This window comes from Henckelia pumila, chromosome 2 (assembly GCF_033568475.1).
Source record: "Henckelia pumila isolate YLH828 chromosome 2, ASM3356847v2, whole genome shotgun sequence".
Taxonomy (NCBI): domain Eukaryota; kingdom Viridiplantae; phylum Streptophyta; class Magnoliopsida; order Lamiales; family Gesneriaceae; genus Henckelia; species Henckelia pumila.
This window is the reverse complement of record NC_133121.1, coordinates 182,112,400-182,184,488: the sequence shown is the minus strand read 5'-3', so window position 1 is coordinate 182,184,488 and position 72,089 is coordinate 182,112,400. Positions and strand designations below refer to the sequence as shown.

Below are 72,089 nucleotides of genomic sequence, written 5' to 3'. Positions count from 1 at the left end.
CAAAGCAATCTTTGAATTCTGTCAACAGATTCTTTAGCTTAAATTTGAATTCATTATCTAGCAAGGAACTGATATACACAGGATTTGGATTATCCAAATCTCCCAAGTTCACTTCCTCTAGGGGATCCTGAAATTGATGTTGGTGATCCTCCATTTGTGATGTTGCCAACGCAAGATCCACTAGTTGCAATTATTTAGAAGGATCAGGTTCATCCTCGTAAAATTTCCGAACCATTTACTTCCCACAATAGTTTTTCTTGTAACAAGTTCACTATTTGTTGCACATGTGCTCTCTTAATGGAGGCTGAAGCTGCCTTCTAATTCCACCTGGTGGAATTCGATCATCAACACCTTCGATTAGTGGTTGGATCATCGGCCTTGGATGCGCGATGACGGTAGTTTTTAGGATTCTGCCAAACATTTCACTGGCTCCCAATGTATCCAAATATACAGACTTGTTTTGTCCACCTTTTTTCTGTCCATGAAATTTAATCGGACCAAAATCACCATTGTAATATCTGGATTCCACCACTCTTGAATTGGCTTGGAATGGTTGAGAATCCTTCTGCACAATTTCCACATCATCACCAATACAAACATCAGGAACTGGTGCATTGAAGATGGTATGCAATGATTTGCATGTATCCAATCCCGTCCTAACAAAGCCTGGAAATTTTCAGAAGAGTTCACCACAAAAAATTCCAAAATGGAGGACTTGCTCCCTACCAAAACTTCCGCATGGAACACTCCAATAGTCTTCGTAGCCTCCCCTGTGAATGCTGTTACAGATACCTCGGTTGGAATAAGATATGTCTCTTCTTTCCCCAGGTTCTTGAATACTCTCAATGGCAAAATGTTCAATGCAGATCCATTGTCAATTAATACCCTTGAAATTTGCTGGTCATTCACATGTGCTTTGATGTATAATGGTCTAATATGCTTGGTCATTTCAATAGCAGGCTTTTCTATCACCACTCTCTCTGGTTTATAGGGCTTCACTCGTTGTATACTCACACCAATACATGATTCCTCTGGAACATCTTTCTTATCATCTTCCTGCATTGGTTCCACTGTACTAGCAGGTTCCTCTTTTGACTTAAAAATATCAGGTAAGATGAATAATCCAGTGGCACAATCCACCGATATAATGAATCTCCTACTTTGAAACTAACTTGTTTCTTGGTATTTGGTTCTTCTTCAGATAGCAAGTCATCATCATCAAATTAACTCTTTATCCTCTGTGGACTTTCTGCCAAATTTGGTTTTACTTGGCACTGAAGTTTCCCTATTAATTCTTCGTGTCATTGCTTTTTCTCTCAAGAATCTCCTCTTTTGAGTTTGCATGAGTGACAGGGGGAATTTTTTGTGACGAACTAAATGTCATTGTCCATAAGGTTTCACATTGGGAAGAACTACAAATCTGGGCTTATCTCCTTGCGGTTTGAATTTTTTGGCCATGGTTCATCTGTCTGGAATATGACGCATGCACTGGAGGTATCATCCTCTTTTCTTGAGGCACTTTATGATTTCCCCCTGAGTATTTATTCCATGGACCCTTGGAAGGTTTTCTTGGCCCATAGGCCATGGTTCTTTCTGCATATGTATGGGTTCTCCCTATATTTCTCCAATCCCACTGAGCAACGTGGTCAGTGCCTTTTTTCTCTTTAATTTCGAATATCTTGTTCGGGAACCCAACATATTTTTATCACCCTTTTAAGGCCCATTTTTCTGTCTCATCGAAGTTCCTCCTCTGGTTAATGAGACTCATCAAGTCTGGAGTACTAACATTCACTTGCGCAACAGGAGGAAATGTATCTTCATCAACCAACATGGTTTTTTTTTCTCAGGGAATTTGAGTACTCCCTTGGTAATTCTATCTTGCATGATATTCGTGAAAGTCCAACAAGAATTAGTAGTATGATTGAAATAATTATGATACTTACAATATTCTTTCCTTTCCAATTATTATTTCTTCGTTATTTGATTATCCCCGAGAAATGTGATGAACTTCTCCTTAAAAAGGAAATCAAATATCTCCTCTGCCTTTGACACATCAAATGTGTATTGAATGGTGCTCTGACCTTGCATTACTGATGAACTTAATTTCATGGGTTCACCAGTTTTACGTTTCAACGATTGACATACAAAAGAACCAGATTTGTCAACTTCCGCCAATGTTACATCCTCAATATCTTGATAATAGGAATCGATGATAGTTTTCTTTCTGCGTGATTCATCCTGTAAGAGTTCCTCATAGTCGGCCACTTTCACGACCATTTCATAGAAATCACGGAATTCAGTTCCCTGGAATTTCTTCCTTAATTCAAAGTCCAAACCTATTTGGGCCAACTTAACAAATTCGGGTTCTGGAAGGAACACCTTACAGTGGCCTTTTAATTTCTTGAAACGTTTGATGAACAACCATGTTGTCTCTTCTTATTTCTGAGTTAACCTGGACAAATCAGCAACACTATTCTCTGGTGCAGTTCGATAAAACTGAGTGTGGAACAACTTCTCCAGTTCCTACCAAGTAAAAATAGAGTTCCTTTGCAATTGAGTATACCATGTGAATGATGTACCAGTAAGTGTGTTTGGGAACAAACTCATTTTAAAGAATGAGAAATTCTCATAGTTAGCCAACGTGCCACATCTAATGGTGAACCTTGATACATGCTCTGTAAATGACTGACCATCATCCCTTGAAAATAGTGTAAAGTCAGGTACCTTGAAGCCCTTAGGATAAGGGTTATTGATGTTGATGATCTCCATATAAGGCTTGTGGAACTCAGGCCTTGTCATTGGCCTAATCCCTGGTCCATATAGATCCTATACCATTTCCCGAATTACTTCCTAGTCCACTGCTGAAGGTGCATTCAATGGGTGATGATAAGTATTTGTCCCCCGAGTGTTCAACATAGGATATGGACGGGTATGTGTTCATCATAAAAACTAGGCTGTGCTCTAGGGTTAGTAACTGTAAAACTCTGGATCATAGGTGCCTTACCACCGCCTTTATGGTTAGGTGAAATTCTTACCCTAGGTTCCTTATCTCTTCTGTGCAAGGGAGTGTACCTGTCATTTTGGAGACCATACCCAGAGTTTCCAGGGCGGCAAGGATCACCAGCCGGGGTGTAGTGACCCAACCCGGATTCACTACTAATCAGATATTTAAGTTAAGTTAAGCATGCAATTAACACTAATAAAAAATAAGCTGCAAAAAGCTTAAATAAATACTGGCCGGCAGAATACAACCGTCTAATAAAATAATTCGATACACAACTCAATCGAATAAATCTTAATAACAATAATTCCTAGCTAAGTCCTGTTGTCTCCTCCTATTCGCCGACTACTCCGAGTCTCTGGGCGCACTACCTGCTCCTGCAACTGTCCCGTCGAATGGGGTGTCCAGACAACAACAAAACACTGGACGTGAGCTCTAAGCTCAATACGCTAGTACGGGTAACATACAAACATAATGCATGCATATGTATATCTGGGTGTCATACTGGGAATAATATCATGCTCAGTCTAGGTGTCATGATATGTATCACGCTGGGCCGTCACATCAGGAGGTGGCTCTCATACCGTATAACCTGTGGACATATCCGGAACCAAAACCATGGTATCCATCCACACATGCAATGGGGCTGAGCAACCCCTATACTGGGTAAGCCAAAGATAGCAGCTAATCAAGATGTATGCACATATAGCATAACATACACATGCAATCATGACACATAAATGCAACTTATAAGCATGCGTACTCGCTGACAATCTCAGTCAGTACTTACATATCTTAATAAGGTAGTTATAGGAGTCCCACTCTAGGTTCCACGTCTATCATCAACTCTACAATGCAAATACTTCATTATTTAAGCTCTAAAAGCATTAACTAAGCTATTGCATACTCCTAAATATTTTTAGGAAGCAAAAGCTATACCTGCGTCCGTCGTCAGCCCGCTGATGGCGACTATCCCGTAGCTAGGGCACACTCTTGCTGCCACTCCACAGCTTTGAGCACAGCTCCACTACTTGAGCACTGCTCCGCTACTATGTCAGACACTATTTGACTATACTAAAATATATATTCTACTCCAACTCTAAAATAAGAGTACCCAACAAGCCCTAAACTAGGGTCATACGGGCAAAGGAGAGAATTCGATGCGCTTGACAAATGAGCTCCTCGGCTTCTTTTATAGACAAGGGTTCGGACCGTCCGAACCCTCCTTCGGATTGTCCGAACTCTGCATGCTTGACAAGTGTTACTGCCAACACTTCAGACCGTCCGATCGGGTACTTCGGATCGTCCTATCTCGAGTATTTCGTTACTCATGACGTCACCTACTTGGACACCTGGCTGGACTACTGTTCGGACCGTCCGATCCTAGACTTCGGATCGTCTGAACTCTACTCTCAGCCAATCAAATTATTTCTCTTATCTTATCTTAACCGATGGAAATCGGACCGTCCGATCCTAGTTTGGAGCGTCCGAACTCTGTCCATCCGAACTGGTTCAGGTCCTCCAAACTCACACACTTCGGACCATCCGATCCTGAAGTTCGGAGCCTCCGATCCTGCCAAAGACTTGAAACTTTTTCGGCTATTTCCGAGTGTTCTGGATCGATTTTTGAACTCCTTAGACCCTTTTGGAAATCCCTTAATCATGTTTTACTTAATCTAAGCATGATCACTTAATTATTTATCCATTAATAAATAATTTTCGATACGGGTTACTACACGGGGAACCTCCACTAGATCCTCCACTTTAGTTAGGCTTGTTGCTTTCTTCAATAGTTTTCCTCGGGTTGATTTTCTGCTCCTATGATATTTCAGTGATCTTCGGTCCAGATCCTCCACCGGTTTTGAGTTTACTCATCTCACCTTGCATAAAGCTCATAGCCGAGATCATCATGTGCTTCCTCCATGCGATCTATGATATCAGCAACCATCAAATCCATGTCTTCAAATTTTTTCGAGACCATGGAGTCAAGGTGGTCGGAAAGAACCACTAGCATTTCTGGAATTCCTCCTAATCCTCCATCAACGGTTTGTGGATGTTTCCCAACATTTTCCACCTCAGTTTGAACAACAATTTCAGCATCATCGACATGCAAAACAGATTCTCCTGTAAGACCCTCCTACGACGACTTGTCGTCGCCTTTGTCTTGATCTCTTTGGTTCCTCGGCGGCATAGTGTCCCACCGAATGTGCCAAAATTATGTTTGCACACAAAAATGACTCGAGTGGGTTGATTGTGGGCGTGTCAGGCACAAATGTGCCGATATGAAATAAAAATAAAAATCTAACTTCTAAAAACCAAGCGAATGTGAGTCCCAATTTCTTTGTCGGTTTCAACTCCACCGGTTATATGCCAAATAACACTAAAAATATTAGAGAAAAAATCCTAATAACAATCGACAATCGAGCGTTGCTACTACAAACTTGAGAATGACACATGTTGGCCATCAAAAACAAATGAGAACACTACTGGATAGTTCGAGGAACCAACAAAAAATGCTACAAACGTGTACTGGAAAATATCGGAAAAATATAAAGATGAATGTACGAAAAATTGCAGAAAATATGTTGAAGAATTTCAGAGTTTTTGGAGCTTGAATTGTGTTGATTGATTGTCTAGCCGGCTCGAATGTTTTATCCATGGCCTTTTTGTTCCCGATTGGTTTTGATAACTTCCTAATCTTTTTACTCGTTATTGGGACACGTTTCTCCTCCCATTTCTCCACTTGTTTTGACCTAGTCTTGGAATTTTGAAATCAACTCCAATTTTTTATTTTGCCGCCATATTTTTTTGCTGGAATTGGACTCTCTTTCTTTGATGGGCCGATGGCATTATTTTAAGTACCAGGCTACTACAATTTTCCTTATTTTGGGCTTAATAAAATAATTTTATTTTATAGGTTAACAAAACTCAATCTGGATATGTCGTATATCACTTTTTTGTCTCTACAAAGAAGTCCTAGAATCACTGGTCTAAGGTCCAAACCTATAGATCAAATGAACACAATATTACTATTAGTAATCTAAAATTCTAAACTAATTCAATAACTACTATTAATATCTAATAGAGATCATACTCTAAATATTTTCCCGTCAATAGCCCTTTGGCGTCGAAAGCCCACGACTTGATAATAGCTCCGCTACAGCTCTAGTTGCACCTCGCTAAAGCTCGTCCCTCGATAATATGGCTACAAACTCAAAATATAGATTTGACAAGAAAAAAAACAAAACAGATACTATATAAGGAATCTCGAGTTCCACTTATAGGCGACAAATGGAAGATCAGTTCGCCAGTTTGGATCGTCCAAATTGCACATGCATGGACGTTTCAACAGCATCTTGATACTTCGGTGGGAACCTACATTTGGAAGGTCTGATCTTTGGTTCGGATCGTCCGAACTGCTACGTGTCAGTGCCATTTTGAAACCTAATTGATCTAAATATCCATGCAATCAACGGAAGTTCCAATCTTTGTTCGGATCATCCGCTTTAGTTTAGTGCTACGAACTTAACTTGGGTGGATCCGAACACTTCGGATGGTTTAGACTATCATCCCCAGTTTCGAATTGTTTACTAATTGGATGTGCTTAATTTATGATCTTGTAATCATGTTTTATCCTTTAATGCATGAAATGGAAAATGAAGTGACCACAATTGGAACCTATATTTCCCAACAATCTCACTCTATATGACTATATATATTATCTTCAAAATTTGTTACTTGGACATTTTTCTTCAACTTTGTTCAATTTTGAGTATGTAATATCTCGGGGTGGAAAAAAATATCAAATTTTTGGTTTAATGAGGTCACCGTAACAAAAAGATATCGATTTTTCGATATATATCGATATACCGAAATTTTATAAAAATTCAAAATATATAATTATTTTTAAAGAATAAATTTATTACTTTTAAAAATTTTAAGGTTTTTGTCGTTATAATGCAAAATTTCGGTATAATCAGTATGCTAGTTATATGTTTCGAAAATTTTCTGTATTTTAGGTACGACCGATATATAATTTTGTTATACTATAATTTTTGATATAATATACGATATACGTTTTTTTAGTACGGTACGTTATGATATGTCAACCCTAATAATATATTCCACTTTGTGCTTAATTGTTAGTATTTATTTTTTATCGCATGTCCCAAAAATGATGTTCGTTGAGCGTTGGAGCACCGACATGTAAAATAACTAATATATTTTATATGAAACTCCGATTTTCACTTGCCTTCGTAATGTTCACTTGTACAAATTATTATCTATTTTACTGTATTATAAAGTGGGAGGTTCTTACTTGTTAGAGTAATTGTTTGGTAAATTGCATTTATCACTCTTATTTTTAGTTAATTATAATTTATTATAAAAAAATTTAATTTCCCACAGAAGTTCCATTTAAATCTTCTATATCTTTTATAGTTAAATATTTTAAAAAATAATTGTATTTAAGTATAGTGAATATTTATATACCGTGTTACATAATAAAAACGTATGTGAAAACATTAGTAATTATATCATATATAATTAACAAGTCATTAACAAGAACGAACCTGGTAAGTTGTTCGAAACATGGTGGATCTAATCTTCATTATTATTTTTTTTTTTGCGTAGGAACTCGCAGCCGCTCTATTTTTCGGATCGAACTAACGCAAAAACCTGCAAACTACGCTAGTCAGATAAACCACATTGGATAAGTCATGTACGACAGGCTAGTCCAAGTCATTAATGATAAACTAGATTGATAATTGACACCCAGATGTCCTCAGCTAGAATGAAGTTCGAATTTGAAATGCATCTCCAAATATTAAGAAAATAGGGTGAGAACTGAAGAAACCATTTTGATAATCTCACCAGAATCCGGAAGCACCCACAGTCTACTATATTTTGGATTTATCACTTGTTCTTTGATATTATCAACTTCTTGAATGGTTTGTGTGTGTGTGTGTGTGTGTGTCTCAGTGCATATATTCGTGAATTTGGTTGGGAAGATTGCATACTAATTCTCTACACATTAGGCGTGGGGCGGGAACTGTGCAACTTCTCTACTTGTCTTCCTTGGACAGAGTCGAAAGCCCTGATACCTGGGTTGAGAAAAATGTTAGAGACACCGTTTACTGCACCCAAGGTGTTCGAAAGATTGCTTAGAATAAATTTCTCTAGTTTCTGGCTTTCTGCTTTCTAGTACTTGCTCAACGTTAAAATATTTACATTTTTCTGAATTATATTTACTATTTCGATTTTTTTTAAATCAAAATATTTTCTAAAACAAAAACAAAAACAAAAACAAAAACAAAAAACAAGGGGGGAGAACGCTGATAATGAAAAACGCGACTTCTAGGTAAAATTTTTATCTTCCTAGTTTTGGAGCGATTTTAATTTAAGAAAGAAACACTACCCATAGCAATGGCTGCATCTCCGCCATAAATCGATGAATCTCCTCAAACTCAACCTGCACCTCCGTCATCATGGCCATTTTCATTCTTTCCACCGCCGCCACCCACTCGTTGAACTCGACCCAAATGCACACCACCTCTTTTTCCCCACCCGTGAACCAAAATTGAAACACTTGGCATCCTTCGGGGCACCCGATGACTCTTCCTCCAGAAGCACCAGGTATGCGAGTCTTCATCATGTAAATCCTTTTTCGATTGATAAGAACGGAGAAGAAGAGGAAGAGTTTGAAGAATACTTGGCGGAAGATGGGGAGGTTTACCAGAAGACTCTTAGATTGGTGGAGTGTGCCATGTTCGCTGCTGTTTCTGGGCTGGCCTTTCTTTTGAGCAACTCTCTTGCTATTGAGGTACAGCACACTTTATGTTTCGTTAGTTTTACTGTTTATTTTTGGAATTCCTGGTTGGCTTTCACGCATGGGCTTGTGTGTGATGTGGGCTATGTAAAAGATTGAATCTTTTTTGCTTGTTCTGAGATCTCTTGTTTGAATTGAAAATAATCTTTTTAGCTTGTTCTGAGATCTCTTGTTTGAATAGAAAATATTCAAATTCTGAATAACCCAATTATGGAATTAACTCATTAAGATGTATGTGGGTTGAAATAAAAAGAGGTTATTTCTTTCTGTCCCATGGAATTTCTTTTGCTTGTAGTATTCAGTTGGATTTTCACTTATTTGTATTATACTGCTTCTCTTTAAGTGGTTGTTTGCTTCACTATGAGGCAAATTTGCAGAATTGATGTGGAGTAACAAAGTATGTAAGAGGGGACATAAGTTTTTAATATTTCAAGAATCTCTATGTTGATCCCTTTTCATTGTTATATTTCATTTGCCAAACAAAGCTGATTAAGATAGAATCTACACTTTAATTTGTGAAAGAATTGTATAGGTATCAGGTTTTGTTTGTTTAGTGCTTTATTATTAGAGGTGAACTTAATTTAGTAGACACAATTCGTTGAGTTTGCTGCAATGTTGTCAGATTTCTGTGTCATATTGTCTACCAACTCGGAGATTAAGTGGTGGTTGGCGTTATATTAATATGTTAATGGTAAGGTTAGTGATCCTGTGAAAAACACTGAAGGACATCACGTGAAGATTTAAAGTCACAAACGCAACTCTAAATATACATCTCAAGTGCATTTGGCGTCCAAATGAAATTTGGAAATCCACGGAACCCGCTTCCCTAATCATATATATATATTTTTTGATAAGATATCTTAATCATCTTTTAATAGCAGTCATGAGTGGAAGTCTAAGGTCGTGTGTTTTTCAAATTTTTCTTTGTATGCTGGAGCTATTGAAAAGCTTTAGTAGACAAATTGGTAAGAAGAGGCGACGAGATAATCATGTTGCTTCATAGGTCTCTATGCAAGTAGTAGCTTCGTAGTTTGATGCATTCTAAATCACTGTAAACTGATCAAACCATCCTCATTTTCTTTATTGGGTCTCTATTGGTTAAATCTGTATCCTGCATATTGTTCAACGATCTTTTATTAAGTGCCATATTTTAGTTCACATACGTGTCTGAAATTTGGTTTTCTACAGAGATACTTTGCCTGTTTCTTTGCTTTGCCAATTGTATTATCCACTATGAGATGGGGTGTTGCTGCTGGCAGGAAAACTATGGTATGCCACCAATCTGGTATTGATGTTATATTATAATAATTGTGTCGATCTTTAAGTTAATAACATAATTCTCATATTGCATTTCGATCTTTTCAGGTGGCAACTGTTGTATTATTGTTTGTATTATCTGGTCCTGTGAAAGCTATTACCTATTTGGTGAGTCCTTTTGCTTCATTAGAAACAAGATTTCTTTTTTCTACCATGTTCTCATCCCATCTGATCGTGCCTTTGTCTTATTTCAAGGTTTAAAATTCTTGTCGTCGATATATTTTCGTATCATTTGATTATCTCTGATTTCAAGTTGTGTTCTTGGCTAGTTATTGCATGGCTTGCTTGGTTTCACGATGGGCACTATTTGGAGGTACTTTCAGTACAATATATTTTGTAACACATGCATTTCGACTCCTAATGCTGTATTCATCATCCCAAAAAATTTCGACTATGCCCTTCACTTTTTTTATGACAGCACGTTTTTGTATAATCCTTGCAGGTTGAAGGCCAGTTGGGGTACCTCGGTGGTCTTGTGCTCGATGGTATCATTCCTCCAAGAAATCCTTTTCTTACCCCAGAATCTGTTTATATCCATTTGTTAATGGGAAACCTACAAGTAACTTCGCTATGCAGGTTCGAGCTGTGGGAGCTGTAGTTAATGTTTTAATTGCCTCATATTTAATCGGAGAAAACATACTGGCACTGGTAATTCATTGGGATGCTTTCTTGGTACTACTTTTACTTCATAAAAATATTCAAAGGCCGAACTTCTGAACTTAAAAGGCGTTCTCTTTGCTTGTAGATCACCATAAACGTCCATGCCCTTTTCACATACATTCTGTCTTCCATGGGCATTATTTCAGTCCCATCAATGAATTTGATTTATTTCATATTCGGGGTCCTGGTACGATTAATTTATGGCTTCCTTTTCTTCTGTGTACGCTCTTGTGTATATATTAGACTCTGATTCTTGTATGAAAGACTGATGCCCTTTTATCATCTTACCTGCACTTGTTCTTTGTTTCTTGACAGCTTCTGCTCAATTGTGCATCCTTTGTGTTTTTGCTGCACCTTTTGTATGCTGTTTTTTTTACGAGACTCGGGATGAAGACATCGCTCAGATTACCGAAATGGCTGGAGGCGGCAATCTAAGATAATCTTGAATTTAACCCATACACAGCTATAGATGCATTTAATTAACTTTTAAATGCAGTTTGCACACTCAGGTCGGTTGAAAGCAGAAGCAACATTGTGATTTTGATTCATCTTACTGTAGATTGAATATGTATCTATTGCATTATAAGGTCAGCATTGATGTATGAATAATGAATAACTCTCCATTTGGATTGGCACTTTGTTGCAATCTAAATTTTAAATATAATCGAGAAAAGAGACTTTTTCTCTACCATTGAGTAAAGGTGGCTGAGTTTATATTCCTGAAAGTAAGAGTATTCATCAGTCGGGTTTGTCTTATACAAATTTTTTCAATTTCCGAAATATATAATTCGATATTCGATTCATTTTACTTTGGCTTTTTTTTTTTTAATAAAACGGTTTGGTTATTTCGCCATGGATAATTATTTAAATTAATTAAAGTATATTATAAATTATAGTATATTATCTGTTTGCTTTTTTTTTTTTTTAAACCTTTTCATATAAAGTTTAATTCAATAACAAATGACAATAAACTAAAAATAAATAAAAATTGCACTGAACTAACTATAAGGATTATAAAATGTATAATCTAAATAACATTATGAATTTCTACTTTTTTTGGTGAGTTTGCTTTTGACATGTATCATTCCAAAGGAATCATATAAAACTGGGGGTTTTAACATTTGTATCCAATTTTTTTAATATTTGGTTTTCGGTTTCATTCGGTTTCCAGTTTTTTCAGTTTGAATGGACAGTTTTTTCAATTTGAATCAAAGTTGAACACCAATGCTTTTTTGTCGAGAGCAATAAAATACTTAAATTATAATATTACTATCGGTTATAATTTTTTTATCAACGTTCTACAGTTGGCTTTCGAGATATTACATGTTCGTCTTCTATAATAATGTGTCATAATCAATAATATGAATCTAACTTCTCTATATTATTAGATACCGTTTGGTATCATGGATGTGATGTACGATAAATGAATAAAAACATGATAAGATGTGGATAAACAAGACATAGATATGAATAATATGTTGTTTTGTATGTTTTTTATTTTGTAGAATTATTATGTTTATTCTTTTAATTACCATTGTCAATTTCACATAATTTCACTTATATGACACTTATTCTCCACTAATACCATGGGTTAAGAGGTATTTGTCATCAAACTTACATCTAATGTTATACCGGGCCATGAGATATCATTGGGTTAATAAAAAAAATGAGAGAAACATGAGATGAGTAAATATTTGTGTCTCATCCCACTTTCATCTCATGTACCAAATGGTATCTTAAGCTTCGTTTGGTTTATTATTAATCAATGTATAGTTTATCTTATTTAATCCTACGTTCTTCTCGTCATATTATTTATCCTTCTATTAATTATTTATTTTACATCAATCAAATCATTAATTATTTATCTTACATCAATCAAATCATGAATTTAAATTACTATATTACCCCTTTATAAATAATATTATTCATATTTTATTTATTATTAAAAGGGTAAAATGGTAATTTTATATTTTTATATAAAATTCAACACATCAAATCAAATAAACTATAATCTATCAATCAAATCAATTACTATATTTAGTATCATTTCTTATTTATTTTTTATTACATTACTTATCTATATATTATTTATCCTATCATTCAAACAAAACTGAGCCTAAGAGTGATCAAATTGTAAAGTTCGAAATATAGTTTAATTTGAGTCGCTCTCTTACGTCTGTTTTAACTTTAGATAATGTATTCCGCAAGAAAATATTAAATCAATGTTAAGAATTCGGTTTCTATATATGATTTTGAGTTGGTACTGGAAGGGCTTATAATATGAGTGATGAGTCCTCTTGATTTATATGATCTGGGGACTGGTATTATGTTAGGAAGGTAATCGAATATTATGTTCGTGTTACTTTTTATTTGGCAATAATAAATGTAGTTCGTCAATTTGGAATCTTGAATTGAATGTGTTTTGTAGTATTATATAATAATAATAATAATAATAATAATAATAATAATAATAATAATAATAATAATAGTAGTAGTAGTAGTAGGTCTGCAGACTCTGCACAGAGACGATCTCACGAATTTATATTCGTGAAACGATAGATTCGGTCAAAATATACAACAAAAGTAACACGTTTAACATAAAAATAATAATTTATTCACAGGTCGGGTCGATTTTTGTTCGAGATCCGTATCATAGAATTGATTCGTCGTACGGTGTCACATGAGTTTTTGTGTGATAATAATTATAATTATTTAAAACATAATTTCAAGTTGAGTATCTCCAAATCCAAACATAACATTACCTAGTCCCAGTTAAAAAATATATATATGTTTGTACTCACTGATCAACAAAAAATGTTTTTACATACACTCCTTAAGCCACATGTTTTTCTTCGGATGAAAGTAGATACAAAATATTAAAAATATGGTACTAATATATGATATTTGAGTACTAAATATTTTAGATCTGATACTAATATATGATTTTTGTGTACCCAAAAATGTGTTAGAAGTGTTGATATTACTAAAATTGTTCATCTTTTATATTCAAAATCTTATTTTTTGTACTAAATCTAAACAAGTTATCTAGTACTCAATATGAAACATCCTAGACTTATAAATTTCAAAAAAATGCGGAAAATTTAAATTTTTTTTTTCTTTTAATTTTAAAATAAACACTAAATAAAATATTCATATATATATAAATATACATATATGCCCATACATATATGTACAATCATAAAAGAGATTTAAAATTTAATAAATAATTATGCAACATAAAAATAACTACTAAAACGTCTGAATCATGCAATACTTAAAATAATTCAAAACAAATTAATCAACAGTGCATGCACTAAAAAGTTGCGTGAAAATAATACTTAAATCTCAACACTGGAATAAAATCTTCAAATAAAATAGTGTTTAAAATATTCATGCATAGAACACTAGCACGATGCAGACTACGGTCACGGGGCCACTGCAGCTCCACTCATACGTCCTCACCACCGGTAGGGGTAACCTGCTCTTCTACGTACTCACCTGCACCATATCAGTGTAGTGAGCCTAGAGGCCCAACATGCATACTAACATACATAATATCATACATACTTGAGTTGTTGAGCACTTATTTTCTTAACATCGAATGGTCTTATCCGTAAGTGTGACTCATACTTATAGTGCGACTGATCAGTCTAAGAAACCATCGTACGAGGCTGGTGGAGAACCACCCATACATAAATGGCAGAAACTGCCCATACATAAATGGTCACACTACTTCAATTTTCACCTAAAATATTTTATTTGCTCAACCATAGAACTTCAATCATAGCATAAAAATTGATTTCATGAATGCATGTACTTTAAATAAATTGTGTGTGTCCTTCATTTATATTTAATTTATTTTTTAATATCATATAAATATTCAAATAACTTTTCATGCATAAAATAATTAAATATAAACTCAGGACACATGAAATTTCTCATGGTTTGATTCAACTGCTGGCCCTAGACATACAAGCCCATTAACTTAAGACTTGGCTCATTAGTGTACTTAAGCCCATTAACAACTTTTCTAGGCCCAATAAATCAACCAAAGCCCATTAAGACTAACTTAGGCCCAATAACACTGTTCCTGTCCCAATAGGCCCAAAAGCCCAAAGACTGGCCCAATAACTTTCATGGGCCCTAAAGCCCATAAAAATTATTGGACTCACTTAAATAAATTAATTAAGCCCAAATAATTTAATCTTAGCCCAAAATAATTAAATGGAGCCCAAATAAATTTTGAGATTTAATTAGGCCCATTAAACACTTAATTAAACTTAAAACTTAAAAATAAAAAAATACCCGAGCCCGACTAACTTGACCCGGACCCGGACCAACTAACATAACCCATGACTTACTGCCCCGACCCGGATCCACAGACCCGACCCGGATCCACTCTCCAAAACCCCAAATCCGTAGCCCCCATTTTCTGCTCTCGGCTGTGCGAGCAGCGGTAAATAACACCAGCGGCCGCCATGCTCCGGCCACCCAATGGTCGGCTCACCCCCACCTACCTCTATCCCTCTTCAAGACGTTTCCAACCATGTAAGAACCAGCCCAAACCATCAAGTATAGAGGGAGAACGAAGCTCTGCAAAACAGCCTACCCGCAGCTCGCGCGCAGACAGGAGCAGCTGTGGCGTTTTGCTTCGTTCTCGAGATTCCGACCACCTAAAATCGTGAAACCACTTGCAAAACTTAGCCAACATCTAGTAGGTTCCAACCCAACAAACCTCACCCAAAATAGTGGCCTGAGGAAGGAGATCAAAGACTTCTTCCTCAGAACCCTAAACCTGCGCGACAGGAGCATCAGAAGTGAAGAACTTCATTTCCTGCCTATCTTAGCCTCAAACCCCGACTTGAATCGACCCTAGGGACCCTGATACATGTCTCCAACCAAGGAGCAGCAGCCATGATCAATCCATGCATGAAAAACGTGAGTATGCAAACCAAAACAATGCAAGAACAAGATGCAACATCCAAAACCGAAACTTTCTGGAAAAATCTTGGAAAAGTCTGATGTATACACGATGCACACATGCATATACTGATATGGAGAAGAAAAGAGAAGGAAAATCATGCCTTTCACCGTAGACGAAGAGAAAAACCGAAAGCGAGACGATTTCGGGACGACGGGGCGATGACGAGGAACTTTGGACCTTCAAGACCGAGGCTATGGAGTTTTCTTGGGGATGACTGGCCGAAGAAGATGAATATTGAATGGGGTTGGCGGCTGAGCTTAGGGAAATCGTGGGTTTGGGTAGCTTAGGGTTAGTCTAGGTTTTTAGTTTAATTAAAATAGGTTTTAGAATAATTAAAAGATTTAAATACTCTAAATAAAAGTTAAAAAAATCTAATAACTTAAATTAAAACATAAAATCTCGAAATTACAAATTAAGGGAATTTTAAAAATAATTAAAAGTCATTAAAATGGCTAAATTTGGATAAAAATGGACTCCTAAAATTATATAAAATTAAATATTAAAAATTTTAAGGAAATAAATCTCAAAATAATATTTTTGGGCTCAAATAAGACTCATAAAATAATTTGGATAGAAAGTTGTCATCTCGTCCGTCCACGGTCCCGTCTACGCGATCAAATAATTAAAATGCCATAAATCATAAAAATCACTAATTATGGGTTAAGTGCTTGAAAATAAATTAAATCATGCACAAATAATTCACATAATTATTTAACCCATAAATCACAAATTTAAATTATTTAAATATCCTAATTATGCATGCGGATTTACGTATTTAAAATACCGGGTGTTACACAATATCATATATAATATCATATTTTCAATGTGTCGTACCGACTTTCAACCGTGAAAAGACACGTAGACCCAAGAAGTGCAGAAATATTTTTTTATGAGTAATACTCGTGTGAGATGGTCTCATTCGTGAGACGAGTCAATCTTACCCATATTTATAATAATAAGTAATATTTTTGACATAAAATATAATATTTTTTAATGGATAACACATATAAGAGATCCGTCTAAAAAAATAACACTTGAGACCACCGTCTCATATGAGTTTTTGTTTTTTTTTATATCAGAGAGTGTGAACACATTATTTTTGACAGATATTGAAAGAAAATTTGAATTTAATTTTGAGCATTTACAGAAAATTTATCATCTTAAGAGGGTGATTGACTAAGCTTATTAAAAATGGGTAATGCTACATGTACACGGAGTTTTACACGTTGAGTTACACATTACACTTAAAATCACATGATTATCACTGCACTTCATTTGGAAAAAAAATCTTTCAAAAATGCATATAGGATAATCATGTAATTTCAAGTGAAATATGTAATTCAACGTATAATCCTCCGTGTACATATAGCATTACCCATTAAAAATACCTTTTAATTAAGCTGGTTTAGGAGTTTATAAGTGTTTGAATAAACTTATTTAAACGAATTAAAAATGTTGATGTGTTTGACATTATAAGATCTTTTTATTTTAAAAATTACCAAAAAGTATATAATACTATGAATTTTATTTAAAAATAGTTTTAAAATTTTATAATAAGTATTAAACCTATATTACAAAAAAATAAAAACATTTCATATTTTAATTTTTAAAAAATGATATTCTTTGGAAATTTCATTTTGAAAAAATATTTAATATTTTATAAGTGGAGGACATGACGAAGATTTGTGAAAATATAGAAGACTATTTTAGAGAAATAAAATTTTAAAATAAGATTTTTTTAAAAAAAACTAGAGTCACCCCAACTTTTTAAAAAAACAGCTTATAAGTTGTCTAACAACTTATTTTGACCGCTTATAAGCTGTTTGATCAAATTATTTTCTAACATAATGAAGGAGCTTATCAGCTCAGTCAAACACCCTTTAAGTTGGTGAGTAAATTTTGATTTTTTTAAACAAAATTTGTTTTATATTAAAAAACCCTAGTTCAAGTTGGTTCGATCTTGACACAGGAACGGACCCAAAAATTATGTTAAGGGGGCGCAATTAAGGACATAACTATGTGTTGTTTCTCTCGGGTGGTCGCTTGGGTGACCTAATTTTTTTTTTATTTTTTATACATTAAATTTAGTCCACTTTGTCAATATCCTGTGAATAATTTTAAAAAATAAAAAGATAAAAGCTCAACATATAAAAAAAAATAGAGAGCTTAAAAAATTTTAGTTTGGATAAAAATAAAAATCTGACTCTGTTATTGGATAAAATTCATAAAACAATCATGAATGTGCATTTTATACCAACTAAAAGACGATCAAAAAAATTAAAACATTATCATCAATTAATAATAATTTATTATACAATTATTTGATGAATTATTAAACCTATTTTTTTCAGAATATAATACATCAATATTACTTAAAATTGACATGTATCATATTTTATTTTATTTAAAAATAATACAAGTATATACTAATATTTTTTATAAAAATTTGTGGGAGGCCTATGCCCCTCCTGACCCTACCATGGGTCCGCCTCTGTCTTTAGTTACTGTTGACACATTATTTTTTATTCCGTGAATTTCTTCGAAACTTCTTAGTTCTTATAGCTGTCAAAGAGCATCTTTCAGTACATAAATGATAAATCACACTACCGACAAAATTCACTCTTTTAAATGGTAATATAAGTAGGGGTGGGATATCGAGTTAAAATATCGACTTTTCGGTATATCGTAACGAATTTTTTTTAAAATATAGACATTTTTTTGTTATATTGATTTTTTTTTTGGTATCTATATGGTACCAATATAGATTTTTTTCATACCAACATTTCAGAATTTCGATATCGGTATCGACATGAATTTTTTTCATGCTAATATTTTGTATATGGTATACCGAAAATCCACCACCTAAATATAAGCATAGAAGGGCTACTCATGTTTCCAAAACTACTTTATAATATTTATTACTAGTGTTTGGTCTTAAATTTAATATTTTGGTATAGATATTGTGTTAGACGGTCTCATGAAAATCTTGTCCATATTTACAATAAAAGTAATAATTATGACAGAAAAAATATTATTTTAACATGAATGACCAATTAGAAAACTCAGGTCATACAAAATCTCATAGGAATTTTTGTGTCAGATGGTTATTAATATAATATACAAACAAAATGGTTGGTGAAATAAATATAAAAATTTAATTTTTTTGTTCCTAAAAAATTATTACAAATGAAGTGTTGAAATCTTATAATTAACTGATTATTGGTTGGACCAATGAACGTGGACAATTTTTGGGGAATCGGAGAATCTTTAGGACCTTTCTTAGTAATGATGACTCATATAGAAGAACAAATGCAGCCCACAATATTTTCAGTGTTCCCCACCAAGAGTTGAGCATCTTATCTTCATGCCTAATTTTCAAATTATTGGTGAATATTAATATATTATACTAAGCCAAATCATCTTTTTGTTTCGAATGAAATCCTTATAATTATTTAATCCAGGAGTGGATGATGTCGCGTATCCGAATCACACATTGGATGCATTCCGCACCATTATCAATTAAAATAAGGATAGATTTCATGTGAGACGGATACATGGATTTATATTCGTTAGACGGATCAACCATGTACAGATTTGAAGTGAAAATTAATATTTTCAATTAAAAATTAATATCTTCTCATGGATTGAATGGTAGGAGATTCATATAGTCTTGTAAAGGGTATAATTTATTTACGAGGACTGAATTTGTATATGTTTGTATTTTTGTGATAATCTATGTTATCAAAATTGGATTTAGCCTTCAATTTTTATTATTGGTTTAATAATTTTTTTGGTGAGTGTGCCATTAAAAATTATACAAGAACAACATTATTTTTTTTCCTAAAATAATTATATCTAAAAATAATCGAGTCATGAATCGGAAATCAGGGATTTTAAAACATATGGTTTTAAATTCAATGGCTGAAATGCGCTGTAAAAGTATGTGGTTGATTTGAATTTCGAGCATACTTTTGTTTGGAGGTGAGAGTCCAATCCCACTCTCATGCTTTGTTGCTTTAATTTTATTAATTATTAGCAGCTAGGCGTTTACCAAAGCTCTCACCGTTGTCGCTTATGAGTCATAATTTGAAATTATTATGTTATAATTTGTATTTCAGATTCGTGGATTATTTACTCTTTAGCCCTCGAATATTTAAAAAATATATCGCAGTGAATCTTCAGAGCAAGGTCTCTTATATAATTTATTTGGGTTTGAATTGCAGTTTTGTAATGTTAAGAGTAATTATCATGGTTAATAAAAAAGTAATTATCATGGAGTTATATTATTTTCAAGGAAAAACTGTAATTTTGGTCATGTATGTTTGTCACTTTGCGATTTCGGTCCTCTATATTTACATATTTCAGTTGTAATCCTGCATGTTTTGATTTTTGGCAATTTGAGTTTTTTTTTTGAAAATGCTTACATGACACTGTACACGTCAGCTCCTCATCAACACTGCATCGGTGTCACATCAACGCTACATCAGAAAAAAGAATAAAATTGTCAAAAAATAAATATAGCAAACTAAAACTGAAATCTGAAAATATAGATGATCAAAATCGCAAAATAACAGGCATACCAAACCAAAAAAACAAATTTCCCAATTTCCAATTTTAAATATTCAAACCCCTCACGAAGTTTTTGCCGTCCCAAATTGGTGGATGCATGCTCTTTGGTTGGCATGGATTTTCCCAACTTGTTTTTACAAAATACCTAATATATCTTCCCGTGATTATTAGAGGTGTCAAAACGGGTCAGCGGGACGGACCGACCCATAACCCGTCGTAACCCACCATTAGGCGGGGCGAGCCAACCCAGCGGGCCTACGTGTAATTTGGCGGGATTTGACGGACCAACCCGCAACCCACCACAACCCACCATTAGGCGAGGCAGGGCGGGCTGACCCAATTTTTGGCAGGTTGAGAAATCGTTAACCCAACCCACCTATTTTGTATGGTGGAACGGACCTAGCCCATTTTGACACCTCTAGTGACTATGATTATATATAGACATATGTATATATAAATAATAGTTCATTTGGAAATCTAAAAAACTTAAGAATCGAATATCACTTTCTAAAAAATAAAATTCAAAATGAAGTCAAATTAAAATGAAGTAAGAGTTCTTGAAAAGGAGAAAAAAGAAGTAAAAGTAACAATTCGTTGACGTGTTATATTTTAAATAATTGTTATTAAAAATATATATTTAATATGCGTATATCATAATCATAATCACAATCATAAAAAACCTTACGCATTCAATGTGTTTTTTCACGTGTAATGAGTTCATATATCTATCGCATGGAAAAAAAACTAAAAAGTTTAGTTGTGCACACGCCGAGTAGTTGAATTAACAGTAATTTACATATTATGATTACTACATAGTCAAAAGAATAAAAAACTAACCAATTTTTTTATGTTAGGCAGTCTTGCATGTCAATTTGTGAGACGTATATCATCTATTTGAATTGATTCATAAAAAAATATAATTTTTATGTCAAAACATTATTTTTTCATTGCAAATATGAAGCGTATATATCATAGATATAAATATTTGAGAATATGTCACATGAAGCATACTCACCAATCAGTACTTTGAGTAACAACTAATAGGTTGATTATTGATCACTTACGGAATCTGGCGCTAACATCAACAATTTTTTTTTTGTTAAAAAAAAAAGGAGATGACGGCCAACTTGTTTTTTTTAAAAAAAAATTTTTCAAAAAAAAGATAATGTCCTCTTTTGTATAATATATACAGATTTTTTTTATATATAATAATATATATATCTTTTATTTTGAGTATCGACACCCAACAATTCTATTTCTATAATGGACACACGATTCGATTTATATATTGTTTAAAATTCTGTAACCTGTCGCTTTTATTTATAATAAAATTATTAATTATTTAGATTCAAAAAAAATTTATTAATTATTTAATGATGTGATTGTGAAATAATTTGTCTAAATTTTGATCTTGTCCAATGTGTGGGTAGGTGGGAAATGAACAGTTCCGAATAATGGTGTTTAACATTAAATATATACTAGTTACGGAGAACACGCGTTGCGTGTATAATATAATACATGATATTAAAATTTTGTATTCCAAAAATATATGTGCGTGAGGAGTTAGATTTTCAATTGAAGAAAAAATGAGAAAAACTACTGTGAAAATTTAGTTCCAATCAAGGGGTAAAATTGAAAAAAAAATTTGGTGTCCTCACACCATACCAAAAACAGTTTTTATAAGAGTTTCAAGTATTATAATATATTATAGATATATTATATATATTTTGAAAACAACATTAAATATATATTTTAAAAAATATAGAGTAATTAAAAAAAAACACTATAGAGTAGTTTGTTATAATTAATTAGATTTTGAAATCGGATATCTTATTTAAGATTTAAGATCTTGGTGTCAAATTATTTCTAAAAAAAAAAGATCTTGGTGTCAAATGGCATCGATTCATCTCAATTTTATTCATATTTAACTACAAAAAATATTATTTCTGTATTATCCTAATTTACAATCAAATTACTCTAAATCTAAGAAATTATTGTAATATATATATATATTTAAAAATAACCAAAACTATCTTGCTTAAGAGCCAGTTTGGAAACATAAACTGTAACTTAAAAAAAACGCTTAAATAATTTAAGCCTTTAAAAGTATTTTTATTTTTTTTGAAAAAAAAGAAGCGATTTTAAAGTTTGTATAAATGTTAAAAAAATGCTTTTATTTAAAATTTTAAATATAGTTACAAGCAAAAGCCCAAAAAGCTAGAAAAATTCCAGCTTTTAGAAAAATACTTTTAGTGCTTTTTTAAAATGGTTTTTGTAACATACACAATAAATTTTGAGAAGATTGTTTTTGTTTTTTTTTCTTCCAAAAGTGCTTTTATGTTCTTAAATTCTCCAACCAAATAGGTTGTAAATAATCATTTTAATAGTTTTAAAAATATAGAAATTATTCCCGAATCTTCTAATGTTGATATAATCTCCAGATTTTCAACATAAAAAATCACTTTATAGCAAACAATATTACAGTCCAAATTACTAATTAGGATGATATCAGATGTACATAAATTTTTAAAGCATAAAAAATTCAACACAAAAATTTTCAATTATAATCTCACGATAAGTTGGATATATAATAAAAAAAATATCACGATATAATCGATCACAATATCGAATGTATTTTAATATATTATAATACTAATCAATACAAGCGCAATATATGCGCAAAAAATTTGAATAAAAAAAGTATGCATAATTAAATTATCAATATTTTATTTATTAGATTAGATAGATTAGATTACGAAAAGGTTTTCTTGATTTTAGAATAATAAATAAAAAAACACCCCGTGAAATTCACGCGAATATTCGCAGGGCAAGGCTGTAATATCAAAGCAAATAAATGGCAAATACATATCCTTTCTCCTATAAATATCCCCGCATCTCTGATTGCGTAGAAAGAAAGGAAGAGATAGAAACACAAAAAACAAAAAGAGGAAATCGATTACAACTTTCTCTAGGGTTTTCATTGTTTTCTCCGCCCCCGCCCGCCGGTAAACAATTTCTTCTTTCCGTGAGTTATTTTTCTTTAATAATTATCGAATGATTATATAGTCTTACGGAATCGTTTTCAGAAGAGATTTCTCATTCCCTTTTTATTGTTTGTTTTGTTCGCGCAGGAATATCTATTTGAGGCTGATTGGATTTCTTTTTGTTGAGAGTTGATACAACGAAATCATAATTTTGATGTAAGTATGAATTTCTATTTGTTTTGGTTTTGCCTATTTGGTTTTGATTTTGGGATTTTGTTATTTTTTTAATAGATACATGAATATGCGTGTTTTTGTAATTTGCATGTGAAAAGTATGTTAATCAAATATTTTTGTTGGTTATTTTCTTGTAGATTTAATTGTGAAAGTATATGAATTTATGTTTGTCTGTTGATTTTGTTTATTGTGGCGAAATTATAGAACATCTAGATTTTCAGATCTGGAAAATTTTTATTTTTATTTGAATTTTTTATTTTTTGATTTATGTTGTATCTGATCTGGAATCTACAAATGTTTATAACCTCTGGACCTGTGGAAAGACCGATAAAAGAAGTTTATTAGATCGCCGTGAACTTTTTGATGATTTGCAGCCATTTTCAATCTTATATGAGTTTATTAGTTTCGACAGGCTGTTTTATTGGTGAATCTATTGCCACAGACTTGTTTCTTTAATTGTGTAAATTTCCCCCATATTCTTACACGTGGTACATTTACCCTTCATGTTTTATGGATTACTTCATTAATTTTCGATGATCAGAATCCAATTTGCTCGATCTTTGAAATATTAGTTTGGAAACATGTGTGTGTGCCATGGTATCCATTGGTTATAACATTTTTAAGGTTCTGAACTTTTGTGTGTTAGTCATTTTGTGCTCTTTTCTACGATTATTAATACATTCTACGATAAGTTTTGTCTCACAACTTTTTCTTGGCTATGCAGTATAGAGTTGATGATCTAATGGAAACTAAAGGTGGGAAGAAAAAGTCCAGTAGTAGTAAATCCTTATTTTACGAAGCTCCCCTCGGATACAGAATTGAAGACGTTCGACCAAACGGAGGCATCAAGAAGTTCAGATCTGCTGCGTACTCCAACGTGAGTTCCTTGATTTTAAAGAAGCATGATTTTTATGACATGGCTCTATTATATGCTACATACTAACTTCAAATTCGTTTCTTCCAATTGCAGTGCGCGCGCAAGCCATCCTGATATTCCTTAACTAGTTCCCTCCTCACGTCATTGACGTGGTCAAAATAAACTATTTAGTGATTTAGTTTTCTATTTCTGCTCCTGCACTCCTTTTCTTCGCATATTGACTACCTTCTTCTCTGCACATCCGGGTTGTAAGAAATTCTTGTTTATTCAAATGGCTTTGCCTGTCTCTGCAATTGGTTTTGAAGGCTTTGAAAAGAGGCTTGAAATCTCCTTTTTCGAGCCTAGCATCTTTGTTGATCCTGAAGGGAAGGGTCTTCGTTCTCTTGTCAAACCACAGTTGGATGAGATTTTGGGACCTGCTGAATGCACCATAGTTGCTTCTCTGTTGAATGACCATGTTGACTCATATGTTCTCTCTGAGTCTAGCCTCTTTGTGTACCCTTACAAAATCATCATAAAAACCTGTGGGACGACAAAATTGCTTCTATCGATCCCTCCCATTCTGAAGTTGGCCAAGTCCCTCTCTCTTGCAGTTAAAACTGTTAGATATACCCGTGGAAGCTTCATTTTCCCTGGTGCTCAGTCATACCCTCATCGCAACTTTTCTGAAGAAGTTGCTGTCTTAGATGGTTTTTTTGGGAGTCTTGGTTCTGGGAGGGGCAAAGCTTATGTTATGGGCGGTTCAGACAAACGACAGAAATGGCATGTTTATTCTGCGTGTGCAACTTCTGCTGAGTATTTCAACCCTGTGTACACTCTGGAGATGTGCATGACCGGCTTGGACAGGGAGAAGGCATCTGTTTTCTACAAGAAAGAATCTAGCTCCGCAACTCTGATGACCCACGAGTCTGGCATAAGAAACATTCTCCCTGAATCTGATATATGTGACTTTGAGTTTGAGCCATGTGGTTATTCCATGAACTCCATTGAAGGATCTGCACTCTCTACTATCCATGTTACCCCAGAAGACGGGTTTAGCTATGCTAGCTTTGAAGCAGCTGGATATGATTTGAAGGCTGTGAATCTTGGCCCGCTGATTGGGAGGGTTTTGGCTTGTTTCCGGCCCAGGGAGTTTTCAATATCTTTGCATGCTGATGTTGGTTCTAAGCCAATGCCTCAAGCTTTCGTGCTTGATCTGAAAGGTTACTTGCTCAACGAGAAAAGCCAAGAAAATTTAGGAGCGGCAGGATCAATAATCTACCAGAAGTTTGTGAAGACTGTATCTTGCTCTTCTCCTAGATCGATTCTGAAATGCTTTGGAGAAGAGGATGGCGATGAAGAAGAAAAGGAGTAGCTTTTACTTTTTTATTTAACCTTGTTCAATAAAATTATGGGTTTTTGCCCATAATAAGTAGTCTTTCCAATTTGTGTGTGCTGTTACTATTGATCGACATTCGCGACTTTTTCTTCTATGTATGCAATAATGTTTGGATCGATATTCTCTGCTATGTGTGTTTATGTTTATGTTTTTATGCTCAAATTTTGGACATTTGGATTTTGCATGTTTCGTTTATGCGACTTTTTCTTCTATGTATGCAATAATGTTTGGATTGATATCCTCTGGGATGTGTGTTTATGTTTTTATGCTCAAATTTTGGACGTTTGGATTTTGCATGTTTCGTTTATGCTAACATGGACTCTCACAACATATAACTATCTGTGGTTACTATCTATGGTTATAAAATTTGTTTGTTCAGATCTGTTAAACACAAGAAAAGAAATTATTGTACGCAAAGTACACACGGGAATGAAATTACATGATGGTGGTGATGTCGTGATGATGTGGAGGATGATGATGATGAGGAGGCTGAAGAGGACGATAACGTTGACGACGACGGTGATTTGGAAGACGACGATGAGAAGGGTGATGATGGTAGTGGTGGTTGAGGTGTCGGTGATGATGCATTGACACCACCACCATAATCATGCTCATCTTCCTCATCCTCGTCGTCGTTATCCTCATCATCATCGTGGTCATCCTCCTCGTCATCATCTTCATCACCGTCATCTTCCTCGTTGCGGTCATTGTCTTCCCCGCACGACCACCGTCTTCGTCGTCATCATCCATCCGTTGTGTGACATTTTATTGATTTGGTTACATTGAGTACTCCGTAAGTATTCCATCTCTCTCCTCTCAATTTCTCCTCACATTTTCCTTAACCACTTATAATTGTCCGACTAATCGTCAATTCTCCGACTCTCAGAAACTAATCGTCTTTTGCTGCTCTTGGTTTCTCTGTTCTCTACGAGATCTTTGCCTCTATAGAGTACGCCATTGCAAAAGGTAAGTATTTAAATTTCTATATAACTTATATTAGTTCTAATATTTTTTACTTAGATTTCAACTTAATAGTCACTACTTTAACTAATCACTAACTTCATAATAATTTCTAAAAAAATCACTTTTAAATCAGTGAAAACTCTCTAAAACACTCTATTAATATAAAGCCTAGAAAATTTATTAGGCAATAGGGTAGTGGCCTGGTCCCAATCCATTTGGGCCGGGCAGGGCCGGACCCAATAAAAATTTGACTGGCTTGGAGTGGGCAAGAGGAAATCGAGATAAAAGAAGGGATAAACAATCACAAAATACTAATGTTTGGCTTCTGGCCTTGTAAAAATAAATTTTGGTCTTAGTGTAATAAATAACAATTTTAATTATTTTTTCCCTCTGAGGCGACATCGCCGATATGAAATTTAAAACTTATAGTTTAATACTGAAAATTGATGATATGAGATCGAATATTATTATGGGGTTAATTGCATTAATTTTCCCTGTGAAATGTTTAAAAATCATAAAACTTCATAAGAAATATTAATAGGCTAATGCATCCCTCAGTTTTTTAAAATGTAGCACATTTCACCCCTATGTTATACAAACTCGGGCACATTTATACCCTCTCATAGGGTTTTTATGCTAATTTTTTTTAAAACATAGGGCTTAACATGCTATTAATTTTACATAGATGTTTTATGCCTTTTAGACTTTTCACAGGGGATGTGGATGCAATTAGCCCGCTTCACATCTGACAAAAATGTTGTACTAAGATGACTTTTGAAAGGATAATTATTTCTTAATATCTTTCCATGTTTTGAAAGATTGTATTAATGTGTTTTGCCTTTCTAGGATTGATAGTTAATATTGTGTTTCTTATCTATATGGTTGATATATTTTAAACTAGGAATAGTTTTTTATTTGAATTGAGATAATATAATATTCCTAGATTTAAAATATGGTTTCTTGGACTTGAAATTTAGATCTTTTTAAATATATTATTGGTTGAGATATTTTAAATAGGAATTGTTTTATATTGGATTTTAGAATGATATATTCCTATATTTTAAAGAGCTTAAATATTTCTATATTTACTTGATTATTTTGTAGGAGATATTACGCACTTATCATAATATATCTCTATCTCCTAACTTATCTTTGTTTCCTTATCATTGCAGATTCAAGTTTGAATTAAGAAAACAAGATCAAGAGTCTTTTTGGAGATAAGGATTGTTCACGCTTAAATAGAAGAAGAGCGTAGAGATTCAGACGGCTTGGTGAGAAACGATAGAGAGCGCAGAAAAGAGAGATCAAGCCATAGATGAGAATTTGAGCGTACAAAATAAAAGACACGACCAAGTGAGATTTTCTAGAGAGCTTCTGAGCGTATATCACGAGAATTCAGAATACATATTTGAAGCTCGTTTCTACAACCATTGGTCGTGGTCTACTTGATTGCCGTTGAAGATTTGAGAGCTTTGAAGATTCAAGAGTGTTGCTCTCGTGTGTTCGGCATCAAGGATTCATCTCCGTGTTTCTGTTTATTTATTCTATTTCATATAGAATTTTAGGAGATGCTTTTATTTGTTTATTTTCTCACTCGTTTTTGAGAAAATTGAGTTTTGAAATAATTAACTAGTTTTAGGGTTTTGTAAACTCTTTGATTATTTTTCTAGTGAAAGTTTTGCCCTGAGGCGCTGCAAGAGTATTTTATACTCTTGCTTAAAAATTTGAGTCTGATTTGTTTGGTTGCTTATCTATTTTATTCATGCTTTCAAAAATTATGATGCATGTTAATCAAGGTGTTATTGAAGATGTTGTCAACACCTTGTGACAACATTTGAATCTGTTTGTATGTGCAACTTTTTATTACTTTAGTAATTGTGCATATTTATTCTTGAGTATTTTTATTGTTGGTTTGCTGTTACTATTCACGTTTTAATATTTCCGCTGCATGTTGTGTAGGATGTTGTCAACACCTAGTGACAACATCTGATTCTGATAATTTTTATGAACCATGATATCCCTTACAAGTGGTATCAGAGCCTACTCTTGATACACTAAGAGCTGATTCTGGATTATTTTTTCAGGAATATTATGGATTCAACAACAGCAAACTCATTCTTCAAACCTCAAGAAGTATTTGAATCGGATTTGGGAGATGAATCATTGTCACTCATCACAAAGAAGTTTGGTGATTATCTTAAGAAGATGAGGGAGACAAAGAAGACCGATCAGAAACTCAAAGCTCCACCTTTTCTAGCTACTAACAAAACTCTGAAAATAGGCGGGCCTGATCAATCATCAAGGAAGTTTCCTGATCCTCAAAAGCCTCTACTTATGCTGGAAGGAAATAAAAAGCCTACTGCAAAGAAGATTGACATGGTGCAATGTCATGAATGTCAAGGCTATGGTCATTTTGCCAATGAATGGGCAAACAGGCTTCGTAAAGGGATGATCACATCTTTGAGTGGTGAATATTCTGAAGAAGGTAAAGAACAGAATGAACAAGAAATTCACACATCCCTAACAGCGTTGATAGAAAGCAAGAAGAAATTTCAAGTCAATCCTTTAGGTGTTGCCGCAGGTGTTGCCACACCTGGCCGCAACATCTCCCAAAGGTCAGTATGTTTAAATTCTTTTACTACTGATAATGTGTGTAATACTGATGCAGGTGATGAGACAATGTCTATAGAAGAAGCTCGGATGATGTTTGAAGAGCTACATGCTGACTGGATTGAAAGGAATAAAACGAATGCTATTCTTTCAAAGGAAAATATTGACTTGAAGGCTGTTTTGTCAAGACTTGAAGTTATGCTGAGTAAGAAGGATCTGGAATTGAGTCAGGTTAAGGATGAACTCATGAAAGCTAAGACTACACTGGCTAAATTCAACTCAAGCACAATCAAGCTTGATTCTTTGCTCATGATGGGAAGAGATGGTAAGGCTGGACTAGGTTTTGAGAACAGTAAATTTGAGGTTGGTGAATGTTCAAAAGCTCATGTGTTTGTCAAAAAAAATAGTTGTCCAGGAAGCTTAACAGAAAAGGTCACAACAACCGATCCTCCAAAACCAAATCCACAACCTACTGTTCCTATAAAGTCTGGGAGAAAGCGTAAGTTTGTATGTCATTACTGTCATAGACCTGGTCATATCAAACCATACTGTTTTAAGCTGCAGGAAGATTATTGGCAGAGGTCTGGATCGAAGGTGTTGCCTAAGGTGTTGCCAACACCTTTCCACAACATCTCCAAAAACAGATCTACTGTAAGACAGGTTTGGGTACCAAAAGCTGATATTCACTGCTACATGATTTATACTGCTTTAAGAAATAATGTTTCAGATGCTTGGTACTTTGATAGTGGAAGTTCACGTCATATGACAGGTTCTAAGAAGTTTCTCACAGATTATGTTGAACAGAAGAGTGAGAAAGTGACGTATGGAGAAGCAATAGGGAAATATTGTAGGAAAAGGCACACTGGATGTTGCTGGTTTGCCTAAGCTTCGCAACGTGCTTCATGTTGAAGGATTAACTTCAAATTTAATAAGCATTAGTCAGCTTTGTGATGAAAACTTGCATGTGCAATTTGATAAGAAATTATGCAAAGTTTTTGATAGCTCTAACATGTGTTTGATGACAGGTATGAGGTCGTTTGATAATTTCTATCAACTTGGAGAGGAGATGACATGTAGAAATTCAAAGGTAGATGAATTTAACCTATGACATCAAAAGTTGGGTCATGCAAACTTCAAGACTTTGAAGAATTTAAGTAAGTTTGATGCTGCTAGAGGTATGAATAATTTAAAATCTGGAATTTCATTTGTTTGTGAGGCATGTCAAAAAGAAGCATACCAGGGTGTTGCACCAGATGTTGCCAACATCTTAGATAACACTCTGTCTTCAGCTGTACATATGGACTCGTTGGGTCCAATGGATGTGGAAAGCTGTAGAGGTAAGAAATATTCTGTTGTTTGTGTAGATGAATTTTCACTACATACTTGGGTAAGTTTTTTTTAGAGAAAGATCATATACATTTGATGTTTTTAAGAATTTGCTCACTAGGATTGTGAATCTTCACAACTTGAAGGTGACCAGAATTCTCACTGATTATGGTAAGGAGTTCTAAACTTTTTTTTGAGAATTTATGTGGTAATAAAGGTATTTATCATGAATTTTCTGCTCTCAAAACCCCACAACAGAATGAATTTGTTGAAAAGAAGAATATAACTTTGCAAGAGATGGCTAGAGTGATGTTAAGTTCTGAAAATATCTCAAAACATTTTTGGGCAGAAGCCTTAATCACAACACGTCACATTTCAAATAGAGTATATTTGAGGAATGGTTCTACTATGACTTCTTATGAAACTCTCATGGGAAAGAGGCCGAACCTTAAGTACTTTCATGTTTTTGGCTGTGTATGTTACGTTTTGAATGATATTAATCATTTTGCAAAGTTTGATGATTAAAGTGACAAGTGTTTGTTCTTAGGTTATTCTTCGGATATTCAAGATTACATGATGTTTAACTTAAGAACTCGAACAATTTTTAAGTCTATCAATGTTGTTTTTGATGACTTTGCAGATCTGAAGAAGAAAACTGTCGAAGATGAAGTTTATGATCAGTTTGAAAATTTTGAAAATTTAGATGTTGTCCAAGGTGTTACAACATCTGTGACAAAACCTCCTACAGAATCTCCAGAAACAAATATTTGAACAATCCACTGCTGAGAATGAGGATGAAGACAGTGAAGTCAATGGAGATGTGCATGGAGATATGCAAACCCGAAGGAAAGAAAATGTGGATTATCGAAAGATGTCTGGACTAATTTGCATGAGCTCCACGTTTTCACAGGTAAGATTTTCATGCTTTGTGTCAAACAGTGAACCAAAAAGGTTGGGACTGTATGGATTGTAGCAAGCACCACGTGCATGGTATGGAAGATTAACCAAATACTTGCTCAATCTTGGATTCAAAAAGGTGAGATTGATAAGACATTGTTTGTGCAAAAGTCTCAAGGTAATATTCTTATTTGCCAAGTTTATATGGATGACATAATCTTTTGTGCTTCTTGTGAAAAACTTGTTGATGAATTTGTGAAGTGCATGTCGTCTACTTTTGAGATGAATATGGTTGGTGAATTGAATTATTTCTTGGGGTTGCAAGTGAAACAAATGCATGGTGGAATTTTTGTGTGTCAAATACAGTATGCTAGAAATATTGTGAAAAAGTATTTGAATGAAAATTGTAAACTCATGCGTACACCGATGAGGTCAAGTGAAAAATTGTTGAGGGAAGATGTTGCCGAAGGTGTTGACAACACCTTCTACAGAAGCATAATTGGAAGTATCTTGTTTTTTTTGTGCTACTGCGCTAGATATCATGCTTAGGTGAATGTGTACTGTGATAATTCAAGCGTTATTGATATATGCAAAAATCCAGTACAACACTCTCGAACCAAACACATAGACATTTGACATCACTTCATTAGAGATTTGGTCGAGAAAGGCATGATCTGTATTGAGTTTATTAGAACGGATAACCAATTAGCTGATATTTTCACCAAAGCATTGGATTTCGAGAGATTTTTCAGTCTAAGGAAGTCTCTCAGTTTGTGTGCATTATAGACAGAATTGAGATGTTGTCTGGAGTGTTGCCAACACCCTGCGACAACACCTTTTCATGAATGTGCATCTTTAGGATCATTAGGCATGTTGCATTCATGCATACACTCTGTTTTGTGAAGTGTTTGATACTTTGTAATCATTAACCAGTTTTCACTCAAGATTCTTTGCAAATTATTTTACAGTTTAATGAGATTTAATTGAAGAAGAGTTGTAAGGCCCGAAAATATTAAATTATTAATTATGGGATTTGATAATTTAATTCCATATTATGGGCTAATATCGATTTAAGAAGTGAAAGAAATTATAGATTTAATTTTCGAGCCGAAAATATTTAATTTGGAATTTTCTGGATTTTGAGAATTAAATTTCGAGAATTCTTAAATTAAAAGAATAAATATTCGATTTGAATATTTATGGAATTTGAGATTAAATTCCATATTTCGGGAATTAAAGAAGATTAATTTTGAAGATACAACCCGATCAGGGACTGATTTGAGAATATCGAAGATTCGAGGACTAAAGAGCAATAGGCCGGGATTATTGATTTAATCTGAATTTATTTAATTTTAATCCGAGTATATTTAATTTGGGAATATTTTGAGTTTCGATTTAAATTCTAATATTCTTAAATTATTTTGGATTGAAATTGAATTAAAAAGAAGGTCGAGGACTGAATTGCAATTAATGAAGACTTGAGAGGCTAAATTGCAATTTATGCAATACATATCTGATTCTTAAATCATATTGTCAGTAATGAAACGTGGAGATGGCATATGTATTCAGAATATTGAACAGAGGAAGCCGAACCCTTCTCTTTGCTTTTCATTTCCGATTTTCAAAACGCCGTAACTTTTGATCCGCTCGTCCGATTTTGATTCCGAAAAGTGTTCTGGAATCCTTGCAACGAGGCCTTCGATTTGATGTAAGTATTTAATCATCTCGGCATGTTCTGAAGAACGAAATTTGGTAGAGATCAGTACTTTGGTATATGATCATGTTCTTGACGTGTTGTATCGTTTATTTTCGAAACCGGATTGAATATGGATTAAGGAATGAACTTGTCATGATTTCCAGCATGTATATAAAGAGTTATAGCAGCTGATTGTGTTTAATATGCTGGTGTATGAGGTTATAGTGATGATATATCACACGTTTATGAAATTAAAGAAGTTAACGTCGAATTCGATATTTCGTCGGTTACCGATATTTAATCGCTATGCCGTCGATTGATGTTTTGAAGCCGTTTTGATAGCCAATGACTAAGATAAGACCTTCTTTGAAATGTTATCGATGATATAGCATTTTTATTTCTCAGTTTCAGATGAGTTTCGAAGGCTAACGACTCACGACTCCGAGTTGTATCGAAGAAGAAGATGTTGAGATTTGAAGCATTCAAAACAGAAGAAATACGAAGGTATAATGACGACATCACGAGTCAGGGACTTTGAAACTCAAGAATGACTATTCTTGAGTTATCCCGCCAAAATCACATACGTATTTATTGTTTTGATTTGATTGTGGTGTTGTCGATCCATCTCAGGTAGTGGATCTTTAAATTTGAGTCGATATGATTATGGTACGAGACTATATTGAATTGATTCTATGCCAAGGTTGCGGTTAACCTTATTTTCTAGCCCAGAATGGCTACGTTAGATGAATATTCATGTCAAGATCGGATACGAATCTTGATGGCAATGAAGTTGAATGAATCAATTCTCGATCGATCGAAAGAAGCGTTATTTACTCTATTTGTTGAGTCGAGTTAAATAGAGTCGATATGATTTATTTAACGCTTTTGATATGTTGCTTATACTGAGATGATTTCTCACCGGAGTTTATCCGGCTGTTGCTTTGTTTTGTCTGTGTGCATTGCAACAGATGGGGCAGGAGCTAGTCTGAGAGGACGTTGATAGCTCGGGAGCAAGATTTAGCAAGTGTGGACTCGGGTTTTAAGTTGAAAAACTTGACATGAAACTTATGTTTTAGAAGCTCACTTTTGAGACTTGGTGTAGCTTGTAGTTTCATGCCTTTTGAGCTATTTATTTGATGTAATAAATGCATGATTTGATGTTAGGAACTTGATATACGAATGTATGCATGTTCTTAGATTTTATAACATGTTTTAGACTTGAATTTGATAGCTTGGAATGGATTGAAGGGATCAAATTTGCTGATAAAGAAACAGAGCAGATTTTCTACCCAGGATTCGCCCGGGCGGCAGAAAACTACAGCCCGGGCGCACCCCGGGGCTTAGCCTACTGTTTTGGAAAAAAACAGGGGCGCCCGGGCGGCTGTTTTTAACCGCACAGGCGCACCCCCTTTTGAAAAAAAAAAAATTTGTTTGATCCTTATTCTTTCCTTATTAGATTAATGATGCTTATTCATTAATTTTCCCTTAAGATTTGAGATTAGCAACCCGAGGCCCCACAAGATTTCTGACTAAATCACGAAGTAGTGGAGGGATGTTCGTGTATTCCATGATCCCGTCCCAAGTGAAAAGTGATTTCGCAAATTCAGAAACTCAAAATAACAAAATGGTTAAATAAGATCATCTCAATCATCAAATTTGATTGAAAATCAGAAGCAAATGGAAAAAGCTACCTAAAGGGGTCCGTTGAAGATCGTTCCTTTAGTGTGCAGGCTACCACTTTTGTAATAATGAATTTAATGGCTATCTGGAAATAAAATTTTTTGAGAATCCTGAAGTGTTGCTGGAAGATGTTGCCAACATCGTGGACAACACCTCACTTGTCAACATATTATTTTGCATGTGATTGCATTTTATTGCATTGTTACACTCTCTTTTAGACATAATTAAGATATGCATATTTATTTTATGGTGAATATATATTGCTGAGAAGTTTGAAGTTCGAAATAAGCAAAATTTAGTGATTTGCCCAATCCACTAATATTTCGAATTGTTTTGTGATTGAAAGTGTTTTTAGTGAAGTTTATTTCAATGTGGAGTTTCTTTATGGAAATTTTGTGAAAATCATTTGGCTTGATTTATTGCCTTAATTTGGAAATTTGTGGCCATAATGATTTTAAAATCCATTTTACCGTTGGAAATTGTTACTGTTAGGAAACATTAATTGTGACCGAGTGATTAAGAGGTGAAGGGTTTTTTGTTTAGATTTGATCTTATCATCAGAATGTTTTATGATCTTGTTATTTTTTGCTCACCCTCACCACATTATCATTTCTACAGAATTTTGTCGGTCCTTGCATTATTGTCAAATTCTTCTCTTCTTATTCTAACTGTTGAAAATTTTATGGCAGGAAAGAATTTTGATTCACTGGTATTTGAACAGAGATGGGCTACAAAGAAGATGTTGAGCCAGATGTTGACAACACCTCTGACAACATCTTAGAGGATGATTTTTTTTTAGATATTTGATGGTCATTGTTACTGCTGTTGATTCATCTTTGATGGTCATTTTTACTGCTGTTGATCTATCCCTTGCATTCTCTGATGAAGGCTCTGAGGAATCTGCCTCAAAAGCAGATGTTGCTGCTGACATTCTTGCTGAAATCTTAGATGAGGAGTATTTGAATATGGTAGAATTTTTTCAAAATTCGGAATTTGCTGGCTACTGTCACTGTTTTTGTAGGAAGCTGGTGTTGCTGTTTCTGCAGAAGATGTTTTTTTTAAGGTGTTGCTGACACCCTGAAAAACACCTTGGATGAAGACTACCGAGTAAGCCAATCCTATTCCTCTGTTTTTTTTTTTTTACTGAGAACGCTGCAAAAGATTGGCAACACTATGCCAATTGTGACTTTTTTGAGGACCACATCATTGATTTGGAAGCATATGGCGCACAAAATCTGGTAAGAATTTTCTAACTCATAAATATGTTTGCTACTGTGATATATGCTACTCTTTACTGTAGACCTATGGTCTTGAAATTATACTGAAATTTGACTAAAGCTGTGTTGAACCATCTTTCACAAAATTTGGGAAAATTCATGTGAGGGTTCATATTTTTCGAGTTTAGTCCTACTGTGATTAATGGATTCTGTAACTCACCCGAGGTGGAAAAATATTTGCAGCCTGCTCTTATAAGATAGCTTATGTTCTTTACAAGACTGCAATCAAGACTTGGACTCCGTCCACAAATTTTACGTTTGTCACCAAACAACAAACTGGTGTGATATTTGCTGTAGGAACTGGAGCAGCTTTGAACTTTGGAAAGCTTGTGTTTTACTACAGTTATGCAATATGCAAACTGTGAGTTGATATCTTACATGCTCATGTTTCCTTCTTTGATATATGCTATGCTAGTATCTCAATATTTTGAAAAAGATGATGATGAGCCTTTATATGCTGTTATTGAGATCCTGAAGCTTGCACCTGCATTACTTAGAGGTAACATAAAATTGGACCTACCTTGGTCAAAAATAGGTGCTGTTGCAGATGTTGTGGCAGATGTTGCCAATACCTCCCCAGCCACTGATATATTTGTTCCTCCTACTTCAACAGCGGGATTCTATCTTTATTCAATCCCAGATGCTGCATGTTGAACAGAAGATTTTACAAGCCAAAGAAGACATTGCTTACTATGAAGCTCTTATGTCTTTACCTCTTCTGGACAAAAAGGGGGAGAAGATGTTGAATCTGATGGCTCTAGCTTTGATGGAAAAGAATCTAGTTCTGGCGAGCAAATGATGGATTGTCACAGAGCAATAAATTTTAGTTTTTTGTGGTTTAAGTTTATTTTGATCTGCTCTGATTTGTCTTATGTTTTTTGCTCTGATCTGGTTTTAATCAATGTTAGCATGTTTGATTATGACTCTCTGATTTGTTATAAGTTTTTTCTGCTCTGACTTAAGTGTTGTGAGGAGATGTTGGGAACATCCTCGACAACATCCAAGCTTTGACTAAGGGGGATAATGTATTTTCGTTTTCAGGGAGAGAATTGATATTCAGGAGAGTTGTGATGTGTGTTGAATTTGATTAAATGTGTTTTGTGATTCACTTCTGAAAATGTATTAAGTATTTTCTGATCTTGCCAAGTGTTGTGTGCAGGTGTTGCCAACATTCTTGACAACACTCAGAATTGAAAGATCAAATTCAGGGGGAGAACTTATTTGAGAAGTTTGAACTCAGGGGGAGTTCTGAAAATTCATATTCAGGGGGAGTTGCTAAATTGATTTTAGGTGTTTTGTCCAGAAAGGCAAAAAGGGGGAGATTGAAAGGATAATTATTTCTTAATATCTTTCCATGTTTTGAAAGATTGTATTAATGTGTTTTGCCTTTCTAGGATTGATAGTTAATATTGTGTTTTTTTTATCTATATGCTTGATATATTTTAAACTAGGAATAGTTTTTTATTTGAATTGAGATAATATAATATTCCTAGATTTAAAATATGGTTTCTTGGACTTGAAATTTAGATCTTTTTAAATATATTATTGGTTGAGATATTTTAAATAGGAATTGTTTTATATTGGATTTTAGAATGATATATTCCTATATTTTAAAGAGCTTAAATATTTCTATATTTACTTGATTATTTTGTAGGAGATATTACGCACTTATCATAATATATCTCTATCTCCTAACTTATCTTTGTTTCCTTATCATTGCAGATTCAAGTTTGAATTAAGAAAACAAGATCAAGACTCTTTTTGGAGATAAGGATTGTTCACGCTTAAATAGAAGAAGAGCGTAGAGATTCAGACGGCTTGGTGAGAAATGATAGAGAGCGCAGAAAAGAGAGATCAAGCCATAGATGAGAATTTGAGCGTACAAAATAAAAGACACGACCAAGTGAGATTTTCTAGAGAGCTTCTGAGCGTACATCACGAGAATTCAGAATACATATTTGAAGCTCGTTTCTACAACCATTGGTCGTGGTCTACTTGATTGCCGTTGAAGATTTGAGAGCTTTGAAGATTCAAGAGTGTTGCTCTCGTGTGTTCGGCATCAAGGATTCATCTCCGTGTTTCTGTTTATTTATTCTATTTCGTATAGAATTTTAGGAGATGCTTTTATTTGTTTATTTTCTCACTCGTTTTTGAGAAAATTGAGTTTTGAAATAATTAACTAGTTTTAGGGTTTTGTAAACTCTTTGATTATTTTTCTAGTGAAAGTTTTGCCCTGAGGCGCTGCAAGAGTATTTTATACTCTTGCTTAAAAATTTGAGTCTGATTTGTTTGGTTGCTTATCTATTTTATTCATGCTTTCAAAAATTATGATGCATGTTAATCAAGGTGTTATTGAAGATGTTGTCAACACCTTGTGACAACATCTGAATCTGTTTGTATGTGCAACTTTTATTACTTTAGTAATTGTGCATATTTACTCTTGAGTATTTTTATTGTTGGTTTGCTGTTACTATTCACGTTTTAATATTTCCGCTGCATGTTGTGTAGGATGTTGTCAATACCTAGTGACAACATCTGATTCTGATAATTTTTATGAACCATGATATCCCTTACAACTTTTATTTACATACGTATATTGTAATTTTCCAGCTCAACTCCCAATCAAGTAGTCATATTTCATATAAATATTTATGTTTAAGTTTATTAAGGTATGTTTTTACCCGCTTTCAATTCGTTCGATCACCTCGAAGAAGCCCATGCCACGCTTATCGCGCTCCACATCGGGCTGCTTTATCAAAGATTAGGCAGCAGCAAATTCATATCCAATACGGCTTCGCTACTCCAAAAGATAAGTGCTAACACTTTACCGTTTAATAATATCATGGTTGACAAAGGGAAACAGACATCATTCTGACTAATATAGATGCACTCACTCACTTAAAAGCTAAATCACATACATAATCAAATAATGTAGTGATGAAGTTAATTGGACTCTGAATTATTAAGATACATGCTTCTTAATTGAGTTTGAGTTTTCCTAAACCTACGAGGGTTATCAATATTGAAACTTTATTAGTTTTTGGTCCCTTGTTTCTAAAGCTGCATATACTACTTATTAAGGCCATTAAAGATGTTTGTTCATAAACTTTGCTTGCACATTTTAATCTAGGATTGAAAGTATAGTGTATTAGTTTTAAATTTTTAGTCCATACAATTTGCATGATACTTGGTCATTGCATATTCAGATTGTTTTTTTTTTTTAAAAAAATAATTTATTTAAACACAATTTCCTTTTAAACATTGATTTACCGAAGTATATTTCTCATTTATTAAAATTTGAGATTGCCCAAGTTTAGAAAATTAGAACAACTTTCTTGCCAACTACCGACCCGATATGCACAACTAGGCATGTACCCTACGATTATAAAAAAAAAAAACAAAAACTAGGCATGTCCCCTAATTAATTTGGGCTATGTAAGAATACTCTTCCATGCAACCCAATAGTTTTAGAAAAATTTACCAAATGGATCATGATACATGCTGGTTGGAGTAGTATGTTAAGCTGGAATTGTCAGCTCCTAAAACAGTGAAGTGACTGTGAGTAATGACTTCAAAAACATATCTTAATACCTACTTTATCTACGGGACTTCATGGGGGAAAATAAACTACTGTCCAATAGATTAATATATTTGCCTTGCTTTTATCATTGGTTTATGTTAATTTCGATTCCTACATTCTAATGGACCTTTTTAATTATTATGTTCTCCATAATATGATGGTCCATTAGACTCATCAAGTTGGAGATATTTTATATCTCATGTATATGTTCATATGATTAGTTCCACGTGTTCAAGATTTTATCATTCGAATATGGGGCTTTTATGATAAAATTGTTAGGCTCAATTATTTATTTCAAATATCAAATATTATTATTTTGGGGCATGTGTCTTGTTTTTTTGGTCTCTTATTACAGTGTCCTTCAACAAGGGCGGATCTACCGCCCCACCCCCCAATATTTTTTTTAGAAGTCTTATTATTATATATTATTTCTTTTCTTATTATATGGATATGTAAATAAATTAGTCGTAAATCTCAGTTCTTAGTTGGCAAGACTCTTAATTTTTTTTCAATAGCCCTCAACTTTCATTTCCATTCTCAATTTTGTCACCACTGGGTTAAGTAGTTAACGTACAATATTTTTTAATTGAACCAATTTCATTCTCAATATGCTCTCCAGTGGGTAAATAGGTCTATACATAATATTTTTTAATTGAATTAATTTCATTCTCTATTATCGACTAAATTACTTAACTTTTGTCTTTGATTTATTGATAAGCGTTAAAATCTTTTGGAAAACCAAAATCCAACTTTTTTTAATTTTATTTCATTAAATATTTTCGTACTCAAAATTATCTACAAAATTAGTAAAAATTATTTTTTGGACTTTAAATTAAAATTTTAAAATAAAATATAAAATGACACGAAATTTTTTTATAAGTTTTATTAATTTTAAATGCGATTTCTCTAGTTAAAATGACACAAATTTTTTTTAAAAGTTTTATCAAGTTAAAATGTGATTTCTTTATAGTGATAGATTTCAGTGGTCCTTAAAAATTTTAAAAATCTTATGTATATGTGTAAATTATATATATATAATGATTGACATTGATATATTTATTGGTGGTGAGATTCATATTTTTACACGACTCAAGCTTTATAAACCTATTCTACAATATTGAACATGCAATCTTACAGAAAGACCCTATTTTACGATATCGAACGCAATATGATCCTAATTTACGATATTGAGCATGAAATTTAGCAGTAAGAACCCAGTCTATGATTCGACACTTTATAAGCCTGGCACAACCCGACAAATCAAATAAAGTCTGGCCTCGCGCTCAGTATCCTACATAAGCCCGACCTCGTACTCGGCGCCATAGAAAAAGCCCGACATCGCAATCAACACCCTACATATGTCCGACCTCGCGTTAGGCACCCTACAAAAGTCCGATCTCCGATCTCGCGCTTGACACATCTCAAACAGTCACAAATGCTCAAAGGAAATCTTTACATCCAACTAGAAAATTATCTTATAAATTAACTATAAATATTTTCACTCATTTAAACATTTCTCCATTATTTCATTCGTCGTCACTTTTTTTTCGGGGATACTATTGATGATAGGATAAAAATCCTTTCAAATTTTTTATTATATTTTAGAGATATTATATAATATTATGCAGATATGCAATGATCTAGTTCCATGTACGAAAAAGTTCATATTGATTAGAACCCTACATCTATAAATAAAGGATATCTAACCCTACAATTACATTTCTTTTCTCTCAAACACTATACGGACTTGAGCGACGAAATAGCTTCGCTTTCGGGCGGATTCATCACACCCTTTTTCTTTGATATATAGATTCGATTCAATTTATTGAAGAGAATCGATTCGTGGTCAATAATTTATTGGGTGCGAATTTTTTTTCCCGCATCACATACATTATTTCATGTATGTAAATACATATAGATCGACTATATGCGGAATTCAAGCATGGTGTTCGGAAGGCTGATCCATTGTATTTGAAAGATGAAATTTATATGAAAGATTTTTTTTTTAAAAAAAAAGAAAGAAAAAAAAATATAGTTCATTTTCAGAAATTTAAAAATCTCCCCCCCTCCCCCCCCAAAAAAATAAAATAAAATCAAACAAACAACATATTATGTTAAATTAAAGAAACACATAATTGTTGTTGGAATGTAACCAAATTTTCCCCTCCAACATCTTCTTAAACTAGCCTATCGCACAAGATTTGTTTAGTGCGGTTTACCCGACTAGAGTGATTTACAGGTTATTGTGTAAGTTAAAACCTCGAGGGTTTATCCACTGCGTATCGAAACATGAGTTCCCATGTCATAAGAAAAAAAAATGGTATAATATTTCAATTGAGTTTTTTTTTTCACCAAATACCTTCGTGAATATTGAAAATACGTGATTCTCGCCTATGAAAATTTAATAGACATACACAACCTTAATTTTTTACAAAATTTTCACAGTTTCCCCAAAAACAAACCATATAAAATTACTTGTAATTTTACTAAATTAACCTTGTTTAGATTAAAAATGATGAAACAAAATTATTATTATATTTGATGAGTATCTTTATTTTTTCTCTTAAATTTAATATTGGGTTTTATATATGTAAGATTTATTCTTTTAAAATTTAAAATTTTTATAAAAACTTAGAAGAAGAGAATTACCATCGACTATTCAACTTGAAAATTAATCTTTTATATATATTTGAAAAATTTACTTAATCAACTTGATAATTAATTTTTTTTTACATTTTTTTTACCTTTTTGAGATAAAAAATGATATCAAATAAATTAATAATATTATTAGAAATAACAAATTAATTAAGAAAAATAATATTGAAAATAAAAAATTCATAATATGAAAATATTAATAAAGTAAATTTTTAAAGCAATCATATAACTGACCTCAAAAATTGCATCTCACTGGAAAACAAGTTGTTTTCCTAGAAAATCAGAGACATTGGATAATAATTTCAATCAAACTCGCCTATGCAACATCAGAACCTGCCATAAATCCCACATTCACATAGCCAGAAACATAAAAAAAAGCCAAGGTTGACATCCACAAAACGAACAACAGTCACTTTCAGTAGATGTGTCAAAACAGATTTGTAGGACGGGCCGGCCCAAATCCATTGCAACCCACCATTAGGTTGGGTGAGGCAAGCCGATCCATTTTTTAGATGGATTGGAAAAATACCAACCCAACCCAACCCAACCCACCTATTTTAGGTGGCGGGGCGGGCCAACCCTATGAGTTCTCTATTTGCGAATTGGGCTCAACCCGCCTATTTTAGGAGGGGGGACGGGCTAACCCGACGGGCTCATGTGTAAATTTGCGGGTTTTGAAAGACCAACCAGCAACCCGCCACAAGGAGGGGCGGACCGGCCCACCTTATAGCCGGGTTGGAAAAATGCTAACCCAACCCAACCCACCAATTTCGTATGTTAAGGGCGAGCCAATCCTACGGACCTAGCTTATTTTGACACCTATAACCTCCAGGATCTTTTTCAATCCTTGCACACTTACTGCAGAAGCATAGACTCCAAACAATTATAAACACTAACATAATCGCACACATGCGTTGCGTGTGTATAAAATCATATAATATATTTAATATTGTATATTATGTATAAATATTATTTTTTTCGATAATATTTAAATTCATTTTTTTTCATTTATAAAATAATATAAAAATAAATTTAAAAATTTATTTATCAATTTATCTTATCTCTAATGTTTAGTTGAGAAAAATATGAAAATTTGAAATATCAAAATATAAAAAAAAAACAAATAAAAATAAAAGTATAATATTTGTATCACATAAGGGCAATTTCGACAAATGAAAAGATGGTGTCTAAGAGAAGATTCTCTGTGTATATATGTAGCTATTTATCTCAAACTGAACAACATGAAGCATAAATAAGACGTTTCAGATTGTCAGAATCCAATCAATTCCATAGCATAGTAAATGTATGTTGAAATGTCATCCAAGAAATGTATATATATACCATGTTGAACTTCATGATGCAGACCCACCATGACCGAAGGAATTAAGGATGAAAAATTCGAAACCACATGCGATAGCCGCTTGTTCAGCAAGAGACGCAGCTAGCATTATTCCATTCCAAATGGTCACTCTAAAATTCAAAAGAATTTTTTTTCTAATTACAATTAAAATATTCGGTATCGATTATTTGCTACGGAATTATATATAGACACAAACTTTTCATAAACAAAAGGGATCGCAAGGCTAAGCACAACTTTTCCTAGTTCTTGCTCGTGCATAGTCTCTATGATCGGGTGAAAGTACTCCAGAGGCTGCGGTTTATCGATGCAGCTTAGCTTGCTTTCTCCCCACCATATATCATTCCATTCCAAATGGCCACGCATCATCCAAACACATTAATTCGCTTCCAACAATCATAATATTTCCATCTGGAATATAATTTTGTGTATGAATTAAAAAGCGTTAATTAATTCAATTTTTTTTTGTTTATCAAAATGATATATATATCCTAGCAAAAGAATGTTGTTATCTCCAACGTCGTCCTTGCTTTATTTTTTCAAGTAAAATAATATTAATCATGAGAAAAATACGGTAATATAAATTAATAGCAAATTAGCTAGATACAAACCAAGTACTTCTAGGCAAAAATTCCAAGAAAATAAACACAATAATCAAAATCAGATCTGAAAACAAATTTTTCGCAGAAATAATATCCTTGCAAAAACAAAACGTACGTAACAGTCCCAAATTAACCCTTGCAAGATCGAAGAATAATTACTTACACTGTAGAATAATACAAAGATGTCATCAGATTCAGACTATAGGACGAAAATTTTGTGTAGAAAATACTCAAAAGTTTTTTTTTAAGAAACAAAATCGAAACATGCACCATCTAAATATATAACCGAAAGGACTAGCTGTGGCTATTGTGGGAGTAAAACTCCATTGTAGCGTATCATAGCCCATATAATAATAAATTAGTGTCCCATGCGCACGCGTGTATTTATTTTCATGTGACGACTAAAAAAATATAGGTCAAGTTAATGGTATCCTTGAATTAAAATTATATATCTGTATATAGAGAATGTGGTAAAAATATGATATAATATGAATTATATCATAATCAGTACTTGTTATAAATAAAATTATAATTTCAATAATTCTGTAGTAATATTTAATTATAACAAACAGAATAATAAATAATAATAATAATAATTTTTAATCGTAATATATTATGATTAATATTAGTATAATTATCACGACTACTAATAAATATCATTATATATAGTAATTAATGATAGTTATTATAATTAATTACCTTAAGTAAAATTATGAATACGTACACCTATAATAATAGATATGCGGTCATGTGGCTGCGGGTTCCCACGTCATAAAAAAAAATAGATTCGGTCATGTTTAAGTATTTTTTTTTTGATCAAAATCATGTTTAAGTATTTTTGGATGACAATGGATCTTACATGAGAGACAGATTTTTTCCCCCTTTGTGTTTTGTGTGATTTGCGCCGGTTATTTGAAATCCACCATCTGCATGTAATTGCATTATTTCTCGCGTTTTTTCACAGCATCTTTTCGGCGGTTCATGGCAAGCAAGAACAACAAATTTCAAGCCGGATTGAAATAGTTTACTGAATATCAAAAATTTAAGACAATCTAAAAATTAATGAATGATGACGTTGAAAATTTTAGATTATTAAAAGCATATTCTGATGAGGAGAAAAAAAAATGAGCACATTTTCTCTTTTAACTCATGATTATTCTAGAATTTTATTTACAAATTAATAAGTAAAATATCGGATGTTTATTTATTAATGTTTGGTGTAACAACTAAGGATTATTCTAGAATTTTGGTTTGATCTTTTTAGCTTATGAGGATGAATGTCATATTTTTTTATATGCTTGTTTTGTGGGAAAAAAAATATTAATTTTTTGTTCGATGGTTTATTTATATGAATATTTTTGTCTATTTAATTAAATAATGTGTGAATTCTATTTTATTTTGAGTTGAATATGGTTACTCCGATCATAATACTTACTTTAATTTCAAAATATAATTTTTGAATATTGCATATGTGTTACTATAATTTTTTTGATTGGTGTATGTTACTAAAATTTTGATTTTATTATAGAATACTTGTACGAAAAAAGAGAAAATATTTTTTTAGGTCCATTAACTTGTGTATGTTTTGGTTTTGGTCCATTAATTTTTCAAAAATTGGTTTTGGTACATTAAATTTTAATTTTCATTGATTTTGGTCCAACTGCACACATGTCTACTAGACATTGACTCACATCAGTATTTTTCGAGTGACGTAAATTTTTGTTTTATTTTTTAAAAATAAATGTAATTTATAAATTTTTATGTCTAAAAAAACAAGCATTCAATTTTAAACATTTAAAATTAAAATTTTAAGGATAATGCTCAAAATTTTCATTGAAAAGTAAAAACAATTTTCACTCTTTTTAATGTATATATATATTTAAAAAAAGTATTTTAAAACTTATATTTCTAAATAAAAATGAAACCTTCAATTAGAAACATATAAGTACATTATATTCATAATTAAATTTGATAATCATAAAATTCAAAGTATTATTCGCAATAAATAAGATCGGATGTTACGAAATGTACTGTTAAGACAAAAGTCAATTTCACATCAAAAGTTTTGATTAACATATGAAAGTTTTGTATTTTAACATTTTTGTTAAGAAGAACATCGATTGTACACTGGATAATTATAGATAAAATATTTTGGATATAAATTATATATAAATTACGAATTAACGGATAAATTTTGTTAAATAGATGAAGGAAAAATTGAATATCTTATTGACAATTTTGTTATAATTAAATAACTACAATATGAATTAATTAACCAATTAATAATTTTTTTAAAAAAATATAGTAAAAGAAATGTTATTTTCTTATTTTAATATTCGATCATTTCAATACTAAATAATAATTGAAAATAATTAAATACAAATTTAATTTATGTATGGGCTGAAGCCCAATAACATGTAGCACAATATGTTAATTAATTTATTAACAAAATATATTAATAATAGGAATCCCGTCCGGAAATTTTCTTATTTTCAATCCATCATCGGGATGGAAAAAATATTGAAATTTCAAATCGAGAAATTATGGGGTCAGGATTTGAAAAAATTTCCAAGCCTTATGGTCCACTCTTCTTATAATGCCATTATTTCTTTTCTTTTCTTTTCTTTTCTTTCCTTTCCTTTTTTGTTTTGTTTTTTCTTTTAATTTATTAAGGTCTTGTTATTTTTCATTTCTTCTTGCCAGACATAAGGGTCACCTGTTCCATTTAGGCCCCGTTTGGTTTCAAAAGCTAGGTCAAAAAAACATTTTTTTAAGTGCTTTTCATTTAATAAAGTGTTTGGTTACCAAAAAAGTGCTTATATAAGCATTTTTTAAAATCAAAATTAGAGATTTTTCAAAAGCAAAAAATTATAGCTTAAAAAAGTGTTTTTTTAAAAAAATGTCTACCAAATCCAAACGAGATGCAAACGAGGCCTTAATCCAATCGAATAAATTAAACCCGGTCAAAGAACGACACCGCAATCACGATCAAAATCGTCACAAAAAAAAAAAAAAAAAAGAGACGAATTTGGGCGTCGGTAGGGGTTCTTTTCCTTTCATTTCAGATTTTAGAAAGTGCTAATCAACTTCAAAAGTGCTAAAAATTTTACTTAAAAGTCTATTTCTTTTTAATTTTCAGCTTTTAAAGTTGCTATCCCACAAATAAACAGAGATGGCTGAAGTAGTGATGATCGATTCTGCTGTTCAATTTCTGTTGGGGAAGCTGATATCTGTTGCTGGAGAAGAGATCGGAGTCGTCCGGGGCTTCGAGAATGAACTGAAAACGCTGCAACAATCATGGAGGATGGTTCAAGGGTTCTTGGAGGATGCATCGAAGCGGTGTATTCAAGAAGATCAGGCTGTGAAGGCGTGGCTGCAGAATCTGGAAAGTGTCACCTTCGAAATCTTCCACGTGCTGGACGAGGTCAATTACGAGATCCTTCGTCGTAAGGTCAGTAAAATGAAGCGGAAAGTATGCTGTTCCTACTCCTTTTCTGTTGCTTTTCGCAGTAAAATGGGGCATGGGATTAAGGATGTGAATGACAAGTTGAAAAGTATCAACGATGAAGCCAGCAGTTATGGTCTGCAGCAGAGAGTAGCCAATTTAGCTATTTCTCTTCCTCTTGTGGTGGAAACTAACTCCTTTGCAGCTGATCCTATTTTTATCGGTAGAGGGGATGCCGTGTCCGCGATCGTCGATGATATGATCAAGTCCAGCCATGAATTGGAGATCTCAGTTGTTCCCATTGTTGGGATGGGAGGATTGGGAAAGACCACTCTAACTCGGAATGTATTCAATCATCAAAGCATCGCGAAGCATTTCAATGAAAGGATTTGGGTCAGTGTATCAAAAGAAATTGACAACAAAGATTTGCTTCTGAAAATCTTGGAATCCCTGTCCAAAACATTTGTTCAGGCATCTCTAGGGGAGGAAACTCTCTTGGAACAGATTCGATCCAAGCTGGAAGATGCAAGATATTTGCTCGTACTTGACGATTATGTGAATGACAAAAGGCATGATCTGTGGGAGACCTTCATGAATTGTATGAAGGGAATCAGCCCAAAGAAGGGAAATTTCATCATTGTTACCACTCGAAATCAAGATGTGGCATCAGATGTGAAAACACGTACTGTTCCTTCTATAGACTTCTTATCGGTTGATGACTGTTGGTCGATAATTAAGGCTAGAACTTTTCTTAGCCAACCAGTTCCTGAAGATTTTGAAGCTATTGGAAAGGAGATTGCACGTGCATGTCAAGGTTTGCCATTAGCAGCCAACGTTGTCGGGGGAAGTTTACGAGGCAAGGGAATAGATGATTGGAAGTCATTTCAACACGAAAGTGGGTTTTCAAATTCCAGTGCCACTGATGATTCTCTGTTGAAAGTATTGAAGATTAGCTACGATCGATTACCATCTTCATTGCTTAAAAAATGTTTTGCATATTGTTCCATTTTTAGCAAGGGAGAAAAGCTAAAAAGAGAGAGATTGATCCAACTTTGGATGGCAGAAGGGTTGCTCGTTGGAAACAATGATGAAAGTGGTGATCCAATGGAGATTCTAGGCGACAAGTTTTACAATATTCTGTTGCAAAACTTTTTCCTACACGAACCAATAATAGATAAGTATGGCAGAATCAAGTATAGCAAGATGCACGATTTTGTTCATGACCTCTCCAGTTCGGTCGAGAAGGCGAAATCTCCTCATGCTGAAGAAGTTACTCTTCGAGTAAGATATTTACCGGTCGACTACGAGCACAACAATTTCAAGAAGGAGCAGACAAGTTGTCTGCGAAATTTGTTTCTGAACAAATTCGAGGGGGTCGAGTTCATTGGCAATATCATGTTAACAGATTGCAAATATTTGTGTGTTCTTGATCTACATGGAACAAGCATGGATGAATTGACAATTTCAATTGTCAAATTAATTCATTTGAGATTTCTTGACTTGTCTTACACTGATATAAGAAATTTACCGGGTTCTATTTGTAAACTTTTCAATTTGCAAACTTTAAGGCTCCTTGGTTGCACGGAACTGAGAGAGCTTCCAGATGAGCTGAAGTTTTTAGTTGGGCTGAGACACTTTGCTTTTTCTCCCTTCATAGAGTCACTTTCATGGATGCCACCTGAAATGCGGAACCTAACTTCTCTTCGAACACTAAACTTTTTTATTGTGAGCGACAAAGAGAGATGTCGAATTGATGAACTGGGATTTCTAAAGAATCTAGAGGGGAAACTAAGGATATGGAATCTTGAAAAAGTGGGCGGTAAAGAAGAATCGGAGAGAGCACTTTTATCAGAGAAGAAAAATCTAGAAGTTTTAAAGTTCGTGTGGAGCGAATCATCAAGGAATGAAAGCAACAATGATTGTGAAGTGCTAGAAGGCCTCCAACCTCATCCAAATTTAAAGGGTTTAACCATTCAAAATTTCCGTGGAGATCACTTTCCATCATGGACCATGAAGATGGCTGTGGAACAGGGCAATACTCTTGACAAACTCATCAAGATTGTCTTGATATATTGTGAAGGTTGCAAAGAAATCCCAACACTCGGTCATCTTCCACTTCTCAAGATCTTGCGAGTGAATGGACTTCGCAACGTGAGATCGATAGGTCCTTCGTTTTACTGGGAGGAAGAATCGAGCAGAAATGGAGTGCCGTTTCGATCACTCGAATATTTAACACTAGAGAATATGGAGTCTCTGAGTGATTGGGTTGAAGCACCAAATACGGGGTCAACAGCCTTCCGCAGACTTGAATATCTGAAAATTGAGGATTGTCCATCCATGATGACCTCTCCAAGTCACGATTTTCTATCTCTTAAAAGACTAAATATTGTACGCAGCAATTTTCCATTAGCAAATATATGCAAGAAAGTAAGCTCACTCACGGAACTGGAGATGGCCTCGAATTTAGACGTCACCTTCGAACTTCTTGAGATGCTTTTGCAAAACAATCAACATCTCCAGGAACTCAAGATATCATACTGTGACAACCTAACACAGCTCCGACTCCCGGATACCCTCAAGTCTCTTCTTTGGTTAGAAATATGGTGGTGTCCTAATCTAGCCTCAATTCAAATTCTGAAGGGCCTCTCTGCTCTTCAGCACATGGACATTAGGTTCTGCCATGAGTTGAGGGAGTTGCAGGGTGAAATGCAAGAGTCAAGCACGTCGCTTGAGTTTTTGAATATTTTAGACTGTGGAAAACTGAGAAGCATACCCAAGGGAATGGATTGCCTTAACAAGTTGAGTCAATTATCCATAGGTCCCTTCTCAGAAGAAACAGGTTCGACTTTGTTGAATGAAACTCTCAAAGGCCCACATCAATTTCTCCGTACATTATATTTATTTGGAAATCGGAATTGGGAGTCTCTCCCAGATCAGCTGCAGCATCTCACAGCTCTCATTCGTTTAGAAGTGTGTGAATTTGGAATAGAAGCTCTGCCTGAATGGTTTTCCAACTTGTCATCTCTGGAAGTATTAATTGTGAGTGATTGTGAGAAGCTAAGGGATGTCAGCTGCTTGCGACACCTCACCAGCTTGAAAGAGTTATTTATTGAAGAAGAGTGTAGTAGAATGCCTTATGAGAAATTCAATGAGAGCAACCCCGAGATTTCTCATATCCCCTTAGTTTATGTGGATGGAAGAAGAATTGGATGAGAGAATATATTCATTCAGGTAATTCTGCTACAATCATACACACGTCTTTTCGGTTATATATTTGTTTTTGTTTTCTAATTAGTTTATTTATAATATGCTTATTAAATTTTTTAATCCGATTGCATTCGTTAGTAGGAATATAATATAATGATTATTGATTGAAATTTAAAATGATTTATTTGTTTTTTTTTATTCGTGTTACATTTTTTATGTTACCTAGAGCTGTTATTATGAGATGTTTTGTTACTTTTGATAGTGTGAGCAATATATATATATTCTATGCTATTTTCACATGTTTTGAACTTTTCTCCTCCTAAGTTTGATCATGTGTAAATGAATTGTTGTTCATGCTTCTTATATATTATTAAAAAATTGACCTCATGCAGGTTGTTTATTGGAGAGGTTTCATGAAAGACATTAAAGTATTTGTTAATTTCCTCCATTTTTAAGGCGTAATCGCAAGTACATGGAAAAATAATATTCTGCATCTCCATCAGAGCAGAAGTATAGTTACTTCTGAAGGTATAGGCCGAAAATGTACGTGTGTTCCATGGTTTTAGATGGATACATGTTCGTGTCAATTAATTTACTCGGTTTATGGTGAAAAATGAAAGAGCAAGATGTGGCCTTGACTAACAAGTTAATTGTGCAAGTGATGGCGCTCCATGTTCTGGCTATGAACTACTTGCAGGCGCAAGATTTGGTTATGGTGAAGAAAATCAATAAAAGACAATGATGCGAGGCTTTAGCCCTTATTCTTAAAGAATCTAAGTTTGTTTCTTTAATTTTTCTTTCTTTAATTTGTTTTTATTTCTATGTAATTCGCAGGGTGTAGCATTTATCTGTGGCATGATTCATTATGTAACTACCTCGGTGAATTCCCAACAAAAGGGGAGCATTTCTCATTCAAGGTGAGTTCCATCAACATTCTCGTGCAACATGTTTTTGAGGTGTTTGATTGAGGATGCCTGCCGTCGTTAATGGCCAGACTGCCTCAGTTTTCTGGCTGTATGGATGACCAGTTTGAAATTTTAACATCTAAGTATAGGATTTGCTAAAAGGTGGAATTCCTTCCTTTCTTTCTTTCTTTCTTTCTTTCTTTCTTTCTTTCTTTCTTTTTTGTTGCTCTGAATGACAAGTCATGCAATGAGTTGATCCAGGAGAAAATATTTTATTCTCAATGTGATTTGCTTTTCATATAGAGTTTTCTGTTTGTGCTTTACCGTTATGGGAGTTACACTCGGTCCCCCGCCGTGCACCTATTTCTGTCATGTTCATACAATGTACCTCAACCTGCCATCTGCTCCAATTGTTTAAAATGAAGTAAAGAAAAACCAAAAGTAGGAGTTCGGGATTGAAAGCTGAAAGCTGAGAAGTATGCTAAAAGGAAATGAACCTCATGATTATCTCGGTAAAGAAAAGGGATTTCAGGTTCATTCCCTTGTCAATCAAACTAAGATTATAAGATCCATGCTTTTCAGTATGTGGGATTTGTATAGAGATGTGTTTTCAACTTTGTTGTGCTTGCAGGGAAGATGACAAATGGTGGCTTTTGCCAACCATTCTCTTGCCATTCAAGGCAATTCAACCTCGATTCGTGGATTGGAATATAGCAAACTAGAGTTGTGCTGATCTCGTTGCATATGTACAGTACTAATTAGTAAACTAAAAGTCCCCAAGTCTATGTATATATCCCAGTAGCATAGAAAGCTTGAGCAAAGTAGTTAGCCTTTCTCCCATATTGCTAAAGTCCTTATTCATGCATTTGTTATAATTTCCTCCATTTTTAAGGCGTATTTGTTGCTAAATTTATTTAGATTGAATTAATTTGTTGCCACTAGATATCAAGTACTAAATTTAACTCTTCAATCGCCAAATCATGCATTTATCAATGGTTTTCTATTTAGTTTTTACACCAACTAATATATTTTATTGAAACAAAACATGCTTTTCTTCCATGTATTTTTAGTAGAACTTCATAAACAAATTTATAAATCTTTTGACATTATATTACATACAACAATTCGTTAATTTATTCAGAGTCAATGCTTTTTAATTTTAATTTTTCATTATATTAAGTTAATATGATTTTATGAAATCAACTTTTTTTTAAAACAAATGTTGGATACGGAAAACAAATTAATGTTGATTTTGATTAGAGCTGTCAATTGAGTTAGGTCCGCTGAGTCGGCTCGTTTTATCACACAATTTAAGTGGGTTGAGTTGAAATTTTTTCAACCAAACTAAAGGCGGGCCTAGAAAGGTCAACCCGCGTCGGTCACGGGCCTAGGCGGGCCTTTAATTTTTTTTAAAAACTTTTATGGTGATATATACATGTATTTTTTTTTTAATGAAAGTTGTGATTTCTATCAGAGACGATGATTGGCCCGTACTCGGCTGTTGCCCAGCCCATTTTCTTTGTTGGCAAGAATATTTCAAGATTCAAGCTCAGTCCAATTGTATTTGGCAAGGTCATAGGGGTGCAAACGAACCGAGCCAGTTCGTGAGCTTTACGAGTCCGCTCGATAAATATTTGATTCGTATTCGAACTTATCGAACTCGAGCCGAATTCGAACATGTTCGAACTTATTTTCGAGTCGAGCTCGAGCCGAAATTATTATGTTCGATAGTTCGCGAATAGTTCGCGAGCCTTAATATTTAATTAATATAATATAATTATATAATAAATATATATACATTTCGAACCTTTTCGAACATTTCGAGCTTTTTAAACCATAATATCCGAGCAATAGTTCACGAACATGTTCGAATGTTTTGAGCCGAACTCGAACTCGAGCTTCATTTCGAGCCGAGCTCGAGCCAAGATATTTGAAATTATCGAGCTTCGAATCGATCTTGAACTCGAATATACTCTTATCGAGCCGAATTCAAGCCTTAAAATTTTATAGTTGAACGGTTGAAGCCATTCCTTATCTGGACGGACTGAAACGCCCGCACGAATACAAAGCTCCGTAATGATGGATGGAAAGAATAAGCCCACGTGTGTGGAGTATATCGAGTGACGGAGCTCAGAGTGGATTACCCTCCCAACATTGATGTCCCATTTTTTTTCCAAAGCATATAACAGGATGGACCTCGCCATATGCACATCGACGGTATGAGAAACGGGCATCAAACGCTTTGCCACAAAAAGATACCACATCGACGGATCAACTTGCAGAAACTTCTCAGGAAAATGTAAAAATTTCACTGGGTCATGCCACCGTGCCCCCTCAAAACACAGCTCATTAATAATCATTCCATAATCAGGATTAGCTTTCAAAGAACGATATAATGCATCATCCACCGGAGGGGTCTCAAGCAAGGAATTCAATGTGCCCTCATCAAAGGATACTAATTTGTCCCTCACAACAGCTTTGCCATCCTCTCTATCCGCCGCATTGGCATAAAATTCCCGAAACACAGGGATTACAACCGCTTTTGGTTGTGCACAAAATTTGATCCAACCTCGACACGCAATTTCAGAAACAAGAATACTATCATTCCGCACAAGTGCAACACCATGCTCTGGGATAGGATTACGATTAAGTTTTGCGTGGTCGTACCTTTTCTTTGCCGCCGGTGAAACAAAAGTTCTGGCGAGAGTTGCCGAGGACCCTGCGTGTCCTGAAGTTCGAACTCGAATATACGTAAGTCTTGTGTCAGGTAACCGTTATGGTTGGAAACTAGAACTAGTATTAGGTCATCATTATTCATTGGATATAGGAGCCACCTCTTGATGCGACGGTGCAGCGTGCTATATATCCTGGGCCCGACTTGTGAGCTTGTTTCTTGACCCTCGCGTCTGGGTATCCAAATCACTTGCATTCATGCACATATAATATTTGTATACCGTACTATCGTGCTGAGCATTTTATGCTCATGTCCTTGTACTATTTTTGGACACCCTACATCATGGGGCAGGTTTGCGGTTGGATGAGGCCAATGGTTCTAGGAGGGCTTAGACTACAGGTTGCCAGCAGAGATGTCTGTCTAAGCTTTCAATATTGTTGTATTTGGGTTTGATACATTTTAATTCATTATGGTTGTATAACAGTATTTTCGAATTCCTTTCATTGGGATTGTATCTGTTTTTTATGGTTTTTGCTGATATTTTCTGATTATTGTTTAATTAATCTAAATGCATGCTTAAGCTCTTGATTAGTAGGTGATCACGGTGCGAGTCAATAGCGTTTCGTCACTCCTGAACTTTCAAATTTCAATAAGATGCCTAGAAACCCCTAAAATCCCAAAAATACTAGCTAGAATGGAGAGAGGAATAGAAATGATGTGATTGAAAATGAGCTCGGCACACCTATATATAGACAGCGATCGGAACCTCCGATTGCACGATCAAAGCTTTCGATCTCTCTCCGCCAACAATGTGTCCTTCGTTCTAGAATTTGTATGTCGACAGTTCGATTGGAGCTTCTGAACTCACTGACATCACTGCTTACATAATTTTCTGGACAACTGTCACTTGGTGATGTTTGGAGCTTCCGAACTCCTCAGAGCTTACAAAGTGGAACTATGACTCCGATCTATTTGGACCTTCCAACCCTGTTCGGAGCTTCCGATCTTCCCAATGCTCAAGCTCTATCAGACCATTCTTGATCGTTCTGAATCCATTTTTTAACTCCTTAAACCTATTTGAGGATCCCTTAATCATGTTTTAGCTAATTAAACATAATTAGGTTCTTTATTATCTTAATTTAGAGACGGGTAACTACAGCAGGAGCACATCAACTGATCTCATCAAAGAACCCTGCTACTTGGAAAGAGCCCCAAGTATAAATGAAGAAATTTGTTTCATGGCTCATGAAGATCAATCATCCAGGGAATAAAAAGCTTCTGAACAACCATCTACAAGCGGACACGTATTTGATTTGAACTCTAATAAATTAACAACAAGTGTTGTATCAAGTGCTATCAGTTGAGGTGCTGCAAACCTCATTGTAACAAGAAGCAGTAGTGGACTGTATTCTTGAGTGTTTCTAGGAGGAAGTGTGTATAAGTCTTAGTCTTGAAGTTGGCTGTTGCTAATTATTGTAATAGTCAAATTCTTCTAGAGTGAATCCTTTCAAGGTGGAAGAAGAGGTGACGTAGGAGTCTTTGAAATCTCCGAACATCCATAAACAAACTTCTATGTTGATTCCTTTCAATCTAACACTCTCACAGACAGTCCATCTAATAACAAGTTCAATCTATTAATTTACATTTTTCTGCACGCACTTAGTTGGTCAATTAACATTAGAGGTGTCTAAATGGGTTTGACCATCGGGTTGGCCCGCCACGTCATATAAAATTGGTGGGTTGGATTGAAAAATCTAAAAGATGGGTAGACTTGCTCCGAAATGCCTAATGGTGGGTTGTGGTGGGTTGCGGGTTGGCCTACAAAAACCCGTAAATTTACACGTGAGCTCGTCGGGTTTAGGTATGGCAATGGGTCGGGATCAAACCCGCCTTGGTAGGGTGGGTCAGACCCTCCTAAACGGGTTCACAAGCGGTTTTGGGGCGGGTTCCGAGCCAAACCCGCCTCGGACCCATCCCGCCAAAGTGTATATATATATATATATATATATTTAAAATATACATGTATATATAAATATAAAATACATATATATAATTATATTTTTATACTAAATAATTAATATATTATCCACAATTTGAGTGTATATTATTATTGGATTAAAATGAATTTATTTATTATGATAGGTTTAGTATAAAAATGTATCATTATAATTTTTTTGGCTAATAATTATTAAGAGAAATTTTATTTTTTGGTCTTGTATATTTGTCACTTTGCGATTTCAGTCCTTTATATTTTCAGATTTCAGTTTTAGTCCGCTATTTTTATTTTTTTTGGCAATTTTAGTCCTTTTTACGATGTGGCGCTGAAATGGCACCAATTCAGTGCTGATGTGAAACTGACGTGTTCAGTGCCACGTAAGTATTTTCAAATAAAAGGACCGAAATTGACAAAAATTGAAACATGCAGGACTAAAACTGAAATATAAAACATAGAGGGCCAAAATCGCAAAGTAACAAGCATACATGACTAAATTTGCAGTTTTCCCTAATTATTAATTAATTACAAATTGATATATTTTAACTTGTGACAATATTTTTTTTGTCTTAAATATTATCAATATATATTTAAAATTAAATTTAATGATTTTTATTAATTTTTAAACTTTTAAAATTTTACTTTTAATAAATTTAAAATTATTAATTTTTAGCGGGTCCAACGGGTCTAACCCGGATTGAACCCCTCAGATTCGCGGGGCGGGTCCAAAGGGAGACGTGGCGAGTCCTGGGTTTAGCCAAACCCGCCCCGTTGCAATCCCTAATCGGGTTGGCCCGTCCTACCATGCACCTAAAAAAGGTGGATTTGGTTGATGTTTTCTCAAACCACCTAAAAGGTGGGCCGACCGTTCCGTCCGCATAATAGTGGGTTGAAACGAGTTGTGGGTCGGCCCACCCCGCTAACCGGTTTCGAACCTCTAAACCTCTCATTAACATCGACATACTAGAAGGGTAGAGATCAGTTGACCAACTTCAAGTGAAATCGATTTGAAATATTTCGGGGTGAACTGCTTCAATGGATATAAGTTTACTCAACTGATCACCCCAAAACCGATCCTAACAATTATTATTATTGAAAGACGTCCATTCATCACCATCATCATCATCATTTTTTTGAAACACGTCCTATCATTTTTTTGATTATTCCAAAAATTTATTTTAATATCAATTTTTTCCCCCAAAAGTCAATAAAATATATTGTGTGATGATACTTGGGCATCATTATCTAAAAAATGTATCTCGTTTACATATTAAAAATTCTTTTTCAAAGGCAAACTAAATATTTTGTTTTTATTTTTCTTCTTCGTTAATTTGTTTCTAAATTTCTGTTTTATTTGTTATTATTATTTAAATAAGAATTTTTAAAATTTTTATTTTTTTAAAAAATTATTCTATATCAAAAATTTATTTCGGACATTTTAAATTTTAAATTGGACATGATAATAGATTTTGTCCGATAGTACGTATACAGAGTGTATTTTCAATGAAAATGAATTTGTATTTTTATAGACTATTTATGTAATTTGACGTTGGTATAACATTATCGGAGTAACTAAGTGGTTACTATAGTTAGAGATGTCAAAATGAGCTAGGCCTGTTGGGTTAGCTCACCCCGTCATTCAAAATAGGTGCGTTGAGTTGACATTATTCAACCCGCCTAAAAGGTTGGTTGGTCCGGCCCGCCCTATCTAATCTTTTGTTGGGGTGGGTTGCGGGTCAGCCCGTCAAAACCCACCAAATTACAGTAGACCCGTTGGATTGGTCCAGCCCGCCCTGTCATATAAAATAGGTGGGTAATGTTGATATTTCTCGACCCATTTACAACGTTGGCCGACCGACCCTACTTAATCGTGAGTTGCGACAGGTTGATGGCCGCCACGCCCCGCTAGCCCGTTCTTACACTTATAACTATAGATGCCTCAAGATTGATATATTTTTTAGTATAATATAGATTTGTTTGTTTGTTTATTTTATGGTTACTTAAAATAAATTTATTATGTTAAGAGTGATAAAAATCCTTAAAAATTCAAAATTTTGCATAAAAATAAATAGATAATTTAATAGTTTCTAAAAAAGTTTTGAAAATTAGATTATGCTAATTATAAGAGAGCTACAAATTACGAAAATGGATTTTATAATATTTTTTATTGAATAAAAATGGAACACTTTTATAATTGTTTATGTGTATTTTTTGTCATTTGAAAAATTCACCCTAACACCAAAAAGTGGTTATTATAGGCCCCTCATACTTAATATTTAAAAATATAGTATTGATAGTATTATAATATTATATATAATAATAATGTAATTTGTGTGAGTGTGTGTATATATATATCACCACGGTACGAGGATGTAAGGGTTTGAATAGTTGAAAGCTCAAAAATCAAGGTGTTGAAGATTAAAGTATTTTTTGATTGAAGATTGAGAGTAGAATACAATACATTTTTGAAATATAATAACATTGTTGAACATAATTTGAAAACAATACTAAAATAGTGTTTGCAACCTTTAAAAATAAGTGATTGTTGAGATTTTTTTAACAGTTGAAAGCTCAAAATCAAGGTGTTGAAGATTAAAGTATTTTTTTTATTGAAGATTGAGAATAGAATACAATACAAATTTGAAAAAATGATACATTGATGAAAATAAATTGAAAACACAGCATAATTTTGAAAACAATACTAAGGTATTATTTGTAACCTCTAAAAATAAATGATTGTGAAGATTTTCTCGACAACATAGCTAACACTGCTTAAGAATTTGAACCGAAAAGAAAGAATTAAAGCTTTTCAGAAATTCAGCTTTGCCTCTTTGACAATTGATCTTGTCTTCTTATAGAGTTTGTGTGTAGCATTGCTTTTGAGAAGAATCTGGACTTTTATTTTGTTTTTTAGAGGCATTGTTTTTCTTGTGGTGGATTGGAAACATCTTTTTTCTTTGTAGGTTTCACTTGACAAATAGCTTGTACTTGAAGGATTTTTTTTTTTCCATGTTTTAAGAAAGGCAAGATCAATTAAGAAAGAGACGTAGCTGAAAGTCTAAAAAGCTTTATTTCTTTCTTGTACAAATTCAGAATTGTATGTCTTTTTTTTTTTTTTTTATAAGTTTTCTTTTATATGAGTTCCACGTCGATAATGAAATTTAAGACTCCACCGCAATACAGTGTCATATCAACACTTTTGAAAAAAATAAATTTAAAAAATTAAAATCGTGAAACGATAAACTTTAATTTGACTAATGAGAGAACCAAATATTAATTGTGAGCCCAAATTTTAAATTAATTATGGTAATACACACAACTATTGGATGATACTTTGGATAATATAATAATGGTATATATGTCCGAATTAATCGTAGCATCCTGACATAGTTATATACTATAAACGCTGCATATGAGTACAAGCTGGTCACTACCACCTTACAAATTGTAGTGTAGAGTGCTTACATATATAATATTTTATGATTTATGCAATTTTTTTTTAAAAATGATGTTTTATGTTTAGGAAGAGAAAGTTGCCAGAATTTGAGATTGTGAACTGCAACACAATCCTATAAAAGAAGCTACCTCGAAAATATATAGAATATACACTATTTCTATTAATTAAGATTTTATTTACAATATATAATTCTTTCATTTCATCAATTTTCTGTTTATAAGTCCATTCATATGTTATATATATATATATATATATATATATATATATATATAATAATTTCAATATTAAATTAATTAAACGTAATAATAATTAACTCATTTATTTTTATTTATTAAAAGATTATTAAATTAAGTAGATTAAATAGTATATGCAAGAAAATCATACTAGTGTAAATTAAAATACTTTCGAATGCTTGCAACCTTTAAAAAAAATTCGTAATCATTTTTTTAACTAATTATATTTTTTTAATGGTCGTAAAAACTCTCTTTAAACCTTGATTTGTCCCTTAATTTAAGCTACATGTATTTCTTTCATTCTTAGTTCTAATAAAATAAATCGCGGAACGAAAATAAATTCATTAACTTAAAGAACACGGTGATCGGAGCACAAACATTTTGGCTATTTTATTTCATAGGAAGATAAATTCAACATGTTGGGATGGTGACGCCGCAATCGGATACAACTCTAGGGAAGTTGTGCGACTTAAAATATGGGCCGACGGCTGGATCCTTGATGTAGCCGCAGAGGCACGGCACCTGCTCTTTTAGCTTGACACAACAGTCGGCCGATGGTGGTCCGGAGCCTACTATTTCCGGCATGCACTGCCCGAGCTTCACTATGTGGCATTCGTCGGCAGTTGTTTCTTTTGCTCCGCAGAGCAGAGCCACCACTAGGCACCAGAAAGCAACATTAGCGGGAGAGTTCTTCATTTTCAGTCTCAAAAGAATGTATAAAATCTTTTGTGATTTGGGGAGGAGATCTGATAATGTGCAAAATTTATAGGGCTTTGATTTTTGTCATTTGGTAAGTGAGCCATTGCTTACTTAATATTATCAAATTATATTATATAATTATTGTGACACGTATTTTGGAATAATTGTCTACATTTGATACTTTTGTTATTTCAATTTCATAAATTTTATTGTTTCAACTTGATGATTTTTTTCATAATTTTTTTTTTTTTTTTTGTATTAAAAGGGATATCTATAAATTAATAATATTAATTTTTTTAATCTAAAATTAATAATATTAATAGATAACAATAAATAAGCATTTTAGAATTTAGTAGGATATATATAGATTTTGTAATTTCATATCTTATGTGTTGATCATTACTTGTTTTGTGACTATTAATGTGTGGGAAAAAAATGTAATATAGATTTACGCTCTATTTTTTGTTAAATAGACTCTATTTTTATTTTTTGTACATTAGTTGACAATTGTACCCTTTATGTAATTGCTCTTATTTTTAGTAAATTAATCAATAGTTTTAATTCCAAAACTGTACGTTACCTAAATTAAATATTAACCATTCAAAATTATCGGGTAATTTTTATATATCCTTTAATAAATAAAAATTCAAGACAAAAATTAAAAGTATGATTTACTTAATTAATTTTTTTTAATTTTAATTAACGTATTATTTTATTTATTTACGATTATTTAAACAATTAATGTTCCTTAGATTCCAATGTTTTAATATGCTAATATATCAATCGTCATATCTTATAAATGATACATTGTTAATAAAAATTTAAAATAATATATCATTGATAAAATTTATAGTTGAAATATTTTTCAAATAAAAATCTTCATTAAAAAAATACTAGATATATATATAATTTAATTTATTATTTATTTACATAAAATTAATAGAGTTAAAATAATAAATATGTTATAAATATAACGTTGATAATCATTTGATAGATTTATTAAATATTATAGAAAATAATATACATACATTATTATTTTTAATCTCAAATTGTAACATAATTTGTATTTTTTTAAACTTTTAAATTTTAATAAGTTTTTGGTAAATTAAAATTTTTTATATCTCAATATTTTATTTTTTTATGATTTTACGGTTTACCAATATTTTGTTCCATTAAATTTGATATAAAATATGTATAATATCAAATTTTTAGATTAAATTAATTTTTTTATATTCTATATTTTATTTAGGTATGATAAAAAATTTTGATAGTTTTTTTAAATATTTTATTTTAGTTGTTGATATACAAAAATATTATATTTGAGTGTATTTTGAAAGTAACAAAAAATTTAAAATATAAGAAAAGTTAGTTTAAGGGAAAATTTGTCTAATTATAAATTAAATATAGAAGGTGGAGTGTGATCAACACTTTTTGGAGTGTAAATAACACTCCTTATATTTTTTCTTTTATATTTTAGATGTTTCTCTCTTTCACATTTTTTTCATTTATCATCCGCCTTTTCATTCTATATGAAAGAATCAATATTTTCATCATATTTAATAGCAATTCTTGTGATACTATCTTCATCAATCATTTATATTTTTATATTGTTATTTTTTTCTTTTGTTGTACGGTATCTTTTTTTAATTATGCTATAAATATTTATTTGTGTAACGCCCCAAAAATTATCTTAATTTAGTTATTACTGTTTTTCCAAGATTAGAAATTGAGGGGTTGAATTGATATTTGATCATGGACCGAATTGCTAAATTTTGAAGAGTTCAGGGACCAAAATGCAAAATGGGAATTTTATTTATTATCTTCAACTTTTATTTATTGAACAAGTCTTCATCTTCCTTCTTTCCCTGTTCTTACATGGTTCCCTCCATTGAAGCAACCCAAAACGCCTCTTCATGCTTTTGAATTCCAGTTCTTGCTCGATCCGTCCGGTAGAAATTCAATCCGAAGGTATATTCGCGATCACGGCTTCGAGAACTTCGTTCTACCGTAAGTTTTTCTTTGATCGGTTATACTTTATTTTTTGGATGTCGATGGATTTTGATTTCGATTGTATATGTTGTTCTTGAGCTAGCTTATATCATTTATTCGAAGTCATATCGAAAAAAAGCGACGTTCGGATTTGTTGTGATTTTTGGGGCATAATTCAAAAATGGGGGTTTTGAGATTTGTTGATATTGAGTTGATTTTGTTGAGAATGAAGTTGTTTTGAGTTGTATTTGATTGATAAGCTGAGTTTGTGGTTTTTCGGTTGTCTGTTTATAGCCGCTATGCCACCGGTTTGAGTTTTGGAATATCGATCGGTTTGAATTGTTTGAGCCATATTTCGTTGAGTTTGAATGTTGACATAGATCGTATATTACTTCATTACAAATTGGTTTGAAGGCTGTTGGGCACAGAGTTGATAGAGTTTGAATTGTCGACGAGTTGATCGTGAATTGTGGTAACTTGATTAACTTGTTGATTTGAATTGAGATTGGATTAGTTTGTGATTGTATCTTCTACCTTTGTAGCTGATCTTGAGTTGGAGCTTCGAAATTGAGAAAGGTATAAGTCGACATCAAATCTAATAGGGACAAATACTCGAATCCGAGTTGATTTTCGAGTTCTCTGGAATCACATACTTGCATGTTATTTGAATTACTTGAATTATATGTTTGAACGTGATATGATTTGCACATGCACTCATCTTGAGCCAAACGATTTGATTTCATTTTTGAATTAGACGTTTTGGGGACTATATTCGAGTGACCTTGGTTTTCGAGTTCTTCCATGAGACCAAATACTCGTTATAGTTGCTCCAGATTCTAGGGAATTGGGATATTCATTTTCATCTCGAATGGGAGAGTCGGTGAGTAGTTGTAATATCTTGTCCTCGGGATCCCAACCAAAGAACCAAGATTACCTTTGATCATCCGATTAGATAATCTTGATTTTAAATACATGCATTTCATTCTATTTCATATTTGGAATATGTTGAAGTCATATCTTGATTTTGATATATTATTTGATATTGCATGTTTGTTGTTTTTATTGAGAATATTATTCTCACCGGATTATCCGACTGTTGTCTTGTTTTTGTATGTGTACATGGAAACAGGTGGGGCAGGATCGAGTCAGAGAAAGTATGGCTAGATCGAGTTGTGTGTGATAGAAGTGAGGACTTGGTTTTAGAAGTCGAATTTGTAATTCGAACTCGTTTGTAATTGTTATGTAAAACCTAGAACCGATGCATGTTCTACTCTTTCGGTTATTTATACAACTTTAGACTTATGTTGTATTTAAGGGTGGGTTTTCGGTATACTGTAACAAAAATATCGGTAAAAAAAATTCATACCGATATCGATACCGAAATTTTGAAATTTTGATATGGAAAAAAATCAATATTGATACCGTATAGATACCGAAAGAAATGTCTATATATTTAAAACAATTCGGTACGGTATGCCAAAAATTCGGTATTTTTTTTCGGTATCCCAGCCCTAGTTGTATTATATCATGCGAGTTGTTTGTGTTAATGCATGTTGAAACGAGGATTTTAGACTTGTTGTTGGAGTTCCATTTTTCTCATGTCTTATTTTTTTGGTATTTAGCAGGGCACGGACCCCGTACCTACGTCCATGTGGGGGTCTGTGTACCTTCGCATTTTGAATACTGAGATTTTGTTCATGCACGGACCTCGGACATGCATCCGTGCATGGGTCCGTGTGAACATTTGATCGAAACAGTAAGTTTGCATTTTTGAAAAGTTGGGCACAGACCATAGCATAGAAGGTGCACGAGGTCCGTGCAAAAAACATAAAATTGGGTTTTAGTGCATTTTTGTGCACGAACCTATGCACAGAGGTGTGCACGGGGTCCGTGTACCCTATAGTCTCCGAACCTTTGGCTACAGGTTAATGCACGGACCCGAGCACGGAGGTGTGCACAGGGTCCGTGAATATTTTTTTTAAAAAAAATTTCTTGCTTTTGTTTTGACTCTCTGTTATACATTGTATGATTTAATCCTGATTAGATTATTAGAACCGATGACATCACATTAAGTGGTATCAGAGAAATAAGATCTTGGTTTGAATTAGAAGTGAGCGGGATAGATCTAGTCCGCTTGATTCGATTTACTTCTCGCATGTGATTGAATTATTTATTTGATATATTTGAATTCCATGCGAGCATGATTTATTATTTGAGAATTATTTGAATTACATGATTTGTGATTTAAATTGTAAAGCATGATTTACTTGAGATATGAACTGTATTTAATTCCCGATTTGAATCCGAATTCCCTTGAGGTTGTATCAGATATGCCTCCTCGTCGAGTCTTGAACCGCAATCAGCCTATGAAAATTCCTCCGAATGAGAAGGGTAGTAATGAGACTGATCAGATGAATGTCATTACGACACCAATGGAGACCTTACTAAAGAGGTTTCAATCTTTCCGACCACCAACTTTGAAGGGTACCGAGAATGCAGTTGATAGTGAGAGTTGGTTGGAAGATATCGATCAGTTGTTCGATTCTCTGGACTATACAGATGACCATCGAATCAGGTTAGTTGTTCATCATTTTAGGGTGTTGCTAAAAGCTGGTGGATTACGATGAATAAAGCCCTAGAGAATCCAGGTACGGTTGTCACCTGGAATTTGTTTAAGACTGAGTTTTATAAACGCTTCTTCCAGTTTCTTACAAAAAAGATAAAGCGGCCAAATTTGCTAACTTCGCATAGCATTTTGAATACTGAGATTTTGTTCATGCACGGACCTCGGACATGCATCCGTGCATGGGTCCGTGTGAACATTTGATCGAAACAGTAAGTTTGCATTTTTGAAAAGTTGGGCACAGACCATAGCATAGAAGGTGCACGAGGTCCGTGCAAAAAACATAAAATTGGGTTTTAGTGCATTTTTGTGCACGAACCTATGCACAGAGGTGTGCACGGGGTCCGTGTACCCTATAGTCTCCGAACCTTTGGCTACAGGTTAATGCACGGACCCGAGCACGGAGGTGTGCACAGGGTCCGTGAATATTTTTTTTAAAAAAAATTTCTTGCTTTTGTTTTGACTCTCTGTTATACATTGTATGATTTAATCCTGATTAGATTATTAGAACCGATGACATCACATTAAGTGGTATCAGAGAAATAAGATCTTGGTTTGAATTAGAAGTGAGCGGGATAGATCTAGTCCGCTTGATTCGATTTACTTCTCGCATGTGATTGAATTATTTATTTGATATATTTGAATTCCATGCGAGCATGATTTATTATTTGAGAATTATTTGAATTACATGATTTGTGATTTAAATTGTAAAGCATGATTTACTTGAGATATGAACTGTATTTAATTCCCGATTTGAATCCGAATTCCCTTGAGGTTGTATCAGATATGCCTCCTCGTCGAGTCTTGAACCGCAATCAGCCTATGAAAATTCCTCCGAATGAGAAGGGTAGTAATGAGACTGATCAGATGAATGTCATTACGACACCAATGGAGACCTTACTAAAGAGGTTTCAATCTTTCCGACCACCAACTTTGAAGGGTACCGAGAATGCAGTTGATAGTGAGAGTTGGTTGGAAGATATCGATCAGTTGTTCGATTCTCTGGACTATACAGATGACCATCGAATCAGGTTAGTTGTTCATCATTTTAGGGTGTTGCTAAAAGCTGGTGGATTACGATGAATAAAGCCCTAGAGAATCCAGGTACGGTTGTCACCTGGAATTTGTTTAAGACTGAGTTTTATAAACGCTTCTTCCAGTTTCTTACAAAAAAGATAAAGCGGCCAAATTTGCTAACTTCGCATAGCATTTTGAATACTGAGATTTTGTTCATGCACGGACCTCGGACATGCATCCGTGCATGGGTCCGTGTGAACATTTGATCGAAACAGTAAGTTTGCATTTTTGAAAAGTTGGGCACAGACCATAGCATAGAAGGTGCACGAGGTCCGTGCAAAAAACATAAAATTGGGTTTTAGTGCATTTTTGTGCACGAACCTATGCACAGAGGTGTGCACGGGGTCCGTGTACCCTATAGTCTCCGAACCTTTGGCTACAGGTTAATGCACGGACCCGAGCACGGAGGTGTGCACAGGGTCCGTGAATATTTTTTTTTAAAAAAATTTCTTGCTTTTGTTTTGACTCTCTGTTATACATTGTATGATTTAATCCTGATTAGATTATTAGAACCGATGACATCACATTAAGTGGTATCAGAGAAATAAGATCTTGGTTTGAATTAGAAGTGAGCGGGATAGATCTAGTCCGCTTGATTCGATTTACTTCTCGCATGTGATTGAATTATTTATTTGATATATTTGAATTCCATGCGAGCATGATTTATTATTTGAGAATTATTTGAATTACATGATTTGTGATTTAAATTGTAAAGCATGATTTACTTGAGATATGAACTGTATTTAATTCCCGATTTGAATCCGAATTCCCTTGAGGTTGTATCAGATATGCCTCCTCGTCGAGTCTTGAACCGCAATCAGCCTATGAAAATTCCTCCGAATGAGAAGGGTAGTAATGAGACTGATCAGATGAATGTCATTACGACACCAATGGAGACCTTACTAAAGAGGTTTCAATCTTTCCGACCACCAACTTTGAAGGGTACCGAGAATGCAGTTGATAGTGAGAGTTGGTTGGAAGATATCGATCAGTTGTTCGATTCTCTGGACTATACAGATGACCATCGAATCAGGTTAGTTGTTCATCATTTTAGGGTGTTGCTAAAAGCTGGTGGATTACGATGAATAAAGCCCTAGAGAATCCAGGTACGGTTGTCACCTGGAATTTGTTTAAGACTGAGTTTTATAAACGCTTCTTCCAGTTTCTTACAAAAAAGATAAAGCGGCCAAATTTGCTAACTTCGCATAGCATTTTGAATACTGAGATTTTGTTCATGCACGGACCTCGGACATGCATCCGTGCATGGGTCCGTGTGAACATTTGATCGAAACAGTAAGTTTGCATTTTTGAAAAGTTGGGCACAGACCATAGCATAGAAGGTGCACGAGGTCCGTGCAAAAAACATAAAATTGGGTTTTAGTGCATTTTTGTGCACGAACCTATGCACAGAGGTGTGCACGGGGTCCGTGTACCCTATAGTCTCCGAACCTTTGGCTACAGGTTAATGCACGGACCCGAGCACGGAGGTGTGCACAGGGTCCGTGAATATTTTTTTTAAAAAATTTCTTGCTTTTGTTTTGACTCTCTGTTATACATTGTATGATTTAATCCTGATTAGATTATTAGAACCGATGACATCACATTAAGTGGTATCAGAGAAATAAGATCTTGGTTTGAATTAGAAGTGAGCGGGATAGATCTAGTCCGCTTGATTCGATTTACTTCTCGCATGTGATTGAATTATTTATTTGATATATTTGAATTCCATGCGAGCATGATTTATTATTTGAGAATTATTTGAATTACATGATTTGTGATTTAAATTGTAAAGCATGATTTACTTGAGATATGAACTGTATTTAATTCCCGATTTGAATCCGAATTCCCTTGAGGTTGTATCAGATATGCCTCCTCGTCGAGTCTTGAACCGCAATCAGCCTATGAAAATTCCTCCGAATGAGAAGGGTAGTAATGAGACTGATCAGATGAATGTCATTACGACACCAATGGAGACCTTACTAAAGAGGTTTCAATCTTTCCGACCACCAACTTTGAAGGGTACCGAGAATGCAGTTGATAGTGAGAGTTGGTTGGAAGATATCGATCAGTTGTTCGATTCTCTGGACTATACAGATGACCATCGAATCAGGTTAGTTGTTCATCATTTTAGGGTGTTGCTAAAAGCTGGTGGATTACGATGAATAAAGCCCTAGAGAATCCAGGTACGGTTGTCACCTGGAATTTGTTTAAGACTGAGTTTTATAAACGCTTCTTCCAGTTTCTTACAAAAAAGATAAAGCGGCCAAATTTGCTAACTTGAGGCAAGAGAATTTCAATATCGAGTAGTATGTGTCCAAGTTTGATAGTCTGTTGAGGTTTGCACCACACATTGCCGATAACGAGGAAGCAAAGGCCGATCGGTTCATAAATGGCTTGAACCCCGATATCTTTGTTCTGGTTAATACTGGTAGGCCTGATAACTTTTCCGATGCTATGAATCAGGCCAAAGGAGCCGAATCAGGTTTGATGAGACAACGAGGAGCTTAGTTTGTCCCTCAGCAGCCGAGATAGTTTCAGAATCAGCCGTCACAGTATCAGAATCAACCACCGAGAAATGAGAGAGGAAGCAGTAGCAGTAACCGAAGGGATCACAATTGACCGAAAGGAAAACAGTTCAAGAAGCCAGGGAGCAGTTCTTCTAGTTCCAGTGGCTCGAAACGGTTTGGTTTTGGACAGAGTTTTGGATCTTCAGGTTTGTCTTGCAGCAAATGTGGAGGTCGCCACCCCAGTGGTCAGTGCCGTGGAATTTTTGGGAGCTGAAACATATGTCAGCAGCCTGGACACTTTTCTAGAGTTTGTCCTCAGCGTGGTTCTGATCGAGCTCAGAGTGGAAGTTCTTCTAGACCGTCATCTCAGCCTGAGAGGCAGGCTTTTGCAGTTCACTCTTTTCGGCCACAATATCAGAACCGACAGGGAGGTAATCAGAATGTGAATCAGCCTCCTAGACAGCAGACTAGAGTCTTTTCTCTCACTGAGTATCAGTCTCAGGCAGCACCCGATGATGTTGTAGCAGACAACTGTTCGATTTTTGGTTATCCTGCTCATGTTTTGATAGATACGGGTGCATCTCATTCTTTTATATTTGAGAAATTTTTTTTGATGCATTCTTTGCCTTTTGAGCCTTTGCCTGCTGTAGTTGTTGTTACTTCACCTTTGGATGGGGGAATTGTTTCTGTGAGATTAATTCGGGACTATGAACTTCATTTTGAAGGGAATATGATTGAATTAGATTGTATTGTACTTGGATTATCAAATTTTGACTGCATTGTTGGTATATATGCTTTAACCAAGTACAGGGCTACTGTTGATTGTTTCCAGAAAGTAGTTCGATTCAGATTGAAAATGGCAAATTAGTGGAAATTTTTTGGTAAGGGTTCTCGATCCAAGATTCCTTTGATATCTGTTTTGTCGATGACCCTTTTGTTACAGAAAAGTGTAAAGGGATTCTTGATTTATGCCATCGATGTTCTGACATCTAGCCCCAAATTGGTTGATATACCACTGGTTAGGGAGTTTGCTGATGTCTTTTCGGATGAGATTCCTGGATTTCCGCCTATCCATGAGATCGAATTTATCATTGAACTAATGTCAGGCACTCGTCGATATTGAAAGCTCTGTGTCGAATGGAACCTGTCAAATTGAAAAAATTGAATGATCAGCTTGAGGATTCAATTGCCAATGGATACATCAAACCTAGTGTGTCGCCTTGGGGGTGCTCCTGTTCTTTTTGTGTGAAAGAAGGATAGATCTATGCGACTCTATATCGACTACCGTCAATTGAACCAAGCTAGGGTAAAGAACAAATATCCATTGCCTCAAATAGATGACCATTTTGATCAATTGAAGGGTTCTTGTGTAATTCTAAGATTGATCTGAGGTCAGGATATCATCAGCTGAGGGTTAGAGAGGAGGATGTTCCTAAGACTGCTTTCAGGATGAGTTATGTCCATTTTGAGTTTATAGTCATGCCGTTCGGTTTGAAAAATGCTCCGGAAGTTTTTATGGGTCTTATGAACAGAATTTTTAGAAATATTTGGATGATTTTGTGATTATTTTCATCGATGATATTCTTATATATTCGAAGAGTCCTACTGGTCATGTAGAGAACTTGAGGGCTGTTTTGCAAATTTTGCGGGCCAAGAAGTTGTATGCCAAACTGTCGAAGTGCGAGTTCTGGTTGGATCGAGTTGTGTTTCTCGGTCACATTATTTCAGGAGATGGTATTTTTTTTGATCCCAGCAAGATTGAAGTGGTTCGAATTGGTCTAGACCAAAAACTATGCCTAAGATTCAAATTTTTATGAGTTTAGCGGGTTACTATTACAGGTTAATCGAGAGATTCTCAACTATTGTGAAGCCGATTACTCAGCTAACTCAGAAGAATGAGCCTTTTGTCTGGACCGAGGCTTGTGAGTCAAGTTTCATTGATTTGAAGAGGAGATTGACTAGTGCTCCAGTTCTATCTATTCCTTCAGGTACTTGTGGTTTTTCAGTTTATTTCGATGCTTCTCACCGAGGTTTGGTATTATGCAAAGAAAGCACGTTATATCTTATGCATCGAGGCAGTTGAAACCTCACAAGACTCTTTATCTGATTCATGACCTTGAGCTTGCAGCGATTGTTTTGGCCTTGAAGATCTGGCGTCACTATCTTTACGGTGAAACATTCGAAATCTTTTCTGATCATAAGAGTCTGAAATATCTGTTTTCGCAGTCCAAATTGAATATGAGACAGAGGAGGTGGTTAGATCTGCTGAAGGACTTCGACTGTGAAATCAAGTATTATCCGGGGAAATCAAATGTAGCAGCTGATGATTTGAGCCGAAAGATTTGTTTTCTATCTTTATCTACTATCGTTGTTTCTCAGTTGATCGATGATTGTTGTACTTTTGGTTTAGAGTTTGAGATAGATAGGAGATCTATCAGAGTGTTTGCTATTCAAGCCTAGCCAGAGTTGATTGTGATGATCAAAGAAGAACAAAAATCTGATCCGAGCGTCCAGAGTTTGATAGAGAAAGTCGGATCAGGACACCAGTCTGAGTTTTAGGTCAGTAATGATGCATTGTTTGTGAATAATCATCTTGTTGTGCCCGATATTTCTGAGTTGATACAACGTATATTGTGAGAGGCACATTGCAGTCAATTCAGTGTTCATCCTGGTGGCCGAAAGATATATAATGATTTGAAAAATCAGTTTTGGTGGAAACAGTTGAAGAGTGATGTTGCGAGATTTGTGTCCCGTTGTTTGAACTGTTAGAAGGTGAAAGCGGAGAGAAAGAAACCGGATGGTCTGT

General features: G+C 34.0%; 3 protein-coding genes across 20 annotated transcripts; all 3 read left to right on the top strand.

Moving 5' to 3' along the window:
- Positions 1 to 7,791: 7,791 nt before the first annotated feature.
- Positions 7,792 to 11,505, top strand: LOC140882710 (uncharacterized). Its single transcript, XM_073288864.1, has 8 exons — positions 7,792 to 8,822; positions 10,017 to 10,097; positions 10,194 to 10,253; positions 10,415 to 10,458; positions 10,588 to 10,630; positions 10,722 to 10,793; positions 10,891 to 10,992; positions 11,121 to 11,505. The coding sequence occupies exons 1-8, from the start codon at positions 8,451 to 8,453 to the stop codon at positions 11,238 to 11,240; spliced, it is 894 nt and encodes a 297-aa protein (XP_073144965.1). The 5' UTR covers positions 7,792 to 8,450; the 3' UTR covers positions 11,241 to 11,505.
- Positions 11,506 to 24,569: 13,064 nt separating this feature from the next.
- On the top strand, positions 24,570 to 25,949 carry LOC140880603 (S-adenosylmethionine decarboxylase proenzyme). The gene has a single exon (XM_073285185.1). It carries the CDS (start codon positions 24,725 to 24,727, stop codon positions 25,805 to 25,807), a length of 1,083 nt encoding a protein of 360 aa, XP_073141286.1. The 5' UTR covers positions 24,570 to 24,724; the 3' UTR covers positions 25,808 to 25,949.
- Positions 25,950 to 47,464: 21,515 nt separating this feature from the next.
- On the top strand, positions 47,465 to 52,990 carry LOC140880626 (disease resistance protein RGA2-like). 18 transcript variants are annotated; one of them, XR_012149696.1, is made up of 5 exons: positions 47,528 to 51,150; positions 51,519 to 51,654; positions 51,961 to 52,043; positions 52,335 to 52,563; positions 52,663 to 52,988. XR_012149696.1 is itself a non-coding variant. In XM_073285228.1 (2 exons), exon 1 carries the CDS (start codon positions 47,647 to 47,649, stop codon positions 51,130 to 51,132), a length of 3,486 nt encoding a protein of 1,161 aa, XP_073141329.1. In that variant the 5' UTR covers positions 47,528 to 47,646; the 3' UTR covers positions 51,133 to 51,150; positions 51,519 to 52,990. The 18 variants fall into 18 exon arrangements, 1 of the variants encoding a protein (XP_073141329.1); XR_012149698.1 differs by having other exon boundaries at positions 51,519 to 51,669; XR_012149695.1 differs by having other exon boundaries at positions 51,519 to 51,841.
- Positions 52,991 to 72,089: the final 19,099 nt, after the last annotated feature.

What these genes read in the sequence shown, in the direction of transcription:
- LOC140882710 (XM_073288864.1), top strand. Translation starts at nt 8,451, where the DNA reads ATGAATCTCCTCAAACTCAACCTGCACCTCCGTCATCATGGCCATTTT. An exon ending in GCAACTCTCTTGCTATTGAG is followed by an intron (nt 8,823 to 10,016) that starts GTACAGCACACT and finishes GGTTTTCTACAG; the next exon opens with AGATACTTTGCCTGTTTCTT. An exon ending in ATTTCATATTCGGGGTCCTG is followed by an intron (nt 10,993 to 11,120) that starts GTACGATTAATT and finishes GTTTCTTGACAG; the next exon opens with CTTCTGCTCAATTGTGCATC.
- LOC140880626 (XM_073285228.1), top strand. Translation starts at nt 47,647, where the DNA reads ATGGCTGAAGTAGTGATGATCGATTCTGCTGTTCAATTTCTGTTGGGG.
- LOC140880603 (XM_073285185.1), top strand. Translation starts at nt 24,725, where the DNA reads ATGGCTTTGCCTGTCTCTGCAATTGGTTTTGAAGGCTTTGAAAAGAGG.